The sequence below is a fragment of the Giraffa tippelskirchi genome, chromosome 12, assembly GCF_054371585.1.
Source record: "Giraffa tippelskirchi isolate mGirTip1 chromosome 12, T2T-mGirTip1v1.2.pri, whole genome shotgun sequence".
Classification (NCBI taxonomy): domain Eukaryota; kingdom Metazoa; phylum Chordata; class Mammalia; order Artiodactyla; family Giraffidae; genus Giraffa; species Giraffa tippelskirchi.
This window is the reverse complement of record NC_137286.1, coordinates 84,305,128-84,377,216: the sequence shown is the minus strand read 5'-3', so window position 1 is coordinate 84,377,216 and position 72,089 is coordinate 84,305,128. Positions and strand designations below refer to the sequence as shown.

General features: G+C 42.3%; 1 long non-coding RNA gene across 1 annotated transcript; it reads right to left on the bottom strand.

Moving 5' to 3' along the window:
- Positions 1-32,162: 32,162 nt before the first annotated feature.
- Positions 32,163-58,514, bottom strand: LOC145530039 (uncharacterized). The gene is made up of 6 exons (XR_014071429.1): positions 58,362-58,514; positions 42,657-42,855; positions 35,102-35,192; positions 34,954-35,012; positions 33,184-33,270; positions 32,163-32,529 (listed from the first exon to the last, which is right to left on the bottom strand). It is a non-coding gene; the product is annotated as an uncharacterized LOC145530039 (long non-coding RNA).
- Positions 58,515-72,089: the final 13,575 nt, after the last annotated feature.

The following is a 72,089-nucleotide window of genomic DNA, read 5'->3' as shown; positions in this document are numbered from 1 at the left end:
AACCATGCATTTGCAATTCTTTATATCCTGGGCATCCAGTTAGTTGCTTAACAAACACCTTCCTTCTTTTTTTTTTCCATTAAACTATAGTTGATTTACAATGTTGTGTTCATTTTAGGTGTACAGGAACATGATTCGGTTACACACACACGTGCCCGCACACACTCATATATCTATTTCAGATTCTTTTTCATCATAGGTTAGTGTAAGATATTGAGTATAGTTCTGTGTGTTATATAGTAAGTCCTTGTTGTTTATTTTATATATAGTAGTGAGTATAATTGCAAACTTCTAATTTAGCTTCCCACCTTCCCCTTTGGTGACCATAAGTTCACTTTCTGTGTCTATTTCTACTTTTTAAATAAGTTCCTTTGTATCATTAGATTCCACATGTAAGTGATATCCTATCATATCTGTCTTTGTCTCAGCTCCTTTCTTTTTTTTAATAATTCTATTTCTTTTTGGCTGTTCTGGGTCTTTGGTGCTGCACATGGACTTGGTCAAGTTACAGTGAGTGGGGGCTCCTCTTCCTTGCAATACAGGGGCTTCTTATCGAGGCGGGCTCTCTTGGTGTGGAGCACAGGCTCTAAGGCACGTGGGCTTCAGTAGTTGTGGGACATGGGCTCCAGAGCACATGCTCAATAGTTGTGGCACATGACCATTGGTGCTTCGTGGCATGTGAGGTCATCTTTGACCAGGGATCAAACCCATGTCTCCTGCAATGGTAGGTGGATTCTTCACTAAGCTACCAGGAAAGCCCCTCATCTCCTTTCTTAAGAAAAACCTAACAACATATTCCTGTTATGTTGTCTACCATACGCTAGGGAAAAGGGAAAGAAAAGGTGGATAAACATTCTTCCACCAAACTTCAGGAAAATTCTTCCAGCAGAACGAGGGCCTCTGGTGTCATGGAAAATCAAAAAGAGAATTTTAACTTGTTCACCCGAGTTGAGAAATGACCACTCCTGTAATAATAACTGCCTCTTTTATGCAAATAGCTCTTGACTCTTCTTAAATCTAAGTAACCTTGTGGTACATGAGACTAGACTAAACTTCAGTAGCAGGGTTTTTGTCCCTGTCTCACAACACGAATAATTTTAGACAGACATGAACCTACTTAAGATCATACAGGAAACAAGCATATTTTAAAACAGAAAAAGGATTAAATAGACTCACCACATGACCCAAGGGAATCTACACTTTGTGTTTTTCCTTCTGAAGGTTTAAAAAAAAAAAATGGAAATACTAACCGTCATATAAGAAGGCATCTTAAAGACATTCTCAGGGAAATATAAAAGTAGAAGAAATATTTTTAAAGAAAATAAAGCTTACACAAACGTAAGCTTATTTGTTGTCATTGTCCCTCTTTCTCTACATTTTCTCCTTCCCTACTTCCCGTAAACACTGGAAGCTGCCCTCCCACCTCCCTGTTGCGTTACACACACAGAAGATGGACAGGTATTTGCTGGAGACATTAACTCCGCCAGGCTCTAGGGATGTGATGTTGAAGAAAACAGACAGTCGCTGCAATTATGGAGCTTAAACCAATTACCAGGACAGCAGCCCAATTCTCCCCTCTAGGTCTTCTGTGAATTTTCTCAGTGAGCATTTCTCCTGGAGTTTGTAAAGCAAACGTGACTGTGGCCCCAGGTGTTTCCAGTAGAAATCCTAGCAAGACGAAATTTCCGACCAAGGTGAACATCTCTCCCGTCTCTGCCGGGGGCCTTGAGTTTTCTCTTAGGATCCTACCAGTGTCATTGCAACACAATAACACATGTGAAAAGTGCCTCCTCCCTGTCGAGACCTTTAACAATCTTCATGGATATCCCTGCCTTATGATTACTAGCTCTAGATATCCAGCACTGTCTTGTTAAGACTGGAAGAGATCACAGCCTCATTACTCTAAAGAGTAATGCCCTTTTCTTCCAGAAATAGTGACTTTCAACAGCCTAAAGAGACCAAGGAAAGATGGAAGGGAAACAAGGAAATCTTGTTTCGAGCGGAACCACGTGGAGGAAATAGGTTTAAGTTAAACATGAGGGGTGATGTCCTGATTCAGTAGCAACCTATTGAATGATGCACATGCTTAGTGACAAGTTCACATCCTGGAAATTCCATGTACTGTCTTCAGACATGTGATTTGCGATGAAGGAGAAGGACAAGGATAAGCACTCTATTATTTTATATGTCATTACAGACTTGGGATAGAACCACAAACCAGAAACAGAGGAGCCAGCAATCTCACGACCCATCGCAATGACTGCTATAAGTCATTGCCATTAACTATGCTTTCTCTTGCCTACTGTCAAAAGCCCGGCTAAAGCAGAGTTCGCTTGACAAATGCAGTGAGCCCTTTTCCTGCCTTTCTCTGATTTTTAAGAAAACATTTTTATTATCAGCTGCATAGGCTAGAGTCTTGGGCAGCACTATGGCTGGAACATGACTGGAAGGCTCAGGATTCCTTTTGCTTTGAACAAAAGACTGGGGGGCGCCTTAGAGGGGACCCATGAAAAGAGCTTGAGTGGCATCTTTTCAGCAACTTAATATTCCTTCAAAAACCTTAACCCACAGAAAAGGCAGAGAGTTGATGATAGGTTGCTAGAAATTGGTCGAAACATAAGTAACAGAAAGAACAGATGTCGTATTCTAGAGAGTTCAGTGTGGGGGCTACAGACTGGGGCTCAGTAGACCCATGTGGACTTGTGTCCACAAAAAGTGAAGGGAGATGGAAAAAAGGAAAGAAGATGAGAGGCAGGCAGGAAGGACGTCAATCAACACTAGTCTCCTACATCTTACAGCTCAGAGGAGATAGGATTAACGAGGTAACAGCCCTCTCTCTAGTGTAAAATCCCAATTGTGATACCTGCTACAGAGCAGCTTTCCATACCAATACAAGGACATTTGGCAGGAGGAGCCTGATTCCTTCTGAGCATGCACAGAGGCTTCCCCAAGGAAGTGATGCTTGACTTGATAGAGAAACACTGCCTGTTGATCAGGAGGCTACATTGAGGGAGAGGGTCTCAGGAAGAAGAACAGGGTGTGCAAAGGCCCATGGTCAAATGAATCACAGTCCACCTGAAGAGTGAAAGAAGAGCAGGGTTGTTGAAGCCCAGAGGACAAGGGAGTGAGGAGTCTGCAGAGAATCTTGATCTCATAGACTCAGTTCAAGTGGCAAAGGCTTTGGTCTTCATCCTGAGGAAGCTAAGGAGATAGGAAGGCCCACAGGGTTTTAAGCACAGGACAGGGATTTTTTAAAAAAGATCACCATGGCTTCATGGTGGAGACTGATTTTTGGAGAGTGAAGGGGATACAGAAGACCAGTCAGGATGGAAGCTACAGTAGCTGTGCAGGCTGAATGAGAGTGCATCTTAGACTAAGGAAGTGGAGATAGAGAGGAGGTGGGGGGGGGAGGACAGGAGGAGAGAAAGAGGGAGAGCAAGAGAGAAAAAGAGAGAGAAGGAGAATGAAGAGAAAGCATTTGATATCATATAGTAACACATGAAGGTAGAATCTACCTTCCCCCCTACCTCCTCTCCATCTCCGCTGCCTTAGTCTGAGCTGCAGCCTTGTTCAGCCTGCAGCCTTCCCCCCAACCTCCTCTCCATCTCTGCTGCCTGAATCTAATATTACAGGTGAACTTGGGTCTAGGGCAGGGAGAGAGATGCAGACCTAGAGAACAGACGTGTGGACACAGTGGGAAGAGGCAGGGTGGAGTGAACTGGGAGATGAGGTTTGACATAAATACACATCCGTGTGTCAAAGAGATAGCCAGTGGGAAGCCGCTGCACAGCACCAGGAGCTCAGCTCTGTGCTCTGTGATGACCTAGAGGCGTGGGATGGGGAGTGTGAAGGGAGCCCCAAGAAGGAGGGGATGTATGTTTACACAGAGCTGATTCATGTCACTGTACAGCAGAAATGAACACAACGTTGTAAAGCAATTAAACTCCAATTTTCTTAAAGAAGAGCTATATGCTTAAAAAAAAAAAAGGAATATACAATGGCGGCTCAGAGGGAGATTTCAGACTGGTTCAGTGGTGACCAGGGTTCTCAGCTGGCAGCCGCTGATGCCCGCCAATGAACACTGGGCAATATCAAGCAATATGTAGGGTTATTTCACCTGAAATTGGGGTGCAACTGGCATCTAGTGGGTAGAGTTCTGAAGTATTGCTAAATATCCTACAATGCACAGAACAACGGTACAACAAAAATTTATTCAACCCCAAATTTGAGTAATAACAAAATTTAGAAGGAAAGTTATGACCAACCTAGACAGCATATTGAAAAACAAAGACATTACTTTGCCAACAAAGGTCCTTCTAGTCAAGGCTATGGTTTTTCCAGTGGTCATGTATGGATGTGAGAGTTGGACTATAAAGAAAGCTGAGTGCCGAAGAATTGATGCTTTTGAACTGTGGTGTTGGAGAAGACTCTTGAGAGTCCCTTGGACTGCAAGGAGATCCAACAAGTCCATCCTAAAGGAAATCAGTCCTGAATGTTCATTGGAAGAACTGATGTTGAAGCTGAAACTCCAATACTTTGGCCACTTGATGTGAAGAGCTGACTCATTTGAAGACTCTGATGCTGGGAAAGATTGAAGGCAGGAGGAGAAGGGGACGACAGAGGATGAGATGGTTGGATGGCATCATCGACTAAATGGACATGAGTTTGGGTAAACTCTGGGAGTTGGTGATGGACAGGAAGGCCTGGCATGCGGCAGTCCATGGGGTCGCAAAGAGTCGGACATGACTGAGCGATTGAACTGAACTGAAAATTTAGAAAGCCTAGTCTAGATTTGCCTTGTCCCTTCTCAGTCCCACTGAAGGTAGACAGTCCCCACCTTCACATCACCCTGAGGATAACTGACTCATGGGAAGAGCGTTTTCCGTAGGAAAGCAGCAGGAAGGACCACTCAGGGGCCATTCAGCCTCCAGCAAGCTCCCAGTTGGTCAAAGGAAGCTCCTTGTTGCGGAGGAGGGGGTCCTGCACCATCTTCCTGTCTTCCTCCCCTTCCTCTCTCCCCTCCTCCTTCCCTTCCTGACTGCAGGCATCTGTCTGAAGTCTGTGAGAGCTGGGGAGACTTGTCCTGCCCTTGGCTTCCAAATGCTCGTCTCTCCTTAGCTTCTGCCCAGTATGTATACACTAGTTTCTGCTGCCCCCGTGGGCACCCCATGAATGACTCTATCTTCAGGCTTGGGGAACATTCAGGAGATAAGCTAAGGGATTTTTGAAGTGCAGAAATACGGGAGAAACTTACTAATCAGTCCTTTGCATAATTATCCCAATGTATTATTTCGAATCAACAGTTCACCTTTCATATTATTTCTAATCAACAACAGTTACTCTTTCTTCGCAGGCCCCGTGGCACTTGGTGACACCTTACACGACCCCTTAGAATCAGGTTGAGGGCCAGACCCCCAGTTCTTTTCACTTTTCCCTTTTGCTCCTACTTCACCTCTCCCTTACTGACACTCACCTTCCCTCAGTGGCTCCCGGACAAGTTACCCCCCGGTCAGCTCTAGGGTTAGTCAAGCCTTCTCAAAGAAAGTTAGCTTCTCCAAAAAGTTAGCTCTTAAGCACCTCGAGGGTAAGGGGGACTTGAGCCATGGTCCCAAGACAGTAAACCTTCGTTAATATTTCTCTACCTCCTGTTCCTCTTTTGCAGACTTTCTTTCTCATTCTCATGGAGAAAGTTGCCTGCTTTAGTTGTTTTGAGATAACAATTCACCACCTCGGCTTCTTAGAGAATGGGAGATCCACGATCTCACAGGGCAGATCAGAGACTGAGGGAGAGGGCAGGCGACCGGGCAAGAACGGCTGAGGATAAGTGATCGTCAAAACACCGACCATTAAAGAGAAATACGGTAACTATGTCCCATCAGTGAATACCAATTTTCTACATTTTCATGCTGAGGAAGCATCATCGCCATAATAATGGTCTGCATTGTAGAAACCAGAAACATTTGATATTTTATCACATCACAGGTTCATTTCTTTTCCAAAGTCCACCTTGCCCTTACATTATCATTGTTCCGCCCTTTCTGAAAGTGTGTGATATACCTTTGTAAGAACAACGATGCCTCTGGAAGATTTATTGACAAGTCTTCCACGTGAAAAACTAAAAATAAAAGGACTTGGATTTGGCACTGATTGATTTTTCTGCCCTAATGTAATGGGTAGAAGATTGACTTTCCTCTAAGAAATTTCAGAGAAATATTTGTTTCCTTTCCACTCTTAAGGAGACAGTGATTCATGTTTATCTTGCTGTTATGATTATGATAAATAGGTGAATTACACCAATGTTCACAGCAGATGCACAAAGCAATAGGATGACTTTTTATTTATAGATGATTTCCAAATATTAACCCAGACTAAAATAAATGTGTGTGGTATGTGTCTAGAGCTAAAGTCATTTCTACGTAGTCCATGCATATCTTCAGAGGAGAAGGAAATAAATCCATTTATGGACTAACCCAGGCCCATCTCATGAATAGGCTGCCACCTGTATGAAGTGATTTCAAAGTCACTGGGAAGGACCTCCGTACCCTCTACTTACTCTCCAACAGCATTTAGCAATGCTCACAATTCTTCACGTTTTAAATTTGAGCCCTTGTTAAAATGCAAATGTTAATGAGGAAGCAAAGACATTTAGCCATTTCACACATTAATAATTGTATTGGTTGGGGTTCTTTAGAGAAATAGAACCAATAGGAGGTGTGTGTATATATATATATATATAGAGAGAGAGAGAGAGAGAGAGATTTATTTTAGGGAATTGACTCATGTAATTGTGGAGGTTGGCAGGTCTGAAATTTACAGACTAGGCCAGCAGTCTGGGAACTCTGGCAGGAGTCATTGTTGTCATCTTGAGTCCAAAAGCAATCTGGAGGCAGAATTCCTTCCTTCTTAGGAAGATCTCAGTCTTTTCTCTTAAGGCCTTTGACTGATTGGATGAGGCCCACCTCCATTACAGACAGTAATCTGCTTTTACTCAAAGTCTACTGATTTAATGTTAATCATATTTAAAAAGGGCTTCCCAGGTGGCTCAGTGGTAAAAAAAAAAAAAAACTGCCTGCAATGCAGGAGACATGAGTTCCATCCCTGGGTTGGCAAGATCCCTTGGAGAAGGAAATGGCAACCCACTCCAGTATTCTTGCCTGGAGAATCCCATGGACAGAGGAGCCTGGTGGACTACAGTCCACGGGGTCACAAAGAATCAGACACATGAGAGACTGAGATGCACACACACATCTTAAAAAATACCTTCACAGCAACATCCAGACTAGTGGTTGATGGGACAGCTGGGCACTGTATCTTAGCCAAATTGACATAAAATTAACCATTACTAGCTTGGATTAGTCCATCACATTTATATGTCAATTTCCTGAGGGGCCAGTACTTGGAAAAGGCTAGTAAAAGAGAAGAGGAAGAAAGAACAACAGGATGGGAATAGCTGACAATAGGGGGCATAAGTCAAACATTGAAGAGGAGAGTCCAAGGCCACGTGAGGACAGCGGGGACACAGGGTATGGGAATTTGGCTGAGGGGAAGGGGAAGGCAGGCATTGGAAGGAAAGTTTTCCTTGAAGATGGAGGATGACTATGGAAATAATCTCAGACAGAATTAGCCTAGAGCTTTAGAAAGCTCATCTGTAGAGGCCCTTGAACCACTCTTGAGCTAACATTTTGTGGTACTTGGAAACAGTGGCAGAGTTTATTTTTTGAGGCTCCAAAATCACTGCAGATGGTGACTGCAGCCATAAAATAAAAAGACGCTTACTCCTTGGAAGAAAAGTTATGATCAACCTAGACAGCATACTAAAAAGTAGAGACATTACTTTGCCAACAAAGGTCCATCTAGTCAAGGCTATGGTTTTTCCAGTAGTCATGTATGGATGTGAGAGTTGGACTATAAAGAAAGCTGAGTGCTGAAGAATTGATGCTTTTGAACTGTGGTGTTGGAGAAGACTCTTGAGAGTCCCTTGGACTGCAAGGAGATCCAACCAGTCCATCCTAAAGGAGATCGGTCCTGAGTGTTCATTGGAAGGACTGATGTTGAAGCTGAAACTCCAGTTCTTTGGCCACCTGACGCAAAGAGCTGACTCATTGGAAATGACCTTGATGCTGGGAAAGATTGAGGGCAGGAGGAGAAGGGGACGACAGAGGATGAGATGGTTGGATTGCATCACCAACTCAATGGACAAGAGTTTGAGTAAACTCCGGAGTTGGTGATGGACAGGGAGGCCTGGCGGGCTGCAGTCCATGGGGTCGCATTGAATCGGACACAACTGAGCGACTGAACTGAACTGAACTGAGTCTCTATTTAGTGTTAGTATGAGAAATAGCAAGAAGAGGAAGACGTGTGATTGGTGTTTACCATGAGCCAGATTCTATCCTAGTCTCTTTATTTGTTAATTCATTTAATCTTCTTGACAATGAAATGAAAATGGCCCTATTGTTGTCCTCATTTTACAAATAAGAAAACAGACCTATAGCAGCTAAGCCACTTGTCCAGAGTCACATAGGTGGCAGTCAGCAGAGCCGGGATTTGAACCTGTGCAGTCTGTCAGGGTAGGACACGACTTAGCAACTGAGCACGCACAATCCCTCATCAGAGCTGGGCTCATTCTGTTGTCTGCAAAACTGTACTTGAACATGTTGTTCAGTAAGTGGCTTTGTGTTCCATGTGTTAGAACATGTACATACACAATATGTTCCTTTTAGTACCAGGAAATGATTGTATCTCCCAAGGAAGTGGTTTACTTAGATGTGTCAGATAATCCAACCCATTTGGCTTTCTCCTTCTGTGTAGTTTGTAATTCTCTTTTTCCATTTCAGTAGACTCTGTTTATGAAGGCTTATTTTTCAGATTATGCCAAGCCCTGCTTGTCAGTAAGAAAGATACAATCCCTAAACAATTTGTAACATTTTATACATGATTTTGTTGCTTAAAATAATCCAATAACTATGGACAGTGAGAAATTTCATATTTCTGAAGTCCTATTATCCCAGAAAATGAAGCTTTCAAAGTGATTTCTCTGACAGAAACAGCTGAGGCTCAAACAAACACCAATATTTCAAGAAATCATGTTCCAAGATTAAGTGGGTGTGGATAGGAATAGTCTGCTGGAAATTTCAGGCTTCAGAAGGACCAGACCATTCTCACCTCTGATATGCAGAGGAGCCAAACTTCCCATATCCAACCTCTAGGAGTCCAACTAAGAGAACACTAAATAGCACTCAAGATTCTTGAAGAAAAATGATGCGGAAAGGTAGAACCTTACACTTCTAAGGCCCAGAACAATTCCAGAAGGGGATAAGGGAAGATAAAAATCTGCAGCTGTCTACAGGGTCCCAGCAAAGCAACAAGTCTACTCGTTGGAGTTGGTCCCTGGTTTTTCTTTGGATCATGCATCTGTTTCTGCTGCCTCTCCAGCCCACATTTCTCTTCCTGACCAAGCCTGGTCTATACTGTCCACACCCTGGCCTTGATTTGAATAGAACCCGGCCTCCAATGTCTATAGAGCCCAGCCTCCGCATCCTGTCAGGGGCGTCCATCTCACACCAAGCCTTCACTCCACTTCCACTTTTAACTCCCGCTTCCCAATGGTGGCCGACATCCTGCCTTATCTCTGCTCCAGCCCACAGTGACTCAACCTCCTGACACCACAGCTAAAACACTGCCTTTATCCCACCCCTTCATGGTGGAATGGCAGTGCCCACACTGTCTGTGATACGGGGCAGAAGACCAAGGACACAGCCAGATACATCACCTGACACTGCATGTTCAGCACTTTCAGGACCATCAGACCAAGGTGGCATAGTCCCAGGTCCAGAAAGGTCCCAGCTTCCTTTCTACAAGTGCCTGAGTCAGACGCACTAGGACACGGCAATGCTCAGCTCATTTCCTAGCACAGGCAGAAGTGTTCACGGAGCTGTAGACGAGGCATCTTTTTCTTCCATACGGAGTGAGCCTTCCTATGAGTCAGCTAACTGGGCAGGTTTGCCAGTGGGTTACATCCTCATATGCTTTGAACCAGCAACTGCAGGAACAACCAGATCAGAAACACTAAGGCCAAGGTTATGAGACAATCTGGAAAGTCCAGAAGACTTCATTGAGGTATACCTCACAAACCACACACATCCTCAGCAAGAAAAATCCATTCACGTGGTGGCAATTGCAATAGCCTGGAGGATACTTGGGACACAGTAGTCTCAGAAGCTTCCAGTGACCACTGGTAACCAATGGTCTCATGGCTGGTTGACAATCTCTTCCAGGCCTCAATCAACCCCCTTTTCCTTCATAGTTCTTGGGATCCAGTGTCCAGGGGTCTCGCCATGTGCTTGGACATCCTGTGGTCTCAATTTCAAGTTTGAATGCTGGGCCATCCTTCAGGACTGCTGGGCCCACCTACACTGTCCATTTGAAAGCCATCTTTCAGACCATCTCTAAGAAGTGTTTAGCTTTTGAGGATTCTGTCCATCATCCTCATTATCATGCTATCAACCTAGTCCTAGGTTAATCCATGCCATCTCCCTGTGTTCCCATCCAGAGAGCATGACCTTTATGTAGTTGATAAAAAAATGTACAGTAATTACATTTATATCAGCTTCCCTGGTGTCTTAGACGGTAAGGAGTCTGCCTGCAATGCAGGAGACCCGGGTTTGATCCCTGAGTCAGGGAGATCCCCTAGAGAAGGGAATGGCTACCTACTCCAGTATTCTTGCCTGGAGAATTCCATGGACAGGGGAGCCTGGCATGCTACAGTCCTTTGTAGCCCTTTGCTACAGTGTTGCAAAGAATGAGACATGACTGAGAGACTTTCACCATCATCAATGGCATTTATATGGAGTCTGAGCCTCCCTGGCTAAGAGCTGTGCATGGATAGAGAATTTGCCAAATGAGGCAGACTGTGCAATTCTGTATCAACAAATGATCCATCTCATTGCAAACGATCGAAAACCCAACACCAACTGCTAAGCTAAGTCACTTCAATCGTGTCCGACTCTGTGCGACCCCATAGACGGCAGCCCACCAGGCTCTGCCGTCCCTGGGATTCTCCAGACAAGAACACTGGAGTGGGTTGCCATTTCCTTCTCCAATGCATGAAAGTGAAAAGTGAAAGTGAATTCGCTCAGTCGTGTCCGACTCTTAGTGACCCCATGGACTGAAGCCTACCAGGCTCCTCCATCCATGGGATTTTCCAGACAATACTGGAGTGGGGTGCCACTGCCTTCTCCGCAACACCAACTGGCTTAAACAAAAATGAGATTCACTGATCTGCATAACGTCCAATGGTAGAGCTTGACGGCTTCAGGTTCAACAGGATTCAGGGCCCAAACAATGTCATTAGGATTTAGTTTTTCTTTTTCCCTCAATTTCACAATTTTGTCTTCCTCTATGTTGACTTTATACACAGGGTTCAAATGGTATTAAAATATTTGCAGTAAATTCAGCGCTTACATCTTCTGGAGGTTTAGGTCCAACCAGAAATATTAAGTCCACTTTCTCAACCACTTAGTCATTTCAGACTATTCTTAGACCTGTTATGTAGAGAAAAAGTGTATATGTGTAAGGTAAGATTCTGGTGTGTATCAGTTAAAATTCTAGCTGAAAAGAAGAAAACCAATTCATACTAATTCATTTAAAAAGCTTAAATGAGGTCCTTCCGAATCTCTTTCTCTCTAAATGTAAGCTCTGCTATCAACTGTGTTGACATCATTGTCAGACACACTCTTTCCCAGTAGGGGAAAGGAGGTCACAAGTAGCTCCAGCCCCACATCAAACCAGCTTAGCACTCCAGTGGGGGGAAAAAAAATGTATCTCTTTCCTGTTATCTCCAGCCTAAGTCCCAGAGAAGGCTCTCATTGGCCAAGACTGAGTCACATGCCCACATGTCAACCAGTTGCCACTGGTCAAGAATAAGAAGTACTGTAACTGGCCTGGCCTAAGGCATTTTAACATATGATTAAAAGCATGGTGCTCTGGGCTTCCCTGGTAGCTCAGTGGTAAAGACTCCACCTGCCAATGCAGAAGACACAGGTTTGATCCCTGGTCCAGGAAGATCCCACATGCCACATGGCAACAAAGCCTTTGTACCACAGCTACTGAACTTGTGCTTTAGAGCCCAGGAGCTGCAACTACTGAGCCCACGTGCCCTTGAACCTGTGCCCCACAGCAGGAGAAGCCACTGCAATGAGGAGTCTGTGCACTGCAACAAAGAGAAACCCTGGCTCACGAGACTGGAGCAAGCCTATGGGCAGCAGTGAAGACCCAGCACAGCCAAAATAAATAAATATATTTTTAAGTATGGAGCTCCAAAACTAAATGGAAAAAAAAATGAAAGTGTTGGTCGCTCATTTATGTACAACTCTTTGTGACCCCATGGACTGTAACCAGGCTCCTCTGTCCATTGGATTTTTCAGGCAAGAATACTGGAGTGAGTTGCCACTTCCTTCTCCAGGGAATCTTCTTGACCCAGGGATCTAACCTGGGTCGCCTGTGTCTCCTGCATTGTAGGTGGATTCTTTACCCACTGAGCCATTGAGGAAGCCCCCAAAACTAAATGGCCCAGAGTCAAATCTTACTTCCTCTTTATATCAGTTATATGCTCTTTAAATCATCATTTTCATCATTTTCTTCATTTATAAAATGGAGAGAATAGTTCGACCTTATAGGAAATCAAAAAAGCTAATAGGTGCAAAGTGCTAATAGGTGTAAAGTGCTTAGAACAAGAGAAGTGCTTAGAACAAGAGAAGGCAATGGCAACCCACTCCAGTACTCTTGCCTGGAAAATCCCATGGACGGAGGAGCCTGGTGGGCTGCCGTAGGTAATGAATCGGAGAAGGAAATGGCAACCCACTCCAGTATTCTTGCCTGGAGAATCCCGGGGACAGAGGAGCCTGGTGGGCTGCCGTCTATGGGGTCGCACAGAGTCGGACACGACTGAAGCGACTTAGCAGCAGCAGCAGCAGCTTAGAACAAATCTGGTACATCCGACACATCAAATAAATTAGATTCTTTACTTATTGCCATAACAATGATGAAGATGATGATGGTTCATCCTTCCCTGGATGGGGGGAGTGTGGTGAGCCACACAAAAGGCATTTTCTGAGAATGAGAGAGAGATGATTACTGAGAGTGAGAGAGGATTCCTGTATAACGCCATAGCATATATGTGACAATTGACATTCACCTGTGATCTGGGGTATGGGTACAGGTGTGTGTGAATGACGTGTATTGGTATATGGGAAGAGGGCTTGGAGAAAAAGTGCTCCCTGTAATTATTTTTAAATCTGTCAGTGGTGTCTCCTGACCCCTTTAATGAGGAGACAGAGGGAAGCTCTGAGTTGGTTGTGCTGGGACCTGACTTGACTTGTCTTGACTGTATCCATTATGGTTCCCCAAGTGGGTAGTCCAGCATTATTGCAGTGATACACTGGTGGCTTGAATAGAACTAGTGGTTTCCAGTGGTGGTCTGGCTAATGCCGAGAGAACATCTGAATAATGATGAAGCCGCTTTTTGTCTGTACTCAACAAGAAAGTTTTTATCCCCCCCAAAAAACTGATGAATTCACCTCATGAAATTTCCTGAGTGCATATCATGTATCCAGCACCCTCTTAAGGCCCAGAGCTGAAGTACAGGGGAAAAAAAAAGAATTAAGAGTTGAAGATAATAAAGCCTAGGGCTAGAGGCACGCTCAGGAGGAGCCAGAAAACTGTGTTTGTTTTAAGCAAAAGTGTTATCCTTCTGAAATGATTTCCTATATTTATCTTCTAAGAGCAGAGTCCACATTAGATAGACCATAAATCCAACTGAGTTCTGAGAAAGAATATATTCTCAGACTTGCCCGAGGTGGGGTTTGTGTGGCTGTTTTTCTTGGTTTCATTTGCATGAGAGAAAAAGAAAAAAAGAAAAGAAAAAAAGCTTAGTAAGCACAGCTGTAAGGCTTTCATTTCAGCAGGCTATTAAAATGACTTAGCTCAAAAGGTACATTTTGATTTTTCTTGAGCAGGTCTTGCACAAAAAGGTAGCCCTATAATTTTCTTCTAAATTTAGATTATTTTGTAGATTGTCCATCAATCATCTAAAATGCTTCCATACAATCATGAGTAAAGGAGAAGGAAGCTGAGGTTTGTTGTTCTTCCCAAGCCTTTAAGGAAAAGTGTTGAATTGATCACCTCAGACGTGATTCTTCAACTAACTTCGCTGAAATAGAGAAGGCTTGCAAATACATGCTCAACACTTTTTTGTCTAATGTTTTTTTGTTTATAGTCCTCCTCCAGTAAATGACTGAAATCATTGTCTACTTCCTCATTCACCATTCTTTGCTCTGAGTTAAGAAAGCTGTTTGTCACAGGATGTAATAAAACATTTTAATCAACTTGATGAAACAGGCGAATTATGCCTTGAGCAGTGGGACACTGTGCTTGGAAAGAATTGGCCTGACCTCTTGCATGTCTAACTTGGGGGGCAACGATTGTCTTCTGAAGTGGGAAGAGCGGTCTCTCATGGGGAAGTGAAAGCTGGTGTTTCATTGGAAGATGCTCTTGCTGATACCTTGCTTGCCAAGTACACAAAATTGGCTTGAAAGCAAAATCAGTTGCAACATACAGTGTTTGGAGAGATTTTTGAAGTGGAACAAATTTCCCCTTTTCTAAAATCATAATAATTTGCCGAACAAAAACTGTGGTCTAGGAGGAATCCATTTGAAAAGAGTTGGGTATTAAAAATAGCTCCTAATCACTCCCCGTCTAGTCTCAAGGAGCCAAGTTTAGACCCAATAAAAGTTGTACGACATTCTAATGATATCCAGCTGCTACAATCCAATGAGTGACACCACAGAAATCAAAGAAAAGCCTTTACTCAGCTGGATTCTTTTACCAAAATCAATGATACCATGACCCTTAGGCTGTTTGAATCTTCTGGGTGAAAGAAAGTGACAGCCACGTATTCTAGACAACAATAACAGCTACCACTTCTTATGGACATATTGGTTATCTAAAGTGCCTGCCAAATTTTACCCCATAAGCCTCTATTAGACATGAACAAATTCATTCAAGTCTCTCAGTTACTGTGTAGTAGATTGGTCAGGGGTACCATTGACAATGTCAGAAGATTTTGCATCTGACTACTTTGCTAACAAAATGCAGCTTGACCTCAATTTAAGGACTTTTGTTTTCACTCATTTTTACAAATTGGCTTCCCTGGTGGCTCAGCAGTAAAAAAAAATCTCCCTTCAGGGCAGGAAACATGGGTTCAGTGCCTGGGTCGGGAAGATCCCCTTGGAGAAGGAAATAGCAATCCACTCCAGTATTCTTGCCTGGGAAAGGAGGAGTTTGGTGGGCTACAATCTACAGGATCGCAAGGTGTTGAATATGACTTATTGGCTTAAAAAACAACATTTTTACAAAATAAAGCTCAAGTAATTTCGCAAATGAATGTAATGCATTTCTCTCCCTTCAGACATCATGGTAGAGTAGGAAGTGTATTGATTTTGCAGGAAGATGGAGGGGGACTGCAATCACCAAAGAGCTGTGAGAACTAGACAAGTTATTAACCACCTACCTTTCAGTGCAAGATTCTTCTCTTCTGCACAAAGACAAAAAGTCATTTCACTTAGGTTGTTGAAGGTTAAAATGACATAAAACATGCAAAGGATCTAGTAATTCTTGGCACTTAATAGGTGCTTAATCACAATAAACTGGAAAATTCTGAAAGAGATGGGAATAGCAGACCACCTGACCTGCCTCTTGAGAAACCTGTATGCAGGTCAGGAAGCAACAGTTAGAACTGGACATGAAACAACAGACTGGTTCCAAACAGGAAAAGGAGTACGTCAAGGCTGTATATTGTCACCCTTCTTATTTAACTTCTATGCAGAGTACATCATGAGAAACGCTAGGCTGGATGAAGCACAAGCTGGAATCAAGATTGCCGGGAGAAATATCAATAACCTCAGATATGCAGATAACACCACCCTTGTGGCAGAAAGTGAAGAACTAAAGAGCCTCTTGATGAAAGTGAGAGAGGAGAGTGAAAATATTGGCTTAAAGCTCAACATTCAGAAAACTAAGATCATGGCATCCAGTCCCATCACTTCATGGCAAATAGATGGGGAAACAGTGGAAACAGTGGCTGACTTTATATTTTGGGGGTCCAAAATCACTGCAGATGGTGATTGCAGCCGTGAAATTAAAAGACTCTTACTCCTTGGAAGGAAAGTTATGACCAACCTAGACAGCACATTAAAAAGAAGAGACATTACTTTGCCAACACATGTTCGTCTAGTCAAAGCTATGGTTTTCCCAGTAGTCATGTATGGATGTGAGAGTTGGACTATAAGAAAGCTGAGTGCTGCAGAATTGATGCTTTTGAACTGTGGTGTTGGAGAAGACTCTTGAGAGTCCCTTGGACTGCAAGGAGATCCAACCAGTCCATCCTAAAAGAAATCAGTCCTGAATATTCATTAGAAAGACTGATGTTGAAGCTGAAACTCCAATACTTTGGCCACCTGATGAGAAGAACTGACTCGTCAGAAAAGACCCTGATGCTGGGAAAGATTGAAGGCAGGAGGAAAAGGGGACAACAGAGGATGAGATAGATGGTTGGATGGTGTCACTGACTTGATGGTCATGAGTTTGAGCAAACTCCGGGAGTTGGAGATGGACAGGGAGGCCTGGCTCGATGCAGTCCATGGGGTTGCAAAGAGTCGGACATGACTGAGTGACTGAACTGAACTGAACACACAAATACTGCAGTTGGTAAATTTTTCCACACAAGGATGTGGGTTCACAATTCTGAAACTATTTGATATGCATTATAGGGATGAGCTAATAAGTAAACATATTTTATAATGCAGCTCAAAAAGTATTACTGTCAACAACTAAGCCTTTATTGTCAAATCAAATGTACTTTCAAATTATATTTATATAAAGAATAAAATATAAATAGTTCACTTATAAGATATCATACATAAGTGATATTAACATTGTCTTGAGAAATGCAGTTTGATGAGGATTCAGCTTGAGTAAAAGATTAGTCTCTTAAGTACAACATTTTTTTTCACTGCTAATGAGAGAGAATCCACAGACTTTATGTCAAGAGGAAGTCCCACATTTCTTGGTTTGCTCTTGGAAGTCCAAGATTGTATATATTTGGAGGAAAAAATGGACCATAAGGGAGTTCATTTTTGTGTCCAGCTCATGAAGGTGGAGGAACTATATCTGATGGAGTGTTCCTCTGGATCCATTGGCCTCAGTGACCCCCCAGATGGAGGCCCAGGTAGATGAACACAGTGTGGCAGTTCAGGAGGCCTGGGTGGAGCGGGGGGTGGAACACAGCATTGTTTTAAATCCTAGGACCCCTCCTGCAGAAGGGACCATCTGGGCTTGACTCTTGGCCTCCTGGAAGGTTTGCAGAAACTCTTTGTGAGATGCTAAGTCTCGTGATCTCCTCTATGACCTCAAGCATCATTAGCATCTCCTCTATCTCTTCTTTCTGTGTAAAGCGTTTGGGTTTCTCTTTCAGTTCTTTAACCAAAGAAGTTAATTTTTCCATCAACATCAAGTTGGTCCTCTTCACCTTCTTGTAAGTATTTGTAAGTTAGTTTATGTTTAAAGACTCTTTTTCTAGCCTGGCATTCTCTAGAACCAATTCAGTCTCTGCACACTCCTTTTCAGCCACCCTAAACTTATCAGAGAGTTGGCATTTCTCATTAATGCATGCAGCCAGTGTTTCTGAGAGCTGTCTTTCACGTCTTAGGTAAAGTCGGCTTCTAACAGACTGAACAAGTCTTAATGTAAATAGGAGACCCACCAATAAGGTGATGGCAAGCAGACACATCCCTGTCTCCCTTTGGATGCTGCAGAAAGTGAGTCGTGGACTCAGGTCGTCGAGCAACAGCTTCACTACCACCTCACTCACCTTCCAAAGGGTCATCCCAAAGCCAAGCTCCACAGAGGATCACAGCCACTGCATTTCACTAGACCTCCCACAGGGTTCTGCCTGGTAACCGTGGCTCCACCAGCTACAACAGAACCAGGAGAATCCCCCAACATTCCACCTAGAATCCAACCAGCAACTGCCAGCCTGGACTGGTCAGTGATATGATTGCTGGAGCTGGGAGAGTTGCAAATAAAATATACCTGTCTTCAAAAAATAAAAAAGATAAATACATTGTAGATAATGAGATCCAGGTTTCTCACAGTTGGAGAAACAGATTCTAAAAAGAAAGGGTTGGGGTGTTAGATTGGAGTTGGAGAAATCAGTGTAAACTGATTTTTAAATACATATAAACAGAGAGACATGGAAATATATACCTAACTGTGTGTATGCATGAATTAGAACATATAGGCATATCTCTAGCTTTGTCTGCTGTGAGAGACTATAAGCATGACACCTGAGTAGCAATAAGCCCTGCTAGAGTCCAAATTTGGCTTCTAAATACCCTTCTTCAGTGAAAGAAACCAGAGTAGTCTTTGGAGTGGTGGGTGATCCCAGGGGTGGGACAGGGTAAATACAAGATGAGCAATGCAAAAAACAAACAAACAAACAAACAAGAAAGTTTCTTGAGAGAGAGAAAGAAAGAAAAAATGGACTGAGGCACATTGAAAGGCACAGAAGTTGACTTGAAAGAGCCCCCAGTGGCCAACTGAAACAGCTTGAGCAACAGAATAAGTAATGGAGAATAAATAATGGATCTGGGTCATAACCCAAAGGATAAAGAAAATACCCTTACGTCCATGTAAATAAGTAACTGAATAAATAAGCACAACTTGGAGAAGGAACAACTTTCTCTATAGATCTCCCACTGACAAATGTAGAAGGACTAAAGAAACTAGAAAGTCTCCATGACTACACGCCAATGGTGACTATTGCAGTTGAGATTCATGGATAGAAGATGGCATTTAGTGGGGCCAATGTTTAAGGAGAAATAGGATATTTGTGTAGCTTCAAAGTATCTCTTCCCAAAACTATATGCACTAGTTTTAAAGTGAAAGATGGTAATTTACAGTGGAAAAACCTGTAGCTAAATGATCAAGGTTAACATCACCAGTAATAACTCCACATCATGAATCCTTGATATGCTGTCCTGAGAAAAGCTCATCTCTGTGAAAGACAAGGAAAGTCTGAGAAACTGTCATGGATTGGAGGAGACCAATAAGACACGTTGACTAAATGCAAAGTGAAAGCTTGGAACAGAAGGGGGAAAAAGGACTTTGGTGGAGAAATTGGTAATATCTGAATAAAATCTATAGTTTATAGTATGGTACCAGTATTAACTTCTTAACACCGGTCATTCTCTATGATTCTGTGTGATGTTAACATTATGGAAGGCTGAGTAGAGAGTATTTGGAAACTCTTCCATAAGTCTAAAATTACCCCAAAAAGTTTAAAAAATAAAATCCAAAAACATTAAGTCTCATGTGTCTTCTTTCTATAAGTGGATTTGGTATCCTGCTGGGACTGTAGTTGTTGTTTAGTTGCTGAGTCCTGTCCAACTCTTTGGTGATCCTATAGACTACAGCCTGCCAGGCTCCTCTGTCCATGGGATTCTCCAGGCAAGATTACTGGAGGGAATTGCTGTTTCCTCCTCCAGGGGATTTCCCAACCCAGGGATTGAACCCTCATCTCCTGCATCGTAGGCAGATTCTTCCCCACTGGGGAAGCTGTCAGTTTCCTATTGCTGCTGCAACAAATTACCAGAAATTTAATGGTTTATATAACACCACCAACTTATTACCTTATAGTTCCATAGGTCAGAATTCAATGTGAGTCTCATCGGACTAAAATAGATGTTAGTAGGACTGCTTTCCTTCCAAAAAGCTCTCGTGTTGAGTCCTTTTCTTTGCCTTTTTCAGCTCCCAGGGACCGCCTGTACACCTCGGCTCACAGTCGCTCCCTCCATTTCAGAGCCCCCACTCTCGGGTCGCCTTGCCAGGCCTGTGGCCCTCCTTCCATCGTCACAGCTCCCTCTCTGTCTAGAGCTGGGAAAGATGTTTCTCTTTTAATGATACATGTGATCAAATTGATTAAATTGTACCTACCTGCATAATCCTCACTCATTTCAGAGTCCTTAACTTATTCCCATTTGCAGAGCTCCTTTCGCCATGGAATACAACATAGTCACAGGTGTGGGGATTAGGGCATCTTTGGGGGGGGGATGGGGATCATTGCTCAATGTATGACAAGGACTTTTCGACAGAAAGGAGACTTAGTGCTCTCCATGGGAACCCCCAAAAAACAGGTGAGACAAATTCCCAGGGTTTCCTTTATGAAATCAGTGACGTGTCCTACACACTGTTGGTTTTCTTTTTTTTAAATTTTTTGATGTGGACCATTTTTTTTTGCCACTTTTTTTTTTTAATTGAAGGATATTTGCTTTACAGAATTGGACCATATTTTAAAAGTCTTTTTGTTACAATATTGCTTCTGTTTGTGTTTTGGTTTTTTGGCCGCAAGGCACGTGGGATCTTAGTTCCGCAACCTGGGATCAAGCCCTCACCCCCTGCTTTGCAAGGCAAAGTATCAACCGCTGGCACTGCCAGGGAAGTCCCCATAAGATGTTCTTGATTAATTAATGATTGATGATTTGTACTGAGAATAAAATTACCATAAAACACTACTATAGTCAATGTTGGACTGCCTCTTGATTGGTTTGTCTTTATTCAAATGGCATTCTCCGTTCCACTATGTAGGTCTCTGCCATTTTTACAGCTGCACATTCGGGCCCTCCATTCTCAAGCAGGGCTGGGTATGGGCATCCTAGAAGTACCACTCACCTTGTTCTGTGGCCCCTCTGTTCCAGTGTCCTGTCCTGCATCAGGCACAGGGTAAATAATGAATCAGTAATTGTTGAAATGAACCCTCAGTAGTGTATTTGCTTCCGCCGTCCATGCAGTGGACCCATACACCCCTGGTTTCTCTCTGCTTTGGCCTATTAAGAAACGGAAACCCATTTTCACCCTGCTTCCAGGAGAATATGAGAAGGCAGAGAGAAAGAATTTTTTGCCCTCTAATTTTGGTGTGGCAGAGCAGATGATATGTGTGTGATGGTCTTTGATGCAAACAGAAAGAGCCAGGGTGAAAATACAATTTTCATGGGTTATTTAAATGTTAAATCTCAGCACTTTGAAGCACCTTCCTTATACAATGCTCATACCCTCAGATTGTTCTCGGATATTTATGTGAATAAGTGTATATTTTATTCATGGGCCTTTCACATGCTCTGCTAATAGTTTTTTAGAACCATTTGCTGAAGCAGCTAAACCTAGAAGGCTCATTACCACCACCTGAGGTGCTTTTTTAAAATACTGATATCCTATTAACGCATACATATGGAATTTAGAAAAATGGTAACGATGACACTATATGCGAGGCAGAAAAAGAGACACAGATGTAAACGACAGACTTTTGGACTCTGTGGAAGAGGGTGAGGGTGGGATGATATGGGAGAATGGCACTGAAGCATGTAAATTATCATTTGTGAAACCAATCGCCAGTCCAGGTTCGATGCATGAGACAGGGTGCTCAGGGCTGGTGCACTGGGATGACCCAGAGGGATGGGATGGGGAGGGAGGTGAGAGGGGGGTTCAGGATGGGGAACACATGTACACCCATGGCTGATTCATGTCAATGTATGGCAAAAACCACCACAATATTGTAAAGTAATTAGCCTCCAATTAAAATTTAAAAAAAAAATACAGACATCCATGCTTTCCCTTAAAAATTCTGATTTAATTATCCAGGTAGAGCCTCAGGCATCAGTACATTGAAGCTCCCCCAAATGATTACCACATTGAACCAGGATGGAAAACCATGATGCTAAAGAACCAAAGCGTTTTTGTTACTATTAAAGCCCAAAATATGTTTTGCTGAAGCAATGGAGGTGAGGCGGCTGAAATATGCCTCCATTTCTTCGGTGCAAATGACATCCACACTTTGATCCAGTGGTTCCGGTCAAGGTCTAACCAGCACAGTCCTGTTCGCTCACTCCCATTCAAACGTTTTATTCTAGAAGCATCACTCTTCTCTCACTTGTCATTCCTGCCCCCGGCCCACTTCTCTGTCTTCATTCTGTGGCTGAACCAGAATTAACGCCCCAGGTGCTGCCCTGTTTGCCCCCTGCAGCCACGTCCAGGCACCCACGTTTGTCATTTTCGTGGCTCTGCTGTTTTCTTTCATCCTCCTGTCATACATCCTCATCCCTCGTAATCCTTGGCTGTTTCTAAACACAAATAATAGGAAGAGTCAGCATGGGAAAGGAATTCAGGTGATGTATGGAGGCTGCCATGGAAACGTGCCTGTCAGCTGTCCAGCTGCAGGGAGCATGATTCACCAACGGGTCCTGTGCGATGGCCTGAAATCTACCAACCTGTTAGCAGGAGGCCACCCTTCCACTGGGGGCTCCCGGCCAAGGCTTGAGCATGGGGGTAAATCTGGCCTGCTCCTGGGGGCCTCAAGCTCCTCTTACTGGTGACTTGGGCTCTAGGGCTCCTTATCGGCCCTGCCAAACGTACCTAGAGGTACAACACCCACCGTTTGTGTGTGTGTGTGTGTGTTCAGTCACACGGTGGTGTCTGACTCCTTGCAACCCCAGACTTCTTTGTCCATGTGATTTCCCAGGCAAGAATACTGGAGTGGATTGCTATTTCCTCTTCCAGGGGATCTTCCCCACCCAGGGATCAAACTGCAGGCAGATACTTTATCATTGTACCCCCTGGATCACCTACCCTTTATTCTTTTTCTTTCTTCCTTCCCTGAGGTCAGACTCACACAAGCATTGCTGGTTCTCCAAGCCCTTCCCAGCTCCTCCTTCATTTCCCTCTTAGCTGTTTCTGCAGGCAAGTTTTTTTGCACATACAATCCCATCTTGGCATCTGCTTCATCTTCTTCTTTTTTTTTTTGAGAAGAACATCTGAGTTTATTAGATAACATTCAATGACGCCTTAATTTAGCCTGTCAACTTGGGCAAGTTTAACATACTAGACATCCTATGGGCAAGTGACAGAAAAACATTTTTAAATGGTTAAAATAACCACGTTTGAGTACTTGAGGTAAGCAAGCTACTAACTACAGTCTCATTGAATCCTTAAACTCTGTGGGGCAGTAGTACTCCCTCTTAGATAAAAAGACCACCTCAGGTGAATGAAGAGACCAACGTCACGCAGTGAGGGGCAGAACTGGCATTCAGCCCAGGTGGGTGGGATCCTGATGCCCACATTCTTCACACTTGCTCTGTCCCACTTCCTTGCCCTCCAGCAGCTGATATTCTAATTGAGATTTGGCGTCTGCTTCTTGGAGACTAACGTATGTACTATTAGACAAGGTGGGAAGAATCATTGAATTTAATCTACAAACAGTGACTGGGAATTCCCTGGTGACCCAGTGGTGAGGACTCTGTACTCCCAACGCAAACAGCACAGGTTCAATCCCTGACTGGAAAACTGCGATTCCGCCCCCACCCGCACCCACCCAAAAGTGACTATTCTTAACTCATTCATTAATCATCATCAACTAAGATGTGTATGTATGTATGTGGGCACATCCACTGTACATGAACTTGGGCAAACTCTGGGAGATGGTGAGGGACAGAGAAGCCTGGCGGGCTGCAGTCCATGGGGTCGTAGAGTTGGACACGGCTTGGCGGCAGAACAACAACAATGCACATCCGCTCGCTTTCAAAGACAGATTTACAAGGCTAATGAAGACATGTACAGAATGAACAAATTGGATAACTGGATAGAAAAAAGTGGGGCACATAATATGTGTGATAAGGCCCCAGAGCAGTGGTTCTAAACCTTGGCTGCATGTCAGAATCAACCAGAAAACTTTAAAAAATGCCGATGTCCCTCTTGAGATTCTGATGCAATTGATCTCGGGTCAGCCCTGGCATTTGCACTTAAAAATCTCCCCAGATGGTCCTAGTGTGCAGCAAGGTTGGAGAACCCTATGCTACAGGTTTGTGATAGAAGCCCATGCTATAGGTAAGGATGGGCCTCAATATACAGTAGCTACAATATGTAAGCTATACCCAGCTGCTCAGGAGAAATGTGGTTAATCATGGCCCTGAGGGAAGAGAAAAATGTCTTCAGCGGATCTTCATAAAGGAAACACTGTGGGATGTCATCAACCACATCCTTAACAACATCCCTACTGTAAACACAAAAGTGAGTTCCATGGAGTTGCTTCTAGGACATCCGTCAGTGCTGCCAGGTTCTTTCCATGGGTTACCACTCAGCGCAAGCAGGTTCTGCTTCCACACAAATTTGGAGAGGAATTTTCCACTTTGGTTAGTATAGCTCATCCAGAGACCACTTCGTGCTGTAGAGTTTCATGGTTGAATGCCAGGGGTACCAGAGAAGACACGCTTTTATTTATTTTCCATGCTGACATGTGGCATAAAATTGTGTTTGGCCAAAAGAGTCTACTCCTGACCAGTGTTTTTGAAGATCACTCTCCAGTCTGTAGAAAAAGTAATCCTCCCATTTTTTGACAAGTCAGTGTGGGTCTCAGTTGAATCCACAACAAAGCCTGACTTCAGAGTTTCAGAAATAATTCAAATTTCACTATGGGATGATGGATAGAGATGAACTGTGAGACTTTGACTTGATATTCAGACAGACAAGGCATACCTGGCCAATGGTATCAGCACTAGCCCCTATCCAGTTAACACCAGGTCATAAGAGACCAGAGAAACAAATTCCTCCCACATGGCCAGAAAATTCGAAGCTGTAACTCAAAGACTAGTCCCTGTCTCATGGTTAATTCTTTCCTTTTCCTCCCTGCTGCTGCTGTTGTTGTTCAGTTGCTAGGTCGTGTCCAACTCTTTGCTACCCCATGGAGCACACCAGGCTTCCCTGTCCTTCACTATCTCCCAGAGTTTGCTCAAACTCATGGTCATTGAATAGACAATGCCATCCAACCATCTCATCCTCTGTGGTCCCCTTCTCCTCCTGCCCTCAATCTTTCCCAGCATCAGGGTCTTTTCCAATGAGTCAGCTCTTCGCATCAGGTGGCCAAAGTGTTGGAGCTTCAGCTTCAACATCAATCCTTCCATAACACTAGTTATGATTTACTAACCTCCTTGATTTCCTTTAGGATTGACTGGTTTGATCTCCTTGCCATCCAAGGGACTCTCAAGAGTCTTCTCCAGCACCACAGTTCGAAAGCATCAATTCTTTGGTGCTTAGCCTTCTTTATGGTCCAACTCTTACATCTGTACATAACAACTGGAAAAACCATAGCGTTGACTCTACAGACCTTTGTCGGCAAAGTGATGCCTCTGCTTTTTAATATGCTGTCTAGGTTTGTCATAGCTTTTCTCCCAAGGAGAAAGAGTGATTTAATTTCATGTCTGCAGTCACTGTCCACAGTGATTTCGGTTAATTCTTTCATCTCCTCATAGTCATGGAGAAAAACTATCTGAAACCTTGAATATGAGAAAGTGTGTTTGTGAAAGTCCAACTTCTTGGGACATGGTACTACAACCCATCGGAAAGGCCAGCCTGTTGGGATACTTGCTCCCAGGTTCCAATCTGGCCATCCTGTCTTCATGACATACACCCCACTGAACCCCTGCACATGGGAACAAAACATGCCTGCGCAGGCACACAGGTGCCCAGCAGCTAGCTTCGCAAGCAAAGCTTCATGCTCAACGTCTGGCTTCCTCCATTCCAGGACTTTTCTTTCCAGTATCCTGGCAGCCAACCTGGAATGTGAGAGTTTAAGATGCTTAGTAAATGAGTTCTCTCCTCCAGTTATGATTTACTAACCTGCTTGCTTATTGAGTTGCAGTTCCCTGTAACGCCAGAGAAACTGATTAGATAATAACTTTAATATACAGCTCTACCCCCCATGAATTAATGTATGCTTCAGGCACATTGCTTTTTAGCTAATAGAGGGTGCCTGCCATTAGCATTATAGAAAGACTCTAGCGGTGACTTTGAATAACTCAAGCAGGAGCGGGATTGAGAATCAGAGAAGCAAACAGCAGCAGTTGAATGTTAGTTCCAAGGTGGGTGTCTGCACCGTTCCAAATGACTCAGCAACACTGTCCACAGAATTAGAGTTCAAGGACACCCAGAAGAAGAGAGAATAATTGTATCCCAACTCTAATCCACTTTCACTAATAAACTTTCTCCACAGATGGCAAAAATAAAAAGAGGCAAATTATTCTCGGGGAGCCCTCTATGACTGGCAAAATTTGGGGCAACAAGATACCCTCACCTTCCCCACCAGCTTACCAAACCCTGCCTTCTGCTAAAGTTGGGGGGAAGGGGTAATAAACCTCCTATAAGATTTTTTCTGGAGAGAGAATCTTGTTAATGTTCATGCTAAGTCACTTCAGTCATGTCCAGTTCTGCGCGATCCCATGGACTGTAGCCGGCCAGCACCTCTGTGGAATTTCCCAGGCAATAACACTGGAATGGATTGACATTCCCTTCTCCACAAGATTTTCTCAACCCAGGGACTGAACCCACGTCTTTTACATCTCCCGCATTGGCAGGCAGGTCTTTACCACTATCACCAGCTGGGAAGCCCCAATCTTGTTAATGCTGAGATATAGAAAAGAAAAAAAAACATTGAGCATGTGAGTAAAATAAGGCAACCCAAGTAGGATCAAGGTAGAAAACAGCTGAAGAGCCAGGATTCGACATTTTACCAACATCAGCACCATCTTGGTTTCACCCCATGTTGGCTTGAGGGACAGACTTGATGTTTAGTGCAGCACAGTGAGACAAGGAACTCACTAATGCCTCCCAGCATTGAGATTCTTCCCAAGCGTTCATGCTTTTCAGCTTCTACACGGTCAGTCCCTTCTTCTTGCCATTGCTCTAGGCCCTCAGGTTGCTGACCCAGCAAGGTCACATCAAGGTGGCTTGGGAGGAAGTCACATGACACAGGCTCTCCCCATGGAGTTCAGTCAAGGCTTGTGGTGGATTTACAGGTTATGGAAATAAAATCCGCTTCCTCACTTCTAGTTTTTTTTTTTTTTAATAAATTTATTTATTTTAGTTGGGGGCTAATTACTTTACAATATTGTAATAGTTTTTGCCATACATTGACATGAATCAGCCATGGGTTTACATGTGTTCCCCTTCCTGGACCCCCCACCCACCTCCCTCCCCATCCCAACCCTCTGGGCCATCCCATTGCCCCGGCCCTGAGCCCTTGTCTCATGCATCAAACATGGAATGGTGTTCTGTTTCACATATGATAATATACATGTTTCAATGCTATTCTCCCAGAACGTCCCACCCTCACCTTCTCCCTCAGAGTCCATAAAATTGTTCTATGCATCTGTGTCTCTTATTCTGTCTCGCATAAAGGCTGTTTCGATGATGCATGTGAGTAATGACACAGGTGATATTTAATACCTGGTGATTTGCTGAACAGTTCACTTCAAACCCGCAAAAACCTTCTTAGAGACAATACAAGGACAGATTTTGAGATTCTTTTTTCCATCCAGAGTGAAAGACAGGGACCAGGAAATTAAAAATGAAGGGCTCCCATCGTGGCAGGTTGAAGGGCATGGAGCATAATGCCAGCCTGTGGAAAATCTCAGTAATTCAGCTCCGAAAATTGTCTTTCTCCTTCATCCCCTAAGGCCAAAAAAAAAAAAAAAAAAGTGAAGTAAGGGATGAGAGGTTTTATCAAATTGGACTTCACTTCATTATTCTCAGTATATCACAAATCCATCACTCTCCAAGGAAACCTCACCCCAGATGATGCTTTTTAAATGAGGTGTGCTTTCTCAGACTTACCTAGTCACAATTTATTGGTGACTGTGTGGAAAGGTTAAGAGTGGAATATTCTGCCACTAACACTTTTGAGACAAGCTTGAGGTGTTCTTAAATTAAGCTTTTTCTAGTATGCATTTGTATCTGGGTATGAGGTCAATGGCATTTAAAAAAAATATCCTTTAAAGGTGTTTTTATTTGATTCTAAATTAAGAAAAATCATGATTACTGTAGAGAAACAGACCATAAGGATATCTTAGAAAAGTGTACAGATTTATTGACAAGGGGATTCATCATCACATTATTTTTTTTGATAGATAAGAAGTGGATTTATTTAGAGAGAAACACACTTCACAGAGAGAGTGTGGGCCATCTCAGAAGGAGAGAGTGGCCCCAAATATAGCATGGTTAGTTTTTATGGGCTGGGTGATTTCATAGGCTAATGAGTGGGAGGATTATTCCAACTATTTCGGGGATGCATTCTTTCTAATTCTAAAACTGTAAACAACCTACAAGGTCAAAAGTAGAGTTTAGATAAATATAGTTATGCCCTGCAGTCATTAAAAACAATTTAAGGCTATATCTGAAACTAATACAGCATTGTAAATCAACTATATTTCAATAAAAATTTTTAAAAAATCATGTAAGGTTAGGGGATAGTGATCACAGTATATTAAGGAAAAAATAAGGTTATAAACACTATGTACATTATGATCTCATTTGCTTTTACGTATTTATTCATCTATTTTATGGAAAAAAGAAGGACAAATTCCAAAAGGTTAAATGTTATAATTTCTGGATGATCCCAAGTGGTTTTTACCTTTAAAAAAAAAAGGAGTTCAAACTCTTAAAAAATTATTTATTTTTGGATTGCAACACACAGGTTTGGTAGTTGTGAGTCGCAGGCCCTAGAGCGCGAGGGCTTCAGTAGTCGTGGAGCGTGGACTTAGTTGCTCTGAGGCTTGTGAAATCTTCCCAGACCAGGGATCAAAGCTGTGTCCCCTGCAGGCAGACTCTCATCCACTGCCCCTTCAGGGAAGTCCAATTTTTATCTTCTTTATATTTTTCTGTATTCTACAAAATGTTTGGAATCACTGTGCATTACATTTAGAATCAGGAAAAAGGAATCATTGTTACTTTCAACTTCAGACATGCCAATTACTCCAATACCTAAAGAACTAGTTGTGTTCATAATGGTTAAGTCAGACCTTTAAGGGGCTGGGACTTCCAGTTATAAATGAAAGAAGTGGGTTGCGCTGCCTCCCTTGTAGCTGGAGTCAGCGGATGTCTAACCAGGTTCTTTGTCTTTTGAAGTGTTTGACTTCTCAGCCATCTCTGGCTGGGGGACAACTTGCCCCTCCCAGAGCCTCTCCATATTCTTCTTGGGCTGAGCAGACAGGAAGAACATACATAACCTGCATCCAGCTGCTCCATCTAGGCAGAGTTTCTGACCATCAACCTCAGAGCTTCTCATAAAGGATGAGGGCGGGATTTCCCTGGTGGTATAGTGGATAAGAATTCGCCTGCCAATGCAGGGGACACAGGTTTGATCCCTGATCCAGGAAGATTTCACATGCCACAAGATTCCACAAGTTGGAATGAAGCCTGTGGGCCAAAACTACTGAGCCTATTCTCTAAAGCCCACAGACTGCATCTACTGAGCCCACGTACCTAGAGTCCATGCTCCACAACAAGAGAAGCCACCGCAATGGGAAGCCCCAGCACTGCAGCTAGAGAGTAGCCCCCACTCGCCGCAACGAGAGAAAGCCCCAGCACAGCGATGAAGATCCAGCCGAATGAAAAATAAAATTAATTAATTAAGTGATAAAAAAATTAAATAAAAGTAAAGGATGAGGTCACCACACCATCGCCATCATCGAAAGGTGATGTGGACTAGTGTGTTCGAGACAAGTAACCTCAAGACCAAACAGATGAATTCTAGAAAAACATCCAGTTCTCCTACTTCTCTAACACTCCACACTTCCACCTTCATTTAAGGAAAGAACTATTTCTGTGACTGTTTTCTGTAATTTGTTGGTGAATCCAGGTCTCCATACCTACATTCTTTCTCAGGTCGTTAGCCACTAAGTTAGTGTTACAGAACTTTAATCTCGATGCCACAGATGTATCTATCTTCATCAGTCAGTTCTCATTGGGTAGCCTCTCTACATCTGGTAAAGTTGTAGGTATAAAGAAATTACTGCAATTTTCCTGTCTTGAGAAATTAGAATCAAGGGAAATTTACATAACAATATGAGAGTGTGAGCTTACTGTAGGTGAAACATTACACAGAGAATTTCCAACTTTTGTTTTAAGTCACTCTTGTCTTATAAATAAGTAGAATGGCCAGAATAATCTTAATCAATTTTATTGTGCAAAATTAAAATTCAAAAATACTTTTTATTGTATTCTGTCCACATCTCAAGACAGTGAGATTTAATGAATATAGCTATATAGAGACAAATATCAACCATCATTTTTCATTTTCTCAAAAAGATGGTGAGTTTAATGATGTCGTTATCTTCACCAGCTTCTAGTGTAGGGAATCTAAGGTTGATCCATTTCCCCCAAATCTTTTGTTTAGTAAGTTTTTATGCAAGTGGAAAACTTAGTGCTAACAGAAACAAATTTGACCACACTTTTTAAATTATAGGATAATTACTAATTCTGTGGTCATTCATTCCCATGCCATCAACTCCAACACAGGAAACTATGAGAAATAGAACCACTGGTAAAATTAAACCTGCAATTATAGCACCAATTTCTAGGATATGTTGATTTTTCTCTATTTTGCAACATGTACACAGATATATAAAAATTTTTCATTTATTTCTCACACATTGACCCCGCAAATCTAGTTTGTCATGCCATAATGATTTTATTAAATTTAAGACAGTTTTTGATACTGCTTTATAGCCTTCCTTGTTAGTTGATTTTTAATGTGAATGTGATAACATACTCAGTGTATTAGCACAAACTGGCATCACCAACTCAACGGACATGAGTTTGAGCAAACTCTGGGAGATAGTGAAAGACAGGAAATCCTGGCTTGCTGCAATCCATGGGGTTGCAAAGAAGCGGACATGACAGCGACTGAACAACAACAACAAATCCTTGAAAACACTAATGGAAGAAAGGAAGAAAGAAGAAAACAAGGATGAAAGAAAGGAACAGGAAAGAAAGAGAATGAAGCAAATTCATGCTTTATCTTAAAATTTATCTTAAATTTATCTTAATTCACCACCATTTTAGCTATTAGTTACCTTTGCCACCTAGTATTTGGATCAATCTCTGTATTTGCAGTAAATTCCCATCACATTTCATATCTTTGCTAATCTCCTCCATCTATTTCCAGAAATATTTGTAGATATCCTTCATTTCTCTCATCTTCCACTCTCTGCTCTTCTTGGTTCTTAGGTTAAGGTATTCAAGGTTTCATTATACTTTGACTTACCACTCAAACAGTTCCCAAATTTTCCTAATTGGTTGAAGCCCCCTCTAGAATCCTCCTTCCATCACTATTATCTACATAACTAGTCTCTAATCTTTTTCCTTCCCTATAGTCATAGTAAACTATTAATTGAATAAATTTCACCTCATTCTGTGTGTTATATGTCTCTCTGGACCAGTGTTGTCGTTTGTTGTTTTTTTCTGGCCACACTGAATGACATGCTGGATCTTAGTTTCCTGATCAGGGATCAAGCCCATGCCCCTGCAGTGGGGGCTCAAGGTCATAACCACTGGGTAGCCAGGGAAACCCCAGTACTGTCAGTCTTAAATTATCAGTTTTATTGGCAGGTGCCCTGGGTAATTCAAATGACATGATCATACGTCTGATTTGACACACCCCACCCACAGATCGAAAGTGGAAAGGACAGTAATCTAAGTAATAATAAATATTGAGCACTTAGTGCTTTGCAGTACTATCTGAATTTAAACTCAGTCTAAACATGAAACCATCCCTTTTACTAATACATTATACTGTTGTGCTGAGGAGAAAGAGAAGAAAGAAGGCAGAGGAGGAAGGGTGGACGATATGGCAACAGTGGGTAAGTCTCTAATGTTGAAAAGTACTGGAATGGTATCCTGAATTCCATGCTCTGTGCCTGCACACATGGCCCAACACAGCATGTATTGAACAATTACAAAGTTCCAAGTCCTAGGTAATGTGCTGTATGTGACACGCTGCCTAGTGTGTAAGAAGTGATGTGGTCCCCATTTTCCTAGAGCTTACACTTTAGTAATGGAGAAGAGCAAGGGGCACAGAAGAATAGAATCCGGGATGGGGCTTCAGACAGTCTGAAGTGTTCTCTGAAGGATGCTCCACTCTGTTCTGCTTAGTTGCTTAGTCAGCAGTGCTAATCAGAAAGGGGCAGAGAAGAGCCCTGGAGCAATGGAACTAGCGTGTGCAAATGCCCCACTTCATGCAAAAGAGGAGGTTTATTAAAACAGTGCAAGGGAAGTTCCCAGCACAGTTCCTGGCATACAGTAGTGGTTAATCATATTAACAACGTTGATGATAGAGGCAGTAATGGTGATGATAATGATGGCGATGGAGGTGGTGATGATGGGGGTAATAGAGGTGGAGGTGGTGGTGATGTTGTTGATATTGCTGGTGATGGTGGTGGTGGTGATGATTATGGTGGTGGAGGCTTCCACAAGAAATATCTCCTTCCAAATTATCACTCTTGGATTTTCTTAATCAGTAGAGCTCAGTAGTTGAAATTTACTCTTTTCCCCAGGTTCTGGGTCACTCTTCAGTGAAGATTTTTATTCAAAGTTCATTTCCTTAAGGGAAGAAAAGAAAAGGGAAAAGGAAGAAGGAACAAAAGTCTAGATCATGGACATCTGACCAGTATTTATTTTATTTGTAAATAATTTTAGTGTAGTATCAGGAGGCTTATTGATTTAATCTTGACAAATAAAAGAAAAAAAAGAAAAACATCGATGATCTATCACACAATAGTTGCTCCAGACGAAATATTGATCAGTGCCAGTTTCTCCATGGAAAAATCTAATGAGAGCCATTAGATGAGATATTGACCCATAGAACAAAGAAAATGACATTTCTTTCAGAGTAAGCAATACCTCTTCCAAACCTATGCCCCTTTCAGACCACTTCTGAGCAATCACTGCTAATAGCAATGTCTTTTAACGGTCATGCAAATGGTAAGGAAATCACGGTCCACGCAGTTTCCTAGCTCTCTCTCATGTTTACCAGCCATCTCAAATAGGTGGGCACTTATTTTAAACACTCTGAAATGCTATGCAAAATATGCAGTGATATAGTTTGCATGGATGATTAAGTATCTGTGACCTTCACCTCTTTTTATAGGGGTTCAAAGGATAAGAGAATCTCACAGCTGTAAACACTGAATTCCCACACCCAAAACATTTTCATAAAAGCCAAATAAAAACACATAGAAAAGTGTGGTTGCTCACCTTCTTCTTCTTTTAAGTAGTTTGGTTATTTTCTATTAGAGCTCACCTGGTTTGTTTATTTAACATTTATTTCCAGTAGGCTATTGCCTGAAGAAGGAGAAAACAATCATTGCAAGCATGAACTAGAGAAACTACAATCTTCCTACCAGTGCATGGGAAGTAAATTAATTCTTTAAAGCAGAAGTTCTAGGAGGAGCACAGCTCCACCTAAATCCTGAAATTGTGTGTCCATATGCATAGGTGCGGGGCTTCCCAGGTGATGCGAGTGGTAAATAAACCACCTGCCAATGCAGAAGACTTAGAGACTCAGTTTCTGTGGGTTCAATCCCTGCGTCAGGAAGACCCCCTAGAGGAGGACATGGCAACCCAAGCCAGTCACCTTGCCTGGAGAATCCCATGGACAGAGGAGCCTGGCGGACTACAGTCCATGAGGATGCAAAGAGTCGGACACGACTGAATCGACTTGGCACACACTCACTGAACAGGTGCACCCCTCCCCAGGGTGGGCAGCGGGGTGAGGACCCGTCACTTTCTTTAGATATTCGATGAAGCCCATAACCTCAGAAGAATCGTTAAATCCATGGCTCAGCAGTGTCCTCCTTTTGCTGTTCTTTCCCTGGGCAACTTTTAAACACATAGAAAGATATTTTAAAAGGGCAGCACCTCTGTTTAATTGCTCATAAATTAAATCTGAGCAACGTGATGTACAATAAGTATAAAAATGATACGGATGTGAAACAATTGTCAATAGAATAAAGCCATCGCTTGTCCAACCATCAGAAAATATCACCAAGAAAGGTAACAGACAAACTGGAGTATAAGACTATTTAAATTTTTTTTTTCAATTATTATTTTAAAAAATTTCAAAACCTCAGCATTTGTGTGGATTATGGTGTGATATCCCTGAGACAAAGTTCTCTTCAGTTGACATACAAGACAGGAATTTGAGTGCTGTAGAAAAATCACCACATTTGCTGATATCATCTTTTTTCCAATTGTCATGGTCTGTGAATTTTCGGAGTCATAATTTCTTTTCCCGCACTTAGTCCTTACATGCCTTGCTCATTTTTTCCAGTGATCCTCATCCTTCGGTGGTTATAATCCTAAATGTCCTCCAAGGTGGGATGCTATGGATGATAACTGAGTTTATGTGTTTTTTTATCTGGTAACCTATACTGGAGAGCTAAACTAGCAGTTCTGCCACAAGAGGAAATGCTGGAGGGAACGGGGTAGTTGCTTATTTGTTTATTTAAGCTGCTATGATATACTCACCTCCAGGGATGTTTGAGCAAACTCCAGGAGATAGTGAAGGACAGGAAAAGTCTGGTGTCTAGGATGTGGCAGAGTTAGACACCACTGAGCAACTGAACAACAAGGGATGTAAATGAATGCCTTGGATTCTTTCCCTACTTTTTTTTTTTTTTTTTAAAGAAGCTCAGTTGTGTCCGACTCTTTGTGACGCTATGGACTATACAGTTCATGGAATTCTCTAGGCCAGAATACTGGAGTGGGTAGCCTTTCCCTTCTCCAGGGGATCTTCCCAACCCAGGGATCGAACCCAGGTCCCCCGCACTGCAGATGGATTCTTTACCATCTGAGCCACCAGGGAAGCCCAAGAATACTGGAGTGAGTAGCCTATTCCTTCTCCAGTGGATCTTCCCGACCCAGGAACCGAATCAGGGTCTCCTGCATTGGAGGCAGATTCTTTACCAACTGAGCTATCAGACAAAAGAAAACAATTTCAGTGAGCTTATCTAATTAATGATGTACCTTTTTAAGATGTCTGTTGAGGCAGGGGTCCTCCACCTCTGAATGCAGACTGGTACCTCCTGTCAGATCAGCAGGGACATTAGATTAGAAATAAAGTGCATGATAAATGTAATGTGTTTGAATTATCCTGAAACCATCCCTCACCCACCTCAGTCCATGGAGAAATTGTCTTCCAAGAAACCGGTCTCTGGTGCCAAAAATGTTGGGGACCGCTGTAGGTACATCATCATGATATGCCTCTGTAAAATAATAGAAAAGAGTTGTTTCTAAGGAAGAAAAGAAAGAGGAGGAGGAAGAAGAGAAGAATTGGAAAAAGAAAAAGAGGATTGGGAGAGGGAGAAGGGGCAGAGAAGAGGATGGCTGAAGGAAAAACTTTTTGCAAAACAGCCTTCCAAGAACCTCCTGGGCCAAGAGACACTAACATCTTGGAGCTAAATTTCTCTCTCTGTGGAGAGAAGCAGTAGAAAATGAGAGAAAGAAGCCTGGTGAGAGGGCTTAGTTCTTTATCTTGGGGAAGGGGTATGAGGAAACATATACAGGGCTCCCAGGAGTGCCAGGCTGAGCACTGAGACTATGTTCAGGGGAATTATTTCTCTAAAGCAAGGATCATAAGAGGAGTGTGTGCTCATAGACTTGTGGTTGGTGGTTCTGTAGTCACTCAGTCATGTCCGACTGTATGTGACCCCATGGACTGTGGCCCACCAAACTCCTCTGTACTTGGAATATTCCAGGCAAGAATACTGGAGCGAGTTGCCATTTCTTTCTCCAGGGGATCTTCCCTACCCAGAGATGGAACCCGTGTCTCCTGCGTCTTCTGCATTGGCAGGCAGATTCTTTACCACTGAGTCACCATGGGAGCTCATAGACTTAGGTGCACTTTTTTGCCCCAGGGAGAGGAGACATAGCTTCCTTTATTTTTTTTTTTATTAGTATATTTTCTATTTTTTAACTTTCCACCATGGGTGTACATGTTTTCCCCTTCCAGAGATATTTAATGTAGTCCACGACTTCAAAAAGCACGTTAAAGCAAATTGCTCAGGGGCAGGGCTTCCCAGAACCACTCTTTCCAGAAGCATCGAGGTCGCTCCGCTTCTCCTAAGTCCTGATTTCATCAGCAAGGAAAGAAGCAACATGTAGGGGTGTTGGAGCAGCTTTTTTCTGAGTCTGAAACCTAAGGAGCTCAAATCCAGAGCCTTGGTCTCCTTAAGCTCATGTCCTAACAAGAACAGAATCTAGACGGACTGCACATATATGGGAGCTGCTGCTGCTGCTGTTAAGTCGCTTCGGTCATGCCCGACTCACATCTTCTCTATTTGCTATGTTATTTGTTCTTCACATACCTTTGGAGATAAGTAGGTCGCCTCACCATCAGTTCCCATTCACAGAACAGGAAATTGAGGGCCGGAGAGCTAAAGCAACTGGTTTAAGTTCACGAGCAGTCGTGACCTGCTGGGCTGAGAATCTAGGCTCCCGACTCCTAGGTCAGTGTCTGTTCTACCGCAGCCCTCTGCCCCCAGTTTTTATCAAGGGCAGGAATCCAAAGAAGGGTAAGACATGTCTGCCCACAAGGAAGTTAAAATCTAAACACAGTTTTGTTTTGTTTTCCTCCCAGTGGCAAAAAGATGTTTTTAATCCCCTCCACTCAACCCTGCACGTGTCGGTGGTACGTGCCCTGCCCTTTCTCGGAGGTAGACTGAATCAAAACCATTGACAGCAAAGAAGGCAGCCAGAGATTACGCTGCCGCAAAACTCTGGGTAGATGAGAAAAACAAACAAACAATGCTCCTCATCACATTTTTGAAGATAGATTTTGTTTGAAAGAATAGGGTCAGAATCTTGCTGAGAAGGCAAATAACCTTCCTTCAGTAAACATGTATTGTACAAACTATTATTTATTAGAAATATGTTTATTTACTCGAATTTGTGATAGAAAGTCTTATTAGCGCTTTGCAGTTTGGGGCGGGGGAGGGGGTGCTTTTGTTTTAGCTCTCCTTGTATCTTCACTTCTTTCCACCTAACTGTGCAATGCACATTCAATCTGGGCAGGATGTACTTCTGTGATTCTTGGTTTTGGGTTTGGACCTGTGACTTATTTTTGCCAATAAGGCCAAAGTCATACTGTATCCATTCAGAGCCAGAGCTTCAAGAGGCCTTATGTGTTCTTCCTAGGGTTCCTTGTGTACTTCTGCCATCACCCTGAGAAGACCATGCAGATTAGCCCACTGGTACCAGGAAAAGAAAGACTGGATATTTGGGATGGAGCTGTACCATCTAAGTCATCCCAGCTGGACAGAATCTACATTAACTAATCCCCCCAAAAGGCACCTCTCTGAAGGTGTCTCCAAGGTCAAACCATCTGCTTGTTACAAAGTTCTTTTTCATAAGCCATCATGCAATGATGCAGCAGATTCAATTTTAGTTGAACTTTCCTGTTTAATTTTTCTTTTTTAAAAAATTTTAGCGGCAAGGAGGATCTCAGTTCCCCGACCAGTGATGGAACCCGTACCTCCTGCATTGGAAGCATAGAGTGTTAACCACTGGGCCGCCAGGGAAGTCCCTGCTGAATTTTAATAGAGAAGCTTCAACTCTCCTGCTTTCTCTTACCTGGAGGAAGGGAGTTCTAGCCCAATTGTGTTTTTTTTTCCTTGCAAGATATTTGCTTTACAATATTGTCCCGGTTTCTGCTATACATCAACATGAATCAGCCACAGGTGTACATATATACATTACAGATATACCTCAGAGATACTGTGGGTTGAGTTTCAGACCGCTATAATAAAGCAAATATTACAAAAAAAAAAACAGGTCACATGAATTTTTTGGTTTCCCAGTGCTTCCCAGGCCCCCCTACTTAAGGATGGTGAAAACATTTATACATGTATGACAAAGAGCCTTGCTTCAACCAGGGTTCCATGACAGAGGTAAGCTCCACAGAATGTTATTTGAGAGACTATTTTTTCAATTGTCTTGAGGAAATACAGCTAATACTCTAGTGCTATTGTTGGTGTGCAGAACTTTCAGGATTAAACCTCTCACAAAATCCCAATCGAGAAGGGCTTCCCTGGTAGCTCAGCTGGTAAAGAATCCACCTGAAACACAGGAGACCCCAGTTCGATTCCTGGGTTGGGAAGACCTGCTGCAGAAGGGATAGGCTATCCACTCCAGTATTCTTGGGCTTCTGTGGTGGCTCAGCTGGTAAATAATCTGCCTGCAGTGTGGGAGACTTGGGTTCGATCCCTGGGTTGGAGAATCCCATGGACTGTATAGTCTATAGGGTTACAAAGAGTTGGACATGACTGAGTGACTTTCAGTGACAAATCTGATCTGACTTAAATCCATATTTCTCCTTTTAAAGCCCAATTCTGTTGTTCTTCTTCTATTGTCTCAGCTTTCATCTGCTGTTGGCCATAACAGTATGATCCATACTGTGTACATATCCACTGTATTTATTTATACATTTATGGTTGCTCAAAATTCTCCAAGTACAAATTTCAAATCAATTGTATTACTAGGATGATTCCCCAAATTGTTCAGCTCTCCTTCCAGTCTGTTGGTAGAGATTATACTTCCATGATTTCTTAAAGTTAGATGTGCCATATATTAATAACTTCCTTTGGTAAAAGCGATGAGCATCATTTTCAAGCAGAGTCTTTAAGAGCTTGTGCATACTTCACCATGTTCTCTTTTCCTGCCTCAACAAACACAGATTCACATTTTGAGATAGAACTTGGATCCTGGAGTAGCTAAAATGAGTAGAATGAGGTCTTACCACCTCACATGTATGATGGATGCAAAAAATCACTTTTGTTTGTGTTCAGCCACCGAAATTTTTGTGTTCTTTGTTACTGCAGCATAACTTTACTTATCCTACCTGCTTCTTCCAAAATGCTCTGCAAAATTCCTACCCCTATTTACTTACAAACTAGGAGTGATTTATCTTCACTGGTTTTAGTCATCTTGCTTTGTGGCTCCCTCTATTCTGAATAATTCATGTTTTCTGAATCTGCCAACTCTGTCTTCTACCATCAGTGGTATGAAGAGGTATATTTCTATTTCAGAACTGTGCCAAAAGCAGGGTTCTGGGAATAGTCTATCTTAGGTACAACAATAAGGTAGTGAATTGTATGGAGCAAATTTTGAAACAGTCTGTTGTTGCTGTTCAGTCACTCAGTCATGTCCCACTTTTTGTGACCCCATGGACTGAAGCATGCCAAGCTTCCCTGTCCTTGTCATCTCCCAGAGTTTGCTCAAATTCATGTCCATTGAATCAATGATGTCATCCAATCATCTCATTCTCTGTTGCTCCCCTCTCATCCTGTCCTCAATCTTTCCTGGCATTGGGGTCTTTTCCAATGAGTTGGCTCTTCGCATCAGGTGGCCAAAGTATTGGACAGTAATACAACAAATTAAAATCGGCGTGTCTTTTATTATCATCTTGTGGCTGAGTGCAAGATGGCTTAAATGTGTTCACTGCATAGTAGGTGCAAGAACTTTACCAACAATAAATGTCCAAACCAGCTGGGATGTGGGAATTCATTCATTTTCCCAGCACCTCCAACACCCAGTGCCAGGCACTGCAGGTGAAGTATCCAGCTGTACTGATGCAGTCCCTGTCCTTGTGGATTTTATACTCAGGGTGCGGGGGTAGAATCCAGCAAGGGTGCAAGTTTGAATGAAAGGCATTGCTCTTCCTTCTTGAGAGGATAACGTGTGAGTTAGACTGAATGATAAGGAGGAGGCAGCAGTGTAAGATCTAGGAAAGCATTCCAGGCGCAGTGAGAGTCAGTGCAAGAGTCTGGAACCGAGAACAAGGCCGTATCTGAAGCACTGTGGATGAGGTGGTGCCTGGAGACAGATGGTGAAGAAAAGGGCCAGGAGTAGGCACTGTGTGGAACCTCACAGGCCATGGTAAGGAGTCTGGATTTTAATCTGGTTGCAAAGGGGAAGCACTGGAGAGCTTTAAGCAGGAGAGGTATATAATTGCATAAAGAAAGACCCCTCTGGCTGCTGTGTAGAGTATACAGAGGCAAGAAGGGGAGCAGAAACCACTTAGGGGGCTGTTGCCTTGGTCCAAGTGAGGGATGATCATGGCTTGCATGAAAGTCCTAGCTGTGGGTATGAAGGAAATGGTCAAATTCAAGAACTGTCTTGGAAATAGAGAGGATATGACTTACTGGTTTGGATAGGGGCAATGATGAAAGACAGGACATATAAATGACTACTAGTTAAAATTAGGGATTAACAGTTGAGTGGGTGATGAGCATCAATTATTGAGACATTTTCTTCTTAGCTTATGCTCTGCTAACCTAGAAAAAGAGAAATGAATCCCCTTCCCCCAACTAACTCTTGCGCTGACAAAAAAAAGAAATATACTAAAGAAATAGGATGAAAGAATTATTTTTTAGTTAATTAACATTCTTATATTATTTAAGCTACTGAGTGGCACTAGTGGTAAAGAATCTACCTGCCAATGCAGGAGATACAAGAGATGAGAGTTCAGTCCCTGGGTTGGGAAGATTCCCCCTGGAGAAGGGCATGGAAACTCCAGTAATTTTGGAAAATCCCATGGACACAGGCGCCTGGTGGGCTGCAGTTCATGACATCACAAAGTGTAGGACACGACTGAACAACTAAGCGTGCACACACAAACACACACATTATTTGAGCTACTGGACAATATCACAGACCAATCTTCTGGAATCACCAGCCCAGGACATCCAGGACTGAACTGAGACAAGCAATTTGATTGGCCCATGGTGACATCATGCTTCTATTTCAGAGTTGAACTTGGGATCTGGGTGTTGGTGTCCAGAGCCTGAGGTCTGGCTGCCCACTAGCCCCTAAGCCCTGGAGGGAGCCATGCTGTGCAGAAACCGTTCTATGAGCTTTGATAAAAAGCTCACATTGCTGGGCCTTGGGTCAGAGGGTTGTGTAACACAGTCCACAATGGCAATGGAAGTAAGATTAGAAGCCAGAAAATATATGTCAGTGTGGTCTGACCCCTTGCTGGGTTCACATGAAAAGCCCATCCGCTTTCCAGAAAGCAGTGGTACAGACCATTGTTCCTGTTCACGAGCTCTCTGGGGCAGTTCTTCAAGGACACAGTCCCCTCTTGCACTAGAGATTATTTTAAAAGTAAACAACACAAGATACCACTATTTAAAGAAAGTCTGTGGCTCTAAAATCCTTCTCAGAAACATTTTATTGTTGCACAAAAAGGGACCTCATTACAAAGAGTTTTATTCATAGATCTACAAAGAAGGTGGAGACCATGGGTGGTCTGGCCATACCTAGGAGGCAGAATTAAATAGTTCTGGTCTCAAAAGGCAGCAGTGAATTCCAGAACAGATTTCTGCTATGAAAATGGATTTTTGCCTGCTACCAGCTTATAAGAGAATCCTCACACGTTTAACCCTGTGTAATGATTTGAGGCTTTCAAAAGGCATAGTATTTGCTGTAACTGTGCCATCAGTACAGTCCGCAATTTAACAAATTACAATGTCGATTTCCCTTTTCTCTGTGTCTTTCGAGCATGGTGCCCAAAGCTTAAGGGTGGTGGGGTCCTGGGTTGATCCCTTAAGCTTTAGCCCACTCCCCCTGGGTGTGTTGAAGGCATCCCCGCCACCTAGTTTATGGCAAATCTCTGATTGAGTCATTGCTATCGGATGAAAAAAAATCTCAAATCATGGACCCACACTAATGCAATGTCAGATGGAGCCACAAGATCATATCAATGCAATTCACAACGGTCATAACATGTGGAGGACATACGTGCATGTACACACAGTACCTACACCAAAGAGGGTCTATGATCCAGCAGACAGACTATCATAATGGTTAGGTGCTTGGACTCTGGAGCTGAACTGCCCAAGTTCAAGCTCCACTTCTCTCAGGTTGTATATGTAAAGCCTTGGCAAGTCTGTTAAATGGGGTGACGACAGAGTATATTTCATAGGGTAGCTGAAATGGTTAAATGAATTAAAACACAAGAAGATGTGGTACATAAATACAACGGAATATTACTCAATCATAAAAAAGGAGTGAATTTGGGTTTATTTGTAGCGAGGTAGATAAACCAAGGGACTGTCAAACAGAGTGAAGTAAGTCAGAAATATTGTATTAACACATATATGTGGAATCTAGAAAAATGGTACAGACGAAACTACTTGCAGGTCAGAAATAGAGATGCAGACATAGAGAACAGACATGTGGTCTTAGCAGGAGGACAAGGGAGTGGAATAAGTTGGAAGATTGGGGTTGACATATATACACACTACTATGTGTGAAATAAATAGCTAGAAGGAAGCTGTATAGCACAGAGAGCTCCATTTGGTGCTCTGTGATGACTAAAAAGGTGGGATGGGGGTGAGGATGGGAAGGAGGTCAGGAGGGAGGGGATATATGTATACATATAGCTGATTCACTTTTGTTGTACGGCAGAAACTAACACGGCACTGTAGAGCAACTATACCCCAATAAAAAAATTAAAAAGATTAAAAGTAACCAAAAAGCCTTCACATAAATGACAGAACAGCACACTGGCAAAGAGAGGGTACTATGTAAACGTCTGCTATTGTTATGATTATACTGCACTTTTTTGTCCTAAGGTCACATGCAGTATTTATTTCATTACTTCGGGTGCCGTCAGGATCATTTTAAGGGAAGATAGGAGAAACAACATGCGTTGGGCCTCCATTACATACCAGCAACTGTTCCAGAGACTGTAGGTGCTCCACCTCAAAGTCCAAAATACCCCTCCCTCAGCAGCAGCCCACGGGCAAAGTTGGGAAAAGGTATGGTTTGATCCAGCCACTTAGCACAGCCTTGCAACAACTCATCCTCCATTCAGAACCTGATTCTGCCACTTCCTGTGTGACCTTGGGCAAGTCCTCATTTCCTTACCTATTAATGTAAAAGAGACATAAAAAGTTATTTTCACAGGAAGGATCTAGTAAGTTTATATAGGTATATTAAGGTGGCTGGCACACACTCCAAAATAAAAGAAATAAACAAATGTAATGAAATAGAAACAGACTCACAAATACAGAGAACTAACTAGGGATTACCAGGGGCAAGAGAGGTGGGGAGAAGGGCTACACAGGTGAAAGGGATCAAGAGAGACAACTACTAGGTACAAAACAAGTCACAGGGATGTAATGTACAGCACAGGAGGTATATAAGGGTCAATATTTTATAGTAACTTTGTATGGAGCTGAAGCTACAAAAATATTGAATTACTACTTCATACACCTGAAATTAATATAATATTGTAAGTCAACTATAGTTCCATAAAAAATAAATGAAAAAAAAGTGGCTGGCACAGTGCAGATTCTTAAAAGTAATGTTGCTCCTATAATTGCTTGTCAGCTTCTCCCTCCCAGGGAATTGGTAGCTTCCCTTGGGAAACCTCAAGGACAATCATCATTTTACTTTTTAAACATGATTTATTATCATTCTTTCATAGAAAAAAAACATAGCATTTTAAATCATTATATGTAGAATTCCTGCTCCATGAAACACTCTCTTCCAAATCCTGCCACAAATAGCCAAAATTATTAGTGAAATGAATGAAGTTACCTTTAACTTTATTCAGAAGATATGTATTTTCTTGCCATGTATGTGATTCCATTTGCTATTTAGTGTTGCCATATTGGGCTTCCCTGGAGGCTCAGACGGTAAAGAATCTGCCTGCACTGTGGGAAACCTTGATTCAATCCCTAGGTTGAGATGATCCCCTGGAGGAAGGAATTGCTATCCACTCTGGTATATTTTTTTTAATTAACTAATTTATTTTAACTGGAGGATAATTTCTTTACAATATTGCGGTGGTTATTGCCATACATCAACATGAATCACCCATGGATGCACATGTGTCTCCCTGTCCTGAAACCCCCTCCCACCTCCCACCTCCCTCCCCACCCCATCCCTCTGTGTTGTCCCAGAGCACCGGCTTTGAGGGGCCTGCTTCATGCATTGAACGTGCACTGGTCATCTGTTTTACACATGGTAATAAACATGTTTCAATGCTATTCTCTCCTATCATCCCACCCTTGCCTTTTTCCACATAGTCCAAAGATCTGTTCTTTACATCTGTGTCTCTTTTGCTGCCTTGCATATAGGATCATCGTTACCATCTTTCTAAATTCCATATATATGCAGTAATATACTGTATTGGTGTTTTCTCTTTCTGACTTACTTCACTCTGTATAATAGGCTCCAGTTTCATCCACCTCATTAGGACTGTCTCAAATGCATTCTTTTTTATAGCTGAGTAATATTCCATCGTGTATATGTACCACAACTTCCTTATCCATTCTTCTGCTGATGGACATCTAGGTTGCTTCCATGTCCCAGCTATTGTAAACAGTGCTGCAGTGAACACTGGGGTACGTGTGTCTCTTTCAGTTCTGGTGTTTCAGTGTGTATTGCTGGGTCATATGGCAGTTCTGTTTCCAGTGTTTTAAGGAATCCCTGTATTGTTCTCCATAGTGGCTGTACCAGTTTGCATTCCCACTAGGAGTGTAAGAGGGTTCCCTTTTCTCCACACCCCCTCCAGCTTTTATTGTTCGTAGACTTTTTGATGGCAGCCATTCTGACCGATGTAAGATGATACCTCATTGTGGTTTTGATTTGCATTTCTCTAATAATGTCACTTCAGTATTCTTGCCTGGATAATCCCACAGACAGAGGAGCCTGTGGGCTATAGTCCCTGGGGTCCCAAACAGCTGGACACAACTGAGTGACTAACAACAAACAAACAACAAACAGTGAAAGAAGAAAATTAATTCTTGTTATATTTCCAACAGGCATATGCTTACTTAGTCTATGTTCACTGTTCAGCCTGATAGATTTGATAGTTTCCTTTTAGTTCGCCTGTAGCTTTTTTTTTTTAATCAAAGACATTAATTGAGACAGAAAGATGAAAGGATGACCGACAGCTCTGAGATGACTGGGGGTGATAGCTTTTCTGGTAATCTGTGGGGGCTCATCCTATTCATTCTAAAATCTGTCTATGGCTTTGTCAACCAAATCTTAAGGCTTTGAGGGATACATGTCTTATGATTCTGAAGATGGGAAGGCTGTAAGATGGCAGCTCCTCCAAAGAGTTCGGCTAGGTATTTTGGTACCCCTGGCCCTTCCTTTTGGTTCCAGGCAGCAGTGGGGATGTGAGATTAAACAATATATTAAGCTAAGGACCTCAGATCTACAAACATACCTCTGTTTACCATAGCCTGGCACTGACCAGGGACTGGCCACAGCCTACAAGGTCAGTTGGTGTCATTGATGATTATATACGTTAGTGTTGCTTTGGGTGGCAGAAAGTGCCAGAAGACCAAGCAGACTAATACTAGGTTGAGATTGGATGGAACTAGCATCAGAACAGCATGTACTTAGCAGGACAAGTAGCCCTGGGAGGTCAGAAGGAAGAAGATAGCAGGGACAAGGTGCGGGCCTGGACACAGACAACACTCTGTACTCCTTACTGACTACTTACTGAAGAGGTCGCTTTTTTAGCCTTTCAAATATCACACACCCTTCCGATGCCCTAAATTACTGTGGCTCCTTGCCCCAGCAGAACTGCTGAATACTGAAGTCATAGTCAAGCCAACCAGGAATTCACTCCTTTAACAAATATTTATTGAGTACCTACTATAAGAACAAAAGATGTCAAATTTCCATGACCATGGTGCTTACATTCTAGCAAGGGTAGATAGGCAGTAAGTAAGTCATTTAGTATATTAGAGATTAAAAGTGCTAAGGGAAGATTTCCCTGGTAGCACAGTGGATAAGAGTCCACCTGCTGATTCAGGGAACACAAGTTCCATCCCTGGTCTGGGAGGATCCCACATGCTGCAGAGTGCCTAAGGCTGTGCGCACAGATAGTGAGCCCGTGTGCTGCAACTACTAAAGCCTGTGCAGTTGGAGCTTGTGCTCCCTGACAAGAGAAGACCCGCAACAAAGAGTGGCCCCCGCTCTCTGCACCTAGAGAAGGCCCCCACACAGCAGTGAAGACCCAGTGCAGCCAAAACTAAAATAAATAATTCTTTTAAGTGATAAGGGAGATGAAAAGGGAATGCAGGGTGAAGGGGATTGGGAGTGTAGTGGGAAGTCTAAGGTTCTAAATACAGGGATCAGGGTAAGTCTCATTGTGAAGATGATTTTTGTGAAAAGACTTTAAGAAGTGAGGGAGTAAGCCATGCACTCACTTGAGGCAAGAGAGTGGCCAGAACCGCCAGTGCAAAGACCCTGAGGCAGAGGGAGCTCAGAGGAGGACAGAAAGCAAAGGATGGAGCAGCAGGAGGTGATGTCACAGAGGTAACAGGGCAGTTGACCAGACTACAGAAGGCTGTAAGGACTTTAATTTTCATTGGGTGACATGTGGGGCCATGCAGAGCTTTGAACAGAGACATGCTATAATCTGACTAATTTTTTAGAAAGATTAAAAGGCTGTTGCACTAACCTGAGTAAGATGCTAAGGCAGCTCAGGCCACAGTGGTGGCAGCAGAGATGATGATAAGAGATCAAATTCTGCTTAATTTCCTTTTTTAAAAAAATTTTTTTGGAGTCTAGCTGATTTATAATGTTGTGTTAGTGACAGGTGTACAGCAAAGTCAATCAGTCATACGTATATCCACTCTTTTTTAGATTCTTTCCCCAACAGGCCATTATAGAGAAATTCTGCATAATTTCTGGATTAGGATTTCCTGATGGATTGGAGAAGACTGGGAAATGGCTACAAGGTTTTTGTCCTGGACAGTTAGAAGACTGAAGTTGCCATCAGCTAATATTTGGAAGGAGCAGGTTTGGGGGAAGATCAGAAGTTCAGTTTGGGATATGATAGGTTTGAGATGGTTGTGAGACGTGCTGGAGGAAGTATAGACCTTGAGCAATGAGCCTGGAGGTCAGGAGAGAGGCTACACCGGAGATTTCTAACAGAGGGAGGCTGCAGAGAGTCAATGATGGGGCACTTCAGCTTTAAAAGGTAGCCAGGAGGAGAAGGAACTGACAAAAGAGCTGAAAGGCTGACCACTGAGACAATTTCCTGCAAAGCAAGACAGAGAGACCTCCACTGGCAGGAAGGCGATTTTGGCTAGCCTGTCTTTACAATTTGAGATGTGTGATTGGGGTGATGTGATGTGATCCTTGTGTTTGGCTCATGGTGGTTTCATGGAGGCTGTGGGGGTGGGGAAAGCAGCCTGGATTATATTTGTGTGTGTGTGTTTTAGCATATTTGGATTACGTGGCTGGGTGGACTCACATGACCCAAGAGATAGAATCTCATGACCAGGGAAGCCCTCTGGGTAAGGCTGCAGGCATGTCTCCCTCCATTTAACAGAGGGGAAAGCACTTTGCTTTACATTTTGTCAGTTGAGACAAAAATTGTAAAAAATGTTTTTTTTAATAAATTAAAAAAAATTAAATATATATTTTGTTAAATAAATTAAAAAAAGAATAATTTCCCAATCACTTGTGAATATGAAGCCTATGAGATATAAATGGTCCACAAGAGCCTTTTCTTCCGAATTCACTGTATTCAACTCTTCTTCAGAGAAGGGTATTTTCTAAGGTGCTTATGGTCTATTATGTGTTATTTTATCTTCTTCTGAAAATATTTCTTCCTCTTCATCTTTTTATCATTTTATTACAAATGATGTATTACTTATTTCCAGTTATTTGGCTATACAGTTGAAAATTATGGCCCATCCCATTAGGAGAAATTTATTCACCAAACTGATGTAATCCCAGTATCAAGATCCGAAGAATTTCTCTCCGTGAGCCATCCCCTTAATGGGAGCAATTTAAATGACTTGCCCCACAGACATAGAGTATATTTTTCTATAAATTAAGATATTATCTTTTAGGTGTTTCCTGAAGTTGAACTACACAAAAGAATATATATTCTTGTGTTTCCTCTCCTGCGTATTCAACAATCGTTATATAGCAACTAAGTTGTGATCGGCCAGACCTAAGGGCTGGACAAATACTAACTCATTTTATCCTCTCAACAGCCTGTGAGGTAGGGACTGTCATCATCACCATTATCCCCATGAGACAGATGAGGGAATGAATAAGAGAGTCAATTTACTTGCAAAGGACACATGATGAGTTAGTGAGATGCAGGATTCAAACCCAAACAGTTGGGAGCCAGTCTGTGTGTTTAATCACCTTTCTTTGCCGTGGTCTGCGCCTCTTTGGGTAGTTTTCCACCATGTGAGCTGCTTCTGTTTTCTTTGGGAGGATCAGAATTTCCTATCTGGCCCTCCTGAATCACCCTTCAAGTTCACAAAACGGCATCTGAAAAATGGGTGACCAAACCCACCCACTCTGATGATGATGTGGTTAGCCAGTGAGACCACTGACCATAAGATAACCAAGCGGAGGGCCACACAGATGGAATCACTCGTCTCTTTCCTTGTATGAAGGCAGCAGATATTCTCCATGCTGCTAGATACTTATTGTGCTGTGCTTAGTCACTCAGTTGTGTCCGACTCTGCGACCCCATGGACAGTAGCCTGCCAGGCTCCTCTGTCCATGGAATTCTTTAGTCAAGAATACTAGAGTGGGTTGCCATGCCCTCCTCCAGGGGATCTTCCCAACCCAGGGGTTGAATTCAGGTCTCCCACATTGCAGGCAGATTCTTTACCATCTGAGCTATCAGGAAAGCCCAAGAATACTGAATTGAGTACCCTGTCCCTTCTCCAGGGAATCTTCCTGACCCAGGAATTGAACCAGGGTCTCCTGCACTGCAGGCAGATTCTTTACCAGCTGATCTACCAAGGATTGTAGCTATTGGTATTCTAAACACAATCAATCTAGAAGTGACTGTTTTCATATACTATAGAATATGTCCATCTAAAGATTAAAAATGTTTATTCTAGGATAACTAACAAGGTCCTATGGTAGAGCCCAGAGAACTATATTCAATATCCTTTGATAAAGCATAATGGAAAAGAATATGAAAAAGAATATATATGTGTATAATTGAGTCACTTTGCTGTATAGCAGAAATTAACACAACATTGTAAATCAATAAATTTTCTGTAAAAAAGAGAGAAAAAATGTTTAATCTACTTTTCTCAATTTTTTTAAGTGAAAGGTTCTTTGCAAGCAACTATGTTTGCGTGTATTAGAAAGCAGTGCCTGTCAGAGGATTTAGTCCTTAATAAAGTCCTTCCCTTATACTCTGTCTAGCATGACAGCAACAGGAGCAACTGTCCTGTTTCTGCAGATATTTGAGTCTCATCCTATGGCCAGCATTATACCATCTCTCCTGGCTGAACCAGTACTGCCATGCCTGATTTCTGTACAGATGTTCCTATGCACATCAAAGTCTGAGAAGTTTGCTTGTCAGATGCAGACGCTAGCTCAGCAGTCTGAGACAGGGCCTGAGGGTCTACATTTCTTTTTTTTTTTAATTTTCTAATGTTTTAGTCTCACCACGGAACATGTGGGATCTTAGTTCCCTGACCAGGGATCGAACTGGTGCCCCACCCCCAGCATTGGAAGCTTGGAATCTTAACCACTGGACCAGCAGGGAAGTCCGTGAGTATACATTTCTAACAGGCTCCCAGGTGGTGCTGGTCTTCTCGGCTCCATTTGAGTAGCAAAACTGAGGTGCTCAACCTTGGCTGCTCTGCGGGAAACACTTGTGAAGCTGAAAAATACTACAGCCTGGGTTTTGTCTTCAGGGGCTGATTTTACTGCTCCAGAGTGTGGTCTGGAAGGCAGGATTTTTTAAAGCTTATCAGATGAACTACTGTTGAGCCATGATTCAGACCCCCTGCTGCAGAAGAAAGCAGTGGTCCTCACAATGAGGTCCTTGACCAGCCCCAGCAGCATCTCCTGAGAACAGTTTAGGAGTACAGATTCTTGGGCCCCACCCCAGACAGACCTGAATCAGAAACTCAGGGTGGGCCCAGCATCTGCATGGTAACAAGACTCCTTATGATTCTGACAATCGTGCAAGTTTGAGAAACACTGGTTTAGAGGTTCATAGAATATATTTTCCATTTCTCTCTCTTTCCCCCCATTTTTTTCTCCCTCTCTTCTCTTCTTCTTTCCCAGCTCCAACCCTCCGATTCCCATTTGCAAACTGTTTGAATTAGTAATGCTATGCCAAGATGGGGCTTCCCTGGTGGCTCAGATGATAAAGAATCTGCCTACAATTCAGGAGACCTGGGTTTGACCTCTGGATTGAGAAGATCCCCTGGAGGAGGCAATGGCAACCAGCTCTGGTATTCTTGCCTGGAGAATTCCATGGACAGAGGGGCCTGGCAGGCTACAGTCCATGGGGTTGCAAAGAGTCGGACACAACTGAGCATATGCCTCCAACTATTTACACAGCATTTTCATTGCATTAGGGATTGTAACCAATCTGGGGATGATTTACAGTGTGTGGGAGGGGATTTCCCTGGTGGTACAGTGGATAAGAATCTGCCTGCCAATGCAAGGGACACAGGTTTGATCCCCGGTCTGGGAATAGTCCACATAATGCTGAGCAACTAAGCCCATGCGCCACAACTACTGAGCCTGTGCTTTAGAGCTCAAGAGCTGAAACTACTAGTCCACATGCTCCAACTACTGAAGCCCATCCACCTCGAGCCTGTGCTCCGGAACAAAGGAAGCCACCGCAGTGAGAAGCCTGTGCACCACAATGAGGGGTAGCCCCTCCTCGCCACGATAAGAGAAAGCCCATGCATAGCAACAAAGACCCAGTGCAGCCAAGAATAAAAATCAATAAATTTTTTAAAGTATGTGAGGGGATGAGAACAGGTTACATGTAAATAATATGCCATTTTATATATGGAACGCAAGCATACACAGATTTTGGTCTCTTGGAACAAGGTTTTCCCACCAACAGTGCACAAGGGCTTCAGTTTCTCCACTTCCTTGCCAGTATTTGTTATTTTCTGGATTTTTGATAGTAGCCATCTAATGAACATAAGGTAGCATATCATTGTGGTTTTGATTTGCATTTCCTTAATGATTAGTGACATTGAGCTAATGTCACTAGCTCATTATGTCATAACTCAAAATGTCATAAAGACATTTTCACCTACTTTTTGGCCATTTGTATTTTCTCTTTGGAGAAATGTCTATTCAAGTCCTTTGTCCATTTTCTTAGCTGTTTTGTTTGATTTCTTTTGTTATTGAGTTTTAGGAGTTCTTTATATATTCTGGATATTAATGCCTTTTTAAACATATGTTTTACACTTTTTGCCTATTGTTAAATTGTCTTTCTGCTCTGTTGATTGGGTCCTTTGAAACACAGAAGTTTTAAATTTTTATGCAGTCAGATTTACCTATTTTTACTTTTGTTGCCTGTACTTCTCATGTCACACCCAAGAAATCATTGCCAAATATAATGAAGCTTTCCCTTGTGTTTTCTTCTAAGAATTTTATAGTTTCGGGTTTTACATTTAGGTCGTTCATCCACATCATGTTTATTTTTGCATATCGTGTAAGGTTAGGGGTCCAACTTCACTGTTTTGCATGTGGATATCCAGTTTTTTCAACACAGTTTGTTCAAAAGATTGTCCTTTCCCCCTTAGAACACTCTTGGTATCCATATCAACAATTCTTGACTATATATGACAGGGCTTATTTCTGGGCTTTCTATCTATAGCATTGGATTACAATACAATACGCCAGTATCACACTGTTTTGTTTATGGTGAGGTCAGTCACTCAGTCATGTCTGACTCTTTGTGACCCCATGGACTGCAGCACACCAGGCTTCCCTGTCCATCACTAACTCCTGGAGCTTGCTCAAACTCATGTCCATCGAGTCAGTGATGCCATCCAGCCATCTCTTCCTCTGTTGTCCCCTTCTCCTGCCCTCAATCTTTCCCAGTATCAGGGTCTTTTCAAATGAGTCAGCTCTTCGCATCAGGTGGTCAAAGTATTGGAGTTTTGGTTTCAGCATCAGTCCTTCCAATGAATATTCAGGACTGATCTTCTTTAGGATGGACTGGTTGGATCTCCTTGCAGTCCAAGAGACTCTCAAGAGTCTTCTCCAACCCCACAGTACAAAAGCATCAATTCTTCGGCGCTCAGCTTTCTTTATAGTCCAGCTCTCACATCCATACATGACTACTAGAAAAACCATAGTTTTGACTAGATGGACCTTTGTCAGCAAGGTAATATCTTTGCTTTTTAATATGCTGTCTAGGTTGGTCATAGCTTTTCTTCCAAGGAGAAATCGTCTTTTAATTTCATGGCTGCAATCACCATCTGCAGTAATTTTGGATTATGGCATTTTGTTTATGGTAGCTTTGTAGTAAGTTTTGAACTCAAGAAGTATGAGAACTCTAGCTTTGTTCTTCTTTTTCAAAATTATTTTAGCTATATGGGGTAATAGCAGGCAAAGTTTAAAACCAAAATTCAGATTACTTCCATCTTGAAATCTTCACATGATTTCCCATGATGTGTAAAATCCAAGTTCCTTACCAAGAGGATCCACAACTTTACCTCTCAGCATCCTCTCCTCAGCCATGATGCTCCAGTCACATAGATTTCTTTTTGCTCCCCAGCCTGGCCCCTCTTCCCCAAGTGCTTTTTACTCACACATCCGTCCATTTGTTTATCCTGTATTGTTTACTGAAGTTCTAATATGTGTTGGGCTCTGTTACAAGCACTGGAGATACAGTGGTTAACAAACACTCACACTGATTCCCTCCTGGCTTTTTAGATGAGAGGCCTTTCTTTGTTCCTACTCTAAACTGATCCTGTTTTTCCCCTACCCACCAGTCTCCACCTCTATACTCTGCTTTTCTGCATTCGTGTTATAGATTTACCTTATTTCTTCATTTTGTTGACCTGCATATTATGTGCCTCCAGCACCAGACTTTAAGGTACAAAAAGTCAGAGACTCAGAAGACATTGGATAGGGGAAGGTACTCAGTATACATTTCTCAAAAGAATAAACTGAGTTTAGTTGATACTTTTCTGAGAGGAGTGTAGAGCTAAGTAACAAGGGCTCTTTTTTAGAGAACAAGTTGTCAGTTACTTTTCTGAGTCCTGGACATTGCTGTAGGTTGGAATTACCACATAGAAGGTTATTATAAACTTGTGCTAAAAAAAAAACAAAAAAAAACTTGTGCTAAAGAGTCAGTAAAGAATCTGCCTGCAGCTCAGGAGACCAGGGTTCGATCCTTGGGTCAGGAAGATCCCCTGGAGAAGGAAATTGCAACCCATTTCAGCCTTCTTGCCTGGAAGATCCAATGGATAGAGGAGCCCAGTGGGCTACAGTCCATGGGGTTGTAAGACTCAGGCATGACTTAGTGACTAAACTACCAAATGTGGAATATAGTAACTATAATTTCACTGTTAAAACCAAACAGAATTTCTGAGGACCCTGAAACTGTTTTTTCTCTCATCTTTTGATCTAACCCTTCCCAAAAGAAATAGGGAGATAAGAAATATACCTTCTTGACAATGTACCTTTCATGGCCAACAGGTACATGAAAAGATGCTCAATGTTGCTAATTATTAAAGAAATGTAAATCAAAACTACAATGAGATATCACCTCACAGCAGTCAGAATGGCTATCATTAAAAAAATCTTCAAATAACAAATGCTGGAGAGGATATGGAGAAAAGGGATCACTCCTACACTGTTAGTGGGACTGTAAGCTGGTGTGGCTGCCATGGAAAACATTATGGAGGTTCCTCAAGAAAAAATCTAAAAATATAGCTATCATATGATCCAGCAGTCCCACACTTGGGACATATATCCAGATAAAACTATAATTCAAAATAATGCATTTTTTTGGTATTAATAGCAGCACTGTTCACAATAGCCAAGACATGTAAACAACCGAAATGTCCACTAACAGATGGATAGATAAAAGTGTGGTATATATAAACAATGGAATATTACTCAGAGATAAAAAAGAATGAAATAATGCCATTTGCAACAAATGGATGGACCAAACAGAGATTATCACATGAAGTGAGGTAGGTCAGAAGGAGAAAGACAAATACTATATGATATCACTTATATATGGGATCTAAAAAATAACATAAACAAACTTATCTATGAAACAGAAACAGACTCACAGACATAGAGAACGGGCTGGCCAAGAGGAAGGAGGGTGGGGGTGAGATGAGTGGGAGTTTGGGGCCAGCAAATGCAGGCTAGTGTATGTAGAAAGGATAAACAACAAGGTCCTACTACATAGCACAGGGAACTATAGTCAGTGTCCTGTGATAAACTAGAGTTTATAACAAATATATAAAAATGAATATATGTACATATCTACATAACAATTTACTGTACAGCAGAAATTAATTCAACATTGTAAATCAACTATACTTTTAAAAAAGAGAAATGTACCTTCTTGTGTCACCTGAAAGCAAGAATCTGATATCTTAGAAAGTGAAAGAAATTATTTCCTGTTAATAACTGGCTTGCCCTTTATTAAACTTGTGCATTCTACTGACTGATTAAAAGTCATTGACTTAGAGAGTTGTTAGATTCCAGTGCTTTAAAAATGTTTTAAAATGTGAGTCAATCCAGGTTTAACCAAAAAGAAGAGGGACTGCTTCCCAAATCATCCCATTTTTGATGGTCGTTAGGTCACCGCTGCTCAGATTACAAATGTGACTCTGCCACGTTTATGTTATCCAAGTAAACTGATATTTGTGAGGCCTTCTCACCACTTTCTTCCTTTGGGTTCACAATCCGAAAGTATTTGCTCATAGTCAATGAGTTTCACATGGACACATACTTGCAAGGTTACCTCAGTCAACCACAAGGTAAATGGATTTGTCCATATTAAAAACCCCAAATGCTGTGTTATAACTTTACACCATTAAACTTGCCCAAATTACATTTTATACCCTTCCTTAATGTACGATCCTAAATCACTACTTCTTATGCAAAATAAGAACAGCAGACTCATTCGTCCTGAGACAAATTGTGTGAATTTTAGTATTTTATCCGATTTTGTTTTGATTCAGTTTCACTCTCCTGTGACACATTCAGGCTGAACTTTTTTTAAAATTGGAGGATAACTGCTTTACAATATTGTAGTGGTTTCTGCCATACAACGACATGTACCAGCTATAAGCATGCACATATGTCCCCTCCTTCTTGAGCCTCACGCCCACCCCACCCTCCATCTTACTCCTCTGGGTCATTGCGGAGCACCAGGCTGAGCTCCCTGTGTTATATGGCAAGTCCCCACTAGCTGTCTATTTCACACATAGTAACATATACACGTCAGTGCTACCCTCTCAGTTCGCCCCACCCTCTCCTTCCCCTGCCATGTCCACAAGTCCGTCCTCTACATCTGCGTCTCTATTCCTGCCTGCAAATAGGTTCATCATCACCAGTTTTCTAGATTCAATATATAGGAATTAATATACCATATTTGTTTTTCTCTTTCTGACTTAACTTCACTCTGTATAACAGGCTCTAGGTCTGTCCACCTCAGTTCAACTGACTCAAATTCGTTCCTTTTATGGCTGAGTAATATTCCATTGTATATATGTACCACAAATTTATCCATTCAGCTGTCCAAGGACATCTAGGTTGCTTCCATGTTCTGGCTATTGTAAATAGTGCTGCAATGAACAAAACTATAAACAAGATGAAAAGATAACCCTCACAATGGGGGGAAATAATGCAAATGAAACAACTGACAAAGGACTAATCTCCAAAATACACAAGCAGCTCATGCAGCTTGATATCAGAAAAGCAAGCAACCCAATCAAAAAATGAGTGGAAGACCTAAACAGAAGTCATACAGATGACTGATAAACGCATGAAAAGATGTTCAGCATCGCTCACTGTTAGAGAAATGCAAATCAAAACTGCCAGTCAGAATGGCCATCATCAAAAAAATCTACAAACAATAAATGCTGGAGAGGATGTGGAGAAAAGAGAACCCTCCTGAGCTGTTGGCGGGAATGTAAATTAATACAGCCACTGTGGAGAATAGGATGGAGATTCCTTTAAAAACTTGGAATAAAACTACCATATGACCCACTACTGGGCATATACCCTGAGAAAACCATAATGAACTGTTTCTTACTACGTTCTCCTGGCCTCTTACTCACAAAAGGATCAGATACTATAGTGATTATATTGCAGAGGCTCACTCATTGTTTTTGGAAACAGGCCACAGATGAAGTAACAATAACCGCACTGACAAAATAAAGTTAAACCAGCAATACAGTATTATGACAACAGACTGCCTCTTGATTTGAAAAAGCAGAGGTAGTACTTTGGCTTTTTTTTTTTTACTTTGTATATACAATATCATTTCCCTTGCCATTCTGCCTCTATCTACCACCAATAAATCTTCATCCAAGAAAGATGGTTCAAAGTTTTCCCCAAGGGCTTCAGGAATGACTAACTGGGTGTGGTTGACAATACATGAGAAATTTTATTTCAAAAATAAATATTTCCATTATACTTCCTTAGGGGATATGTGAGGTCAGGATATGTTATACAATTTTGCTTCACAGCATATAATTTTCTAATTTTCACCACAATTATTTCTCTTCAAAACAAATTAGAGCTCTTGCCAGAATATTCCTTACAAGATTGGTTAGAGTAACTAAAAATGAAAAGCAACCTGAATGTCCAACACCAGGGGACTCGTTGAATATAACATGATGTGTGTACCTATCAGTGGAATATGATGCAGCCATTAAAATGATGCTGTCAAAAAAAGTTTATTAATGTGGAAAGATGTTTATTTCATGTTGTCTAATGAAAAGAACATATTAAGTAATAATTTATACTATAACATGTATAAGAGAAATAGCATTATGGTTGCAATTTAGGGATGTATTATATATACACATATATATGTATACATATATATATAATATACATATTATATATACACATATAATATATGTATGTATTATAATGTAGCAGGCATTAAATTTAATAATGTATGAAATACATTATAACATATATGTGTTAGTCACTTAGTCGTGTCTGACTCTGCCACCCTGTGAACTGTAGCCTGCCAGGCTCCTCTGTCCATGGGATTCTTCAGGCAAAAATACTGGAGTGGGTAGCCATCCCCTTCTCCAGGGGATCTTCACCACCAAGAAATCAAACCCAGGTCTCCTACATTACAGGCAGATTCTTTACTGCCTGATTTACTGTCTAACGTATTCTTCTTTGCTGTCTAACATTATTGCTTTGCTAATCACAAGAACATACCTCTCAGGTTAATGATTTTAGTGTCTTTCTATATATGGGAAGATGCAAGGGTGTGGGCTCATTTTTTAAAAAATTTATTTGGCTTCACCAGATGTTAATAGTGGCGTGTAGGATCTAGTTCCTCGACCAGGGAATCAAACTCAGGACGCTGCGCTGGAAGCATGGTGCCTTAACCAGTGGCCCACCAGTGAAGCCCCAATGCATTATTTCTCTGGTCATGCCTTTCTGGGCCTCAGACTCCATCATTGCCTCTCATTAAACACTCTCGTAGCATCCTGTATTTTTCTTTCATAGCAAATAAATGTTTGCTTGCTTACTTACTGATTTTATCTCTCTACTTGAATATAATCTGCTGGAAGGAAGGGACATGTCCAAATGATACACTGCTACATCTAACGGCATCTAGGTTTTAGTAAACAGTTCAAAATCTGCTGAACTGTTGAATGAAAGAATTATTGATGGACAGAGGAGCAGGCTACAGTCCATGGGGTTGCGAAAGAGTCCGACACTACTTAGTGATTAAACAACAAGAAAAACAACTAGTATGCACAGAAAAAAGTCTGGAATCTATATATCAAAATGTTAACAATGATTTTTCTGTAAAGAGAAGGATTGTGAGTGATTTTTCCTTTCTTAATTTTCTAATTTTTCTACAATGGTTATGTACTTTTTTTTTTTTTAATAAAAATGATTTGATGGGATTTTAAAATTGGAAATTGTTTTCCTTGGCTTTTGGGCTGACAGTGCTTCAATCAATTTCAAAATGTCAAAGTATTACAACAGTAAGGTCTTCATTTCTCACTCAGTCTCGGGAGGTTGGCTATGGGAGCTGTGTTCTAGACTCCAGGTTAAGTTCAGGTCCTGTCTCCTACAGGGAACCCAGCAGAAGGATTAGCTCCTACCCAGATATGCTGTTCTCACAGCAGAAGGCAGAAGCCCAGGAGGGGACCAGCAGAAACACATAACACCTTTTAAAACCTCTGCCCAGGATTCACACTGCCCCTTATGCCCACCTTCTGTTGGCCAAAACGAGTCATATGGTCAAGCCCAAAGTCATGGAGCAAGCAAGTATATCTGCCTCCTATGAGACATGGGAGCTTCCCTGATACATCAGGGCTTCCCTGATAGCTCAGTTGGTGAAGAATCCACCTCCAATGCAGGAGACCCCAGTTCGATTCCTGGCCCAGGAAGATCCCCTGGAGAAGGGATAGGCTACTCACTCCAGTATTCTTGGGCTTCCCTTGTGGCTCAGCTTGTAAAGAATCCACCTGCAATGCGGGAAACCTGGGTTCAACTCCTGGTTGGGAAGATCCCCTGGAGAAGGGAATGGCTACCCACTCCAGTATTCTGGCCTAGAGAATTCCATGGACTGTATAGTCCATGAGGTCACAAAGAGTTGGATACAACTGAGTGGCTTTCACTTCACTTTCACTTTCATGAGGCATGGGAAGTCACACGATAATGGCAAAAATATACTATTACAGGGAGAAAACAAAGATTTGGGTCCAATAACACAATCTATCACAACATAATACTTTTCCATTTTATACTACCAAAGTCTAAGTTTAAAAGTCAGAATTGCAAATGAATATCAAACTCTGAAAAGAAGGGCTGAATCCTTGAACCGAAAGACAGCTTTTCAAAAATCCATATGTCAGTGTAGATAATCAGCACAGCCTCAGAATGTACAGTTAGCAATGTAGTAAAGAAAAACAAACTGAAGTATTGTATCAGTTGTTGTATGTGGAAATTGTTGCATTAACAACCCTCAAAGATTTATGCCAGGTTCATATATCCCTATGGGGCTTCCCAGGTGGCACTAGTGGTAAAGAACACGCCTGCCAATGCAGGAGAAATAAGAGAAGTGGGTTTGACTCCTGGGTTACGAAGATCCCCTGGAGGAGGGCATGATACCCCCCGTCCACTATTCTTTCCTGGAGAATCCCATGGACAGAGGAGCCTGACAGGTTACAGTCCATAATGTTACACAGGGTCAAACACAACTAAAGCGACTTAACACACACACACATATATCTGTAAATAAGTGATTCTCAACCAAAGGCAATTTTGCCACCCAGAGGTCATTGGCAACATCTCTAGACTTGTTTGGTTGTCATGACTTGGGGGGAATGGAAAGGTTGTCGTGACTTGTTGCTGACATGTGGTAGGTAGGAGCCGAGACTGCTGGTGAACACCCCACAGTGCACAGTGTAGCCCCCACCACAAAGAATTATCCAGAACCCAGTGTCATTAGCATTATTGACAAATCCTGCTGAAAACATACTGTCTCTCATTTATTTGGGGTTTGACCATGTGATCTGCTTCTTCCAATTCAATATTACCCACGATGACCCAAGAAGTATGAAAAGTGAAAGCTCACTGCAACTTGCTATCTCTTGCTGCTTCTGGGATCCCAGAAATCATGCAAAGAAGTCTGGACTTTATGCTAACTGCTAGAGTCCCGTGGCCCAGCTACACCGATTATCCCAGCCAACCACCAGTCACATGAGCAAGGCCATCAAGGCCAATTGTCCCCTACAGAACCCACCTGTGGTCATGTGAGCGAACCCAGGCAAACTTGTTAAGGACTTCCCAGCCACAAATGGACAAACCACAGTAATATGAGCTAATGAATGATTGTTGTTTTAAGCCATAGGTTTGGGGAAAGCTTATTACATTGCACTTGGCAGGATACAGGCTAAGATGCTGTAACTGCTATAGTTATTTTAAACTTTAAAAATAATTGTTAACTTGACCATGTGCATATATCAGATGAGGTTGTTAGTCTGTAGCCAGAGAAATTCAGAAAATTGCTTCAGTGCTCCATTCACTTTGCTAGTATGAGTCCATAACACAATTTGTATTCCTTTGTAGAGGAAAACATGTTGATATCTATCAAAGTGGAAGACAGCATGCAAGTTTTCATAATGTAAATATTTTTTCCCAATTTCCCAATGAAAATAATTTCCCAAGGAGGTATTCCCAACAAGTGGAAGCCTTCAGAGGAAAAGGCAGTGCCTGTCCACAGCCCCTGGAATGCTTTGGTATCATGATCCCATTGTTGTCACCTCTTTATTTCATAAATTTTCCCCTAGCCCGTGATAAATTCTCTCATTCCTGAGTACAAGATCATAGGGCCTTATAGACCATGGAAAGGGTTTAGTTTTAACTGAGTAATATATTCAACATAGTATAAAACTAGGCAAAATATACAAAAAAAAGAGTAAGGAAATATGAATGCCTTATAAACTGAGAAACATGTGTTTCTTCCCTCTATGGAAAAAAAAAAAAAGGAAATTAAAACCACACAGAAATATCAGCTTTCATTTACAGTATCCCGTGTCTGGGGACTTCCCTGGTAGTCCAGTGGCTAAGACTGTGCTCCCAATGCAGGGGCCACAGGTTTGATCCCTGGTCAGGGAACTGGATCACGCAAGCCACAACAAAAAGATCCCACATGTCATAGCAAAGATCAAAGATCCCTCATGCCGCAACTAAGACCCAGAGCAGCGAAGAAAAAAAAAAAATCCCATGTCTGATAACACACCATTGGTGAGAAGAGAGAGGACAGTTTCCTCCTCCCATGGCTGGAAAGAGAAGTTGCTTTAACCCACGCAGAGATAAGTTCAACAGATACTGCAGAATTTTAAAACTGCACTATTTTCCTCCAGAAGCAGGGTCTCTGTTTCCAGATGCTCTTTCGTTGCCCTTTTGTGCCCCAGACCTTTCAATTCCCCTCTGTTCAGAATCCATTCCCACTGCCCCTGCTCCAAGCCTCATCCTTGCCTGACACAATCCCCGACCATCTTTCCAGACTCAGCTCAAAATATCACTTCCTGATGGAGCGGAATGTTTCTCTGGCCTCGGTATTTCCACGGCTTTGGGTTGTTTTCTAAGTTAGTGTACTTAACACTTTGCTTTGGGATTTATCCCTGAACAGAGACTCTTCTCCAATGGACCAGGAGCTCCCACTAGAGCAGGATTCTGTCTTCTTCCCCATAGAACCCCCAGGATCCAGACCAGTGTCCTGCAGAGGGACAATAGGCAATTAACATTTGTTGAATGAATTTGTTGATGAATTATAGCCAAATTCAGACTTAAATTGAAGAAAGTAGGGAAAACCACTAGACCATTCAGGTATGACCTAAATCAAATCCCTTATGATTATGCAGTAGAAGTGAGAAATAGATTCAAGAGATTAGATCTCATAGACAAAGTGCCTGAAGAACTGCGGACGAAGGTTCCTGACATTGTACAGAAGACAGGGATCAAGACCATCCCAAAGGAAAAGAAATGCAAAAAGGCAAAATGTTTGTCTGAGGAGGCCTTACAAATAGTTGTGAATAGAAGAGAAGCAAAAGGCAAAGAGAAAAGGAAAGAATAAGAGAAAAGGAAAGATATACCCATTTGAATGCAGAGTTCCAAAGAACAGCAAGGAGAGATGAAAAAGCCTTCCTCAGTGATCAATGCAAAGAAATAGAGGAAAACAACAGAATGGGAAAGTCTAGAGATCTCTTCAAGAAAATTAGAGATACCAAGGGAACATTTCATGTAAAGATGGGCATAATAAAGGACAGAAATGGTATGGACCTAACAGAAGCAGAAGATATTAAGAAGTTGCAAGAATACACAGAAGATCTATACAAAAAAGATCTTCATGACCCAGATAATCACGATGGTGTGATCACTCACCTATAGCCAGACATCCTGGAATGTGAAGTCAAGTGGGCCTTAGGAAGCATCACTACGAACAAAGCTAGTGGAGGTGATGGAATTTCACTTGAGCTATTTCAAATCCTGAAAGATGATGCTGTGAAAGTGCTGCACTCAGTATGCCAGCAAATTTGGAAAACTCAGCAGTGGCCACAGGACTGGAGAAGGTCCGTTTTCATTCCAATCCCAAAGAAACGCAATGCCAAAGAATGCTCAAACTACCACACAACTGCACTCATCTCACATGCTAGTAAAGTAATGCTCAAAATTCTCCAAGCCAGGCTTCAACAGTACGTGAACTGTGAACTTCCAGATGTTCAAGCTGGATTTAGAAAAGGCAGAGGAACCAGAGATCAAATTGTCAACATCTATTGGATCATCGAAAAAGCAAGAGAGTTCCAGAAAAATATCTACTTCTGCTTTATTGACTATGCCAAAGCTTTTGACTGTATGGACCACAACAAACTCTGGAAAATTCTTAGAGATGCGAGTACCAGACCATCTGACCTGCCTCCTGGGAAACCTGTATGCAGGTCAGGAAGCAACAGTTAGAACTGGACATGGAACAACAGACTGCTTTCAAATAGGGAAAGGAGTACGTCAAGGCTGTATATTGTCACCCTGCTTATTTAACTTATATGCAGAGTACATCATGAGAAACGCTGGGATGGATGAAGCACAAGCTGGAGTCAAGATTGCCAGGAGAAACATCAATACCCTCAGATATGCAAATGACACCACCCTTATGGCAGAAAGTGAAGAAGAACTAAAGAGCCTCTTGATGAAAGTGAAAAAGGAGAGTGAAAAAGTTGTCTTAAAGCTCAACATTCAGAAAACTAAGATCACGGCATCTGGTCCCATCACTTCATGGCAAATAGATGGGGAAACAGTGGAAACAGTGACAGACTTTATTTTTTGGGGCTCCAAAATCACTGCAGATGGTGATTGCAGCCATGAAATTAAAAGACGCTTACTCCTTGGAAAAAAAGTTATGACCAAACTAGACAGCATATTAAAAAGCAGAGACATTATTTGCCAACAAAAGTCCATCTAGTCAAAGCTATGGTTTTTCCAATAATCATGTGTGGATGTGAGAGTTGGACTATAAAGAAAGCTGAGCGCTGAAGAATTGATGCTTTTGAACTGTGGTGTTGGAGAAGACTCTTGAGAGTCCCTTGGACTGCAAGGAGATCCAAGCAGTCCATCCTAAAGGAGATCAGTCCTGGGTGTTCATTGGAAGGACTGATGCTGAAGCTGAAACTCCAATACTTTGGCCACCTGATGTGAAGAACTGACTCATTTGAAAAGACCCTGATGCTGGGAAAGATTGAAGGCAGGAGGAGAGGGGGATGACAGAGGATGAGATGGTTGGATGGCATCACCGACTCAATGGACATGAGTTTGAGTAAACTCTGGGAGTTGGCAATGGACAGGGAGGCCTGGTGTGCTGCAGTCCATGGGGTTGCCAAGAGTCAGACACGACTGAGCGACTTATCTGAACTGACTGAACTGACTGAATAAATGAACTCAATGATTTTTTAATCTTTTTCTTTTTTTTCTCTGTTAATAAACACAGCTTTTTAATTTTTTTTTTTTTTTTTTGGAAAACCTGGTTGTAACTTCTAGAATTCTTTAAATGTATTAATTTTTAAATGTTAAAAAAAAATGGTTCAATAAATTCTTTATTTTTCACTGTTTATTTTGTATTGGGGTATAGCTGATTAACAATGTTGTGATAGTTTCATGGGGACAGCAAAGGGGCTCAGCCACACATGTATGTATATCCATTCTCTCCCAAACTCCCCTCCCATCCAGGCTGCCACATAACATTGAGAAGAGTTCCCTGTGCTATACAGTAGGTCCCTGTTGGACACGTCCATCCCAATCTCTCTAACTATCCCTTACGCTGATCCTTCCCCCCTGGCAACCGTAAGTTCGTTCTCTAAGTCTGTGAGTCTGTTTCTATTTTGTAAATAAGTTCATTTGTATAATTTCATTTTAGATTCCGCATATAAGGGATGTCATATGATATTTCTCCTTCTATGTCTGACTTAATTCACTTAGTTTGACAATCTCTAGGTCCATCTGTCTTGCTATAAATGGTATTATTTAAGTGAAGTCAATTATACAGATGAGTAAATCAAGACTCAGAAATTAGCTAACTTAGTTAAGCTATACACATGTTGACTCATAGTTTCCTTTTAATTTGAGTAATACTTTCATACAAATTAAATCTGCTGAATAGGAATAAGAGAGAGTTAAAACTAAATTGAAAACATGTAAAGGACTCAGCTTGTAAGAGGTGGCCCAGGAGCTGCAGCCAGGCTTTCTGACTGCAAACTCTGTGCTTTTCCACTGGGCCAGGCTCCTTACCCAAAGTGGATATATGTCATCCATGCTGACTGGCAGAGATTTATTTCTTATTTATTGTTTAGGTGACTTCAATCTTGAGGGTTGCACCAGAGTACCCTGGGAGCCACATGTTTGCCCACCAATATTTCGCTGCAGACACAGCCATAAAACCTATGGCTTCTGTCCAATGAACCCTTCCAGTTACCGCAATTGCACAATGAAGCAAATGCAACGTGTAAACAAAATGGCTCAAAACACAGAACGTAGCTGTAGCGGTGACAGCCATGGAAAGCAGTGAGATGCTGAAGCGAGCATGTCCCCCCGACAGCGTTCTGAGCCCGCAGACCAGCGCGTGTATCTGGTAGCCACTGGGCTCCCAGAGAGCAGCTGGCCAGCACAACTTGGCAGTACTCCCTCAGGCCGGGCTGGTTCCTGGTGGCATCAGGCAGGTTGCCAGGCATCACCCTCTGTGTGTGAGACAGCAGGGCAAGGTGCCCGAGGGCTAGAGACAAAAACATCTGTCGGAGTCACCGAGTTGTTGGTTGCCTGAGTTCACCCGCAGAGAAAGCCAGGGGAGCCGACTGCCAGGCCATTTCCAGGACGTGCCCTGTCCCCGTGAGGGACACGGCAACCTTCAGGACCCAAGCCCAGAGGTCAGCCAACATGGAAGCAGATGCAAAAGCCTCGCCATCAGCATCTGCCAGCGGACAAGAGCTGGGGGCAGACGTATAGACCCTCCAGACTCATGGTAATATGCAAAATGCCAGGTTGGAATCACATCTAAATGACAGCCAAGCTGCTGGTGGAAAAGTAAATGAACAGTCCATCATAATTTTTTTTTTTTAATGTTACCTTTTCAACAAGACACCACGTAACAAATAGCTTGGTGAATTTTTTTTTTACATAGAAAATACTGACTCTGAGAGCAGCAATTTTCTATTTTGTTTGCTTTGGTTGTTTTTTACGGACTTAGAACATTTCAGGGACACAAGCGTCCATAATGGTCATCTCCTCTAGTGTCCTGACCCTCACACAGAGTGGCCTCGGTCTTTCTGCTGAGTTGGTCACTCCTCTCCATTATATCAGAGCAAAGTCAGACAGAGCATGTGTCAGCGAAGGCCAACTAGCTCACCTTCCTGGAAGGATCCTAAAGATCAGAATTATATTCCTCACCCGTGACCACCAAAGCCACTTTGCCATTTGGCACACTGTTTTATTTTTTCAAATCAGAACTTATTCCTCTTTCTCATGATGCCCATGCCTAGATTCTGATCTGGGGAAATAATGCGATCATTTGAAGGCTAAAAGCGATATGATCAACTTGTTTCCAAAATACGTGGGGTACTGTCTTAGTCTGTTTGGACTACTGTAACAAAAGACCACAGACTGGGTGGTTTATGAACTACAGAAATTCATTTCTCACAGTTCCAGAGGTTGGGAAGTCCAAGATTAAGGCGCCAGCACATTTGCTGTCTGGTGGGAACCCACTTCCTGGTTCATAGACGGCCGTCCTCTGGTTGTGTCCTCAGATGGCACACGGGGCTCTCTGTGAATCCCATCCACGAGGGCTCCATCCTCACGACCTCAGCACCTTTCGAAGCCCCACCTCCGAATACCATCTCGCTGGGGATTAGGTTTCAACATGTGAATTTAGGGGAGATGCAAGCATTCGGTGCATAGCAGACCCCATGCTGGGCACCAGATCTATTATGCTGAACAAAAGCCAGCAGTTTCCCTCAGAAAACTTGCGAGTCTAGCAGGAGATCTTTAGCCATCAAATCGATGAGCTCTGAATGTGGGGAAGGTGTAGAAGCTGTAGCATCGATATATATGCACTATTTCACCTTGTGTAAAATAGAGAGTGGGGAGCTGCTGTCTAGCACAGGGAGCTCAGCTCCGCGCTGGGTGCTGAGCTAGAGGGGTGGGATGGAGGGGGGTGGGCGGGAGGCTCAAAAGGAAGGGGGTATATGCTTACATATGGCTGATTCACTTTGTTGTATGGCAGAAATCAGCACAACGCTGTAAAGCAATTATACTCCAACAACAAAACTTTACAAAGTGGCAAGGCAGACCCCAAGACCACAGGAGCTTTCAAGGAAACCCAACCCTTGCCTTAGGGAACTCAGTGGAAACGTTGATCTAAATCACACGTATCTTTAGCTATTTTTCTGTTTTGAGTCACTCACCTGAAGTCTGGCTAGAAATTCCTGAAGATTAAAAGGGCTGGCCATCATAACAATAGCAGGGTGTTACTCATTCGGTAATTAAACATTATAAAGCCCCTCAAAGGAAGAATAGCATATGCAAATAGAACTTGACACCGGGAGCCAAATCTTGATCATAAGCCCGAGGCAGGCTGTAGCTGCCTGTCCCTGTAGGTAAAGCCCTCACACTGGGCTTTGTCATTGCGCTGGAAACCTTAGATGGGATTTAACTTCGTCAATGGAACTTTTACTCTAACTGTTCCCTGGCTCAGTATCCTTGACATGATCCCTGTATTATGCCGTTCAGCACATCTTTTTCCCTTGTGCTTTCTTTTAAAGATTATTTATTTATTTGGCTACACTGGGTCTTAGTTGCTGCACACGGGATCTTTAGTTGCGGCCTGAGAACTCTTAGGTCTCTGACCTGGGATCAAACCCTGGCCCCCTGCATTGGCAATTGTAGCCACTGGACTGCCAGAGAAGTCCTTCCCCTTGTTCTTTCATCTGTATAATTCATAATTCATTTTCCTAATGAGTATCCAGCTGTATGCATCTCACTAGCATCACTAAGATGGTAGAAATATCCTGAAAAATCCACAGTTGATGGAGACCTTCCACTCAGAGCTAGTGAGTTTCATAGGAAGCTAGCTCTCGGGGTTAAGAAAACATATAGGGCAAACATACAGTGACATCAAGGCCTCCTTCCCTGACGCCAGCTGGGTGTTTGATGTGGTAACACTCTGAAGCCATGTGATGCCGGTCTCCGTTGCATGATTCACACTGCTAACCTTTGGAAATGCTGAACATAAATGAATGAACCTAAATGCTGCCCAGCTGTACGAGAAACACGATTTGTAAACAGTCTCTTCCCCGGTGTAGTATTTGAACTTGGAGAAAGTTACTCAGCAATCTAGCCAGTTCAATAGTTTGTAAAGGAACTACAGTCACAACTTGCAAGTGGCTTTACCTTACCACTTTTGCTACTAATGAGCGAACCATAATCAGCATTTATCCTCAAGTATCACTAGTCTTACATTCCTATTTAAACGCAGTAAATCAGAAGGTTTAACAGTTTCAAGGTTTAAAGGCCCAGTTCCCTTTGGGTTGGGCTTCCCAAGTGGCCCTAGTGGCAAAGAATCTGCCTGTCAAGGCAAGAGATGCAGGTTTGTTGCCTGGGTCGGGAAGACCCCCTGGAGGAGGGCATGGCAACCCACTCCAGCATTCTTGCCTGGAGGATTCCATGGACAGAGGAGCCTAGTGGGCTACAGTCCATTGTGTCCCAAAGAGTCGAACACGACTGAGCACATACACACACATCCCTTCACGTTACCACCTCCATCACCCAGAGGGAAGCAATCCTTAGAGGGTCCACTTTACTTCACATCTGAAGTCTTACACACTTTCTGACCACGCAGCTACAGAGAACATTTAGGATCGGAGGTTGGCACCATCTTGAAATCATTTGTTGTCTTTTCAGAAAAAGGATGAGAAATGCTACCATAGTTCTAATGCTGATTAGACTTCTACCAACCTATGTTCAGAAAAGTCACACGTGAACTTCCCTGCTAGTCCAGTAGTTGAGAGTCTACCTTCCAATGCAGAGGACTTGAGCTTGCTCCCTGGCTAGGAAACTAAGACTCCACAGGCCACCGGGCAACTAAGCCCACTCGCCCCAACTACTGAGCCCAAGTACTCTAGAGGCCATGCTCAACAAGAGAAACCTGGTTATCACATGAAAACTCAGCACAGCCAGAATAAAAGTAAAAGTCTAATGCATATTTTTAAAAAGTCATATGCGGCAGCATTTGCTTTGAAAATGATTTTCTGATACAGATTCAAAAGGAAAAATGATTTTGCAACTATCTATCCTAAACTTGAACTCAAACTGAAAGTGTTAGTTGCTCAATTGTGTCTGACTGTTTGCGGCCCTGTGGACTGGAGCCCGCCAGGCTTCTCTGTCCATGGAATTCTCCAGGCAAGAATACTAGCGTGGGTAGCCATTCCCCTCTCCAGGGGACCTTCCTAACCCAGGGATCAAACCTGGTTCTCCTGCATTGCAGGCAGATTGTTTATCATCTGAGCCACAAGGGAAGCCCCCAAATTTTAACTCAAGTACAATAGAAAAATGAATGGCCATGCATGGTGCAACACTTAAGAGTGTTCAATGAGTCATTTCAACAGAGATGGTGGTAGAGGTCAAAAATTTATAACAATACTGCTGAGGGTCACTTATAGCTTTATTCTTTTATTAACATTTCTAGACCTGATGCCATAGTAAGTAAGACAGCTAATAATTTATCCAGATTAGTCCTTTATTGCATTTTCTCCACACATCTATTATTCTCAAAAGACCAATCAATTTGCTGTACAACATGGGGACCTAAGCCTGCTGTTTTGTGATGACCTAGAGGGGTGGGATGGGGGTGGTGGTGGAAGGGAGGCTCAAGAGAAAGAGGATATATGTATATTTATGGCTGATGCAGGTTGTTGTATGGCAGAAGCCAACCCAACGTTGTAAAGCAATTATCCTCCAATTAAAAAGAATGGGGAGTGTAAGATGGAAACATATACTCTACCATATGTAAAATAGATAGCCAATGGGAATTTGCTGTATGACTCATGGAACTCAAACTGGGGGCTCTGTGACCACCAAGAGGGGTGGGATGGGGTGGGAGGGAGGTTTAAGAGGGAGCAGACATATGTATACCTATGGCTGATTCATGCTGATGTATGGCAGAAACCAACACAATATTGTAAAGCAATTATCCTTCAATTAAAAATGAATAATTTTTTTTTAATGTAAAAGAACAGATATGGAAAAACCTTTACAATATACTTTTGAGTAAAAGAAAATGTGGATTTTTAAAAGTATAAATAAATAAAGACCAATCAGCTTCACACTTCATTCTTCCCACTTTGAGATGCTTCTACTCCATAGGCTTTCTATAAGGTATTTTCATTGTGAAGTATGTAGTGAGTTCCAGATGTCATCACAACTGCACATCTCAATAGCTACCTGGTGTCGACTGAGTGCTTCCTCTATGTCAGCCATTACATTCAGTGCTTTACAGACCAGATCTTTTAACCTCACATCAGCCCAATTATTCTGTATATTATTGCATTGTATGTTATATTGTGTTCAGTTCAGTTCAGTCACTCAGTCGTGTCCAACTCTTTGCAACCCCATGAACTGCAGCATGCCAGGCCTCCCTGTCCATCACCAACTCCCGGAGTCCACCCAAACCCATGTCCATTGAGTCGGTGATGCCATCCAACCATCTCATCCTCTGTCGTCCCCTTCTCCTCCTGCCTTCAATCTTTCCCAGCATCAGGGTCTTTTCAAATGAGTCAGCTCTTCACATCAGGTGGCCAAAGTATTGGAGCTTCAGCTTCAACATCAGTCCTTCCAATGAACATCCAGGACTGATCTCCTTTAGGATGTTATATTGTATTACTTGATTATTAGTCTCTGTTCCCAGATGATGGAGTCACAGGTTTTAATAAGCATCCTACAGCCTGACAGTAAGTATATGGCAGAGCTTGGGATTGAGACTCATTTTTAAGTGGCTGTGAGATGCCCAAACATTCCAGCCCAACCCTATGTGACCTCTGGGTAGCACTTTAATTGCCCTCGCATGTCTTCTGGTACAAAAAATACCATGTTACTCTCTTTAATTTGTCTCACTTTGGCCCAGAGATTGGGATGTGGTAGAAAAGAGGCCAGTTGCTCATTTGACAAATGACACTTTTAAATCGGGAAAGTTGAGTTGGTGCTGCTGCCATGGCAACTGACCAGGAGAATTTCCTGATCGTTAAGAAACTGCTGGTGGGACGAGAAAGAGGTCCCCAAAGGTTAGCAGACTTGCTTAAGATGAAGCAAGGTATTTTAAAGTCACAAAGCTGAAGCTACATCCTAGTCACAGAAACTATTTTCAATATGTTTGATGTTTTAATGTATTTTGAATTTGATTAATCACTGCTGGAGATAAACTGCATAGGCAACATGAAACTAAATAATCAGTGTGACTAAATTTTTAACAGGTGGTTTTTACTTTTTGGATGAGAAACAAGATAGAAGAGTCCAAAGACAAATTAAATAACATTAAGATGTAGGAAAAGGATGCTGAAGTTCACTGCTGGGGTCTGCATGTACGCTAAGTCGCTTCCATCATGTTCAGCTTTTTGCAACCCCATGGACTGTAACCCACCAGGCTCCTCTGTCCATGGGATTCTCCAGGCAAGAATACTGGAGTAAGTAGCCATGCCCTTCCCCAGGGGATCCTTCTAACCCACAAATTGAACCTGCATCTCTTATGTCTCCCTCATTGGCAGGCAGGTTCTTTACCACTAGTGCCACCTGAGAAGCCCTCATTTGGGTCTAAAGATTTATTTAGGGACATAAGATATTGAATAAGATCTTGAAAGAGCACTTTAATCAAGAGTCTTCTAGTTGCAGTAACAAAAATACAAGCTGAACTGACAAGTTAAAAAAAAAAAATGGCTTAACCAGTTCCTGTAACTGAAAAGTTGAGGAGATAAATCTGGCTTCTCAGAATCAGGATGTACATGCATTATCCTCAGGAACATTTCCCCTCACTACCTAGGTGTGCTTTCCTTTGTGATGACTTCTTTTTCAGACAGATTGCTTCTCTGTAGTAGTCCACATGGTCCTCCCCTACTCTGAGCTTATGTCCCATCAGCTTAATAGGCATAACAGAAGGAAAGTTCTTCTGAATACTTCTGTAAAAATCTCAGGACAGGCTCCCATTGGCTCACTTAGAGTCACATGTCTAAGTGATCCACCAATCACTGTAGGAGAGGAGGGAGTTGTCTGACTCTGGATGTGGTCAGATAGCCACTTCCGGTATAGTGGGCGAAGGAAAGGAAAACTGGGCTACTATTATCTAAGACAGAAGGACATTTTGAAGACAGAAACAACAGATTCCAGGGTCCAGAGGACAATTATTCTTAGGTAGTAATTCAGTTTCTGGCAAATAACTGATTTTATTCTCTTGACAAGTTATAAGTTACATGCCTCTGATAAGTCTTTGAGTATCTCATACAGAGAATAACCGCTGTGCAGAATTAGGCATAGAAATGGGGAGCATGGTGCCTCCTGTACCCACTCCAAACATCCCTACCAGGGCCCTGCAATTCCACCATTAGAGTCTGATTCCTTTGGGTGGGTATTGACAGTGTTTTCGATTCTATGACTATTCTATTAAAATGAAAGTGCCCCTATAGAGAAGCTGTACCTTAACCCTTTATCAACTGTTTAAGACTTTGAAATGGAGTAAGTGAGAGGGTGCTGAAAAGAGAAGTTGAAACACACTGAAGAGAAACCGCCAACCACAAGTTCACCTAGTGCTGGCTAGGACAGCCATCTTTGAATCTGACGCTGGTAACAGTGGATACATACACTGTTGCTGTTGTTGTTTAGTCACCAAGTCATGTCGGACCCTTTCCGACCCCATGGACTGTAGCTTGCCATGCTCCTTTGTCCGTGGGTTTTCCCAGGCAAGGATACTGGAGTAGATGGCCATTTCCTCCTCCAGGGGGTATTTCTGACCCAGGGATCGAACCCACATCTCTTGCCTCTCCTTCATTGGCTGGCAGATTCTTTACTTCTGAGCCCACTTGGGAAGTCCAGATACACTCATGTGCATATAATTTTTATTA